The sequence below is a fragment of the Salvelinus fontinalis genome, chromosome 15 (genome assembly GCF_029448725.1).
Source record: "Salvelinus fontinalis isolate EN_2023a chromosome 15, ASM2944872v1, whole genome shotgun sequence".
Lineage (NCBI taxonomy): Eukaryota > Metazoa > Chordata > Actinopteri > Salmoniformes > Salmonidae > Salvelinus > Salvelinus fontinalis.
In genome coordinates, this window is record NC_074679.1 from 25,833,073 (window position 1) to 25,894,020 (window position 60,948).

The window sequence follows — 60,948 nt, forward strand, 5'->3', positions numbered from 1 at the left end:
AGGGCTATCTTCTGTATACCACCCCTACCTTGTCACAGCACAACTGATTGGCTCAAATGCATTAATAAGAAGGAAAGAAAATCCATAAATTAACTTTTAACCAGATCCAATTGAAATGCATTCCAGGTTACTACCTCATGAAGCTGGTTGAGAGAATGCACCTACCCCAGTGCTCTGTTGCTGATGACTGGGTTGAATGCAGGAGCAGATTTCAGGAGCAGATGACTGATGACTGATATAAGGTCATGTACGTGATGGGCCTATCTGCCTTATATGATTATGATGGTCATAATGCTTCTTGCCAGTGTCATAGTGTATTTTCTTAGTCCAAGTAGTGACACAGGATGGTCATAATGCTTCATGACAGTGCCATAAAGTGTATTTTCTACAAGTTATTTAAAATATGGTGTAACGGCTCTCTTTCGGTGAGTGAGTTGACCAAGGCGCAGCGGGTTGTGAATACATAATGAACTTTATTTAACAAGACGAAACTAAACACACGAAGAACACTTGAATAATTTTCAAAACAACAAAACGAACTAGACAGACCTAAACTATGAACTTACATGAAATGAGGAACACATAAACAGGAACGACCGAACGAACGAGACGAGACAGTACCGTGTGGTGCAACAAACACAGACACAGTGACAATCACCCACAAACAAACAGTGAGAACACCCTACCTTAATATGACTCTCAATTAGAGGAAAACGCAAAACACCTGCCTCTAATTAAGAGCCATACCAGGCAACCCAAAACCAACATAGAAACAGAAAACATAGACTGCCCACCCAAAACTCACGCCCTGACCATCACACACATACAAAACAACAGAAAACAGGTCAGGAACGTGACATATGGTGAAATAAATATTACTGTAAAGAATTTATTACAACAAAAACAAAAATAACTTTCAAACGAAAGGAAATATCTCTGCAGGGAAAAAACTAATTAGAATAAATGTGTGTTCTGTCATTCTTATGTAGGTGTTATAACCAGCCATAAAATAACGCAATATATGTCACAACAGGTGTAAATATACGGGTCATGACAGTCTTATGACCATATTATGATAGGTTATGACAAGTTACGTCAGCTGCTATGACATATTATGACATGGTTATGACAGCATCATAACGTGTTATGACACTGGGTGTCAAGTACAGTGTTAATATAACCTTAATATACTGTACCTAGAAAAATCATTTGACCAAATCGCTGTTGTCCCAGGTGATTAAGAAATGAAGTTCAACAGCTGACAAGTAAATATGGGTCTTAACCCATTGTAATTACTTCACTACACTTGCATTTGATTTGTATTTCTCATTCTCAAGATTACAGGCAATTTCTTGATAGGAAACAAGACTGGATAACACAGTTCTCGTAATCTATTTACTCCTCCGTTTGAAATCTGTACTGGTTCTGCCCGCTAATGTTAGGCTGATCGTAAAATTGGGGAATTTACCACAAATACCAGTAGAATCAACAGTGTTTGAAAAATGGGGACCACATTTCTGTTTTATGGACACCAATTTAGTCTGTTAGCCATCTTGTTTGGATAAACGGGACATCCTCTGTCTATTCATCTTGTCTACTTGACATCCAAGGGTAGTAGATTGTAAGCAGACCACCACTTCCATCATTGGAGGCCACTGCGTAGGTTTGTATGTCAAATCTTTGAATCTGGCTATACAGAGGATACCATACTCTTAAAGAGAAACTTCTGAGACGCATCATGTACAGTAATAGATAACTTGAGTTGAAACATCATCAGTGAACTGTGAAATGACATATTTAAGATAAACCTCTGAACATCTGGAAATGAGCTTGGAAGATTTTATAGCCATTCCTTGCCATCAATTCTAATGAGAGGTCGCTGAGCTAATGAGAACCCTGTCTGGAAGGTGAAAATGAACGTCATTTGAGCTAATATTTTGTTGCAAGTGCTGTTAGAACAAAAAAAAAATGATTTAGGAACACATTGCATACTGAAACCAACTTAACATGGATAAAATAACTCATCCATCATGTATATGTCCTTATACACATGCATTTCACAGACTGGAGCTCATCTGTCGAGGATAGACCAGATTCCTTTGAGATTAGTAAAACATAAAAGTGTTCCGCAATGAACAGAATATAAACTATTTCTTAGATGTTTTTATACTTTTCATACCACTTTCATTGAAACAATGTGTGTTATTGTCATTAATGTTAACAGTCCCCATACACGTCTCAGTGGTCTGTTCTTATGTCTAATTTCCTGCAGGTCCCCTTAACCCTGTTCACAGCTCCTCTTGGCTCTCCATGTCTCTGGGCTCTGGTAGAATCTGTATAATAGATATCCCAGCTATGGGTTCCGGTAGATGCTGTTGTTCATTGCTGTGGTTCAGCAGGTTACACACCCCTGGGTTACGTCTCCCAATGGGAACACCACCGGAACGTGTCAGTCATGAGACTCAGCCATCAGCAGCAACCTAGAAGACCAAAAACAATTTGTGTCTGTTCTCCACTTTCACTGATGCAGCACATCTCAGAAGGCACATGCCCGCTGCATGGGACCTCCAGCGTAGATGCAGTACATTCTGTGAGTGTCCATGAAGCACTAGCTAACCCTGTGGGACAAGGAAATTAATGGGTAGGTAATTATGTGTCTGGGTCTCTCAGTGGAACTGTTGCGCTGTGTCATGTCATGTTGAACAGCTCGTCCATCAGCAAAGCTGGCGTTCACCACCTCCCCTTTCAGCAGATGTCAACATGGCCTTCCAGGGCCAAGACTTACAGGCCCAGTACAGGTCCAGCTATCTGTAAACAAACCATGGGCACCAGTCACTGTACAACACTGTCAGTTACATCGACTTTCTGATCACAGGGTTGGTTAAAGCCCCACACTGGAGCCTGTGATGTTGAACCTCACGTAACCTCCTGAGCAGTGTAACGGGAAATGAATTGTATTATCAGTTTTGGGGAAATCTCATGAATAACTTCTCTTGCCGTTTCAGATATTCCATGGCACTTGAGTGCAATCATTGTATTCATGCAGAATGTTGTCTGCATAAATTACTATGGAAAAAAGGAGAGTAACCATACACAGAGACACAGTATCACTGACTGATTCACCACTTTGTCTTCATTAGGAATGTTCCTGAAACTTGATGAAAGAGGTTTCAAACATTAGTCATCTTGATTTCTCTACAGCCACGTATCATCCCATCTAAGACCCTATGTGATATATTGGTCACAGAGGATGTACCACTGACCTGAATTAAGGAGTCAAGCTTCCTGAACAAATGAATCCCCATTGAAAGACAGTTAGGGGCCACATCACTGAGTAGGAAAATGTAATGTTTGTCCATGTGATGATCTGATGATCGCATGAACTAGGTCATGTAACTAAAAGAAACTGGATGGATGTCACTAACAGAAATGTTCTTTAGGTCGTTTTTTCTTCAGCACACGGTTGAAAGACTTTAATTGAAGGAGCAAGAGGTGTGTATTGTAGCACTATGATAAAGTTGGCCTAATAAGAGCAAGTTAAGTTGTAGAAACACTACAGTTGAGGAGTACAACCAGTCATTATACCCAACACGAAAACACGAGGCAGATGCAACTGATCTAAAAACCCGAGCAGATGTTTGTGTTTCTCCGCATTGTGACATTTTACTTTGCTTTTGGATGAAAGAAAAGAGACGAGGATCAAATGAATGCATTACCACCCCATGGTCCTGATTAATGTCAAGAAACTTCAAAGCAGATTTGAAGTAAATAAATAAACAAGACCCAAATATCTAATGAGTGATACATGTAGTGTCTGAGTTTCAGTAACATGATTCATGTCCATATTGTACACAGCTGCCCCAGCTACCAACTGGAAAATATTGCATGAATCTGTCTGGTGACTGTGACTGTGTGCCAGAGAAGTCACAGACATCGATTGGACTGTTATCATTTTGCTCTTGGCTCGTTATCCAGCAACACAATGGAGCTTTGCCTCCCATTTGAATGTTTAGCAATATATTTTTTTTTCTTGGATATATTGCTACTCTACTTTTGTACACATGTACAACCTTAGTACAAACTCGCGTGTCTCTGTAAGTACCCTCAAACAGCAGTTTGACGATACAGGAAATCTCCCTGAGCAACGTATGATGTACTATTGTTAAGGAACTGACTACCCAAAACCTCTTATTACACCATACTCGCAAAGTCTAGGGTCTCTAGGCTTGCCTAGTTGTCCGGTAAACTGACTAAGTGTGTGCATTGACGTGAAAGTCTGAATGTGAGGTCGGTGTTGGATGTGGGTGTACCTGGGGACAGTGGGTTCCCTTACCGGGGATTCAGGTGGGCAGCTCCTGCGTAACTCCGCAAGCGGGTCGTTGATGTTCAGTTATTGACAAACAATAAATAATAATACGAAAAACTCCAAAAAGATACAAACACAAAAGCCCCGCAGGTCGGGAGATCACAATGATCAGCTCGGTAATCCCACCAAGCTGTGCACACCACCGACTTCTTATGCAGACCGAAGCTTCCTTACCTGGCCCCCCAGCTGCCACTGGCCCCTAGGGGTAGGATCTGTATCATGATAGTGTGCTGAATAACTGTGGCCTACCGTTTTTACCTACCTACTACATAACACTATGCAAACACTGTGTGTGATAGAGCACTGCAGTAGTACTATGGAGAGACCCTCCCGTTCTCTCCCCCTCATCTGGGTTAGGGTTAGACCTCCCAGACTGCCTCCCACCACCTCTCTCCCTCCATAACATCTGGAGAAAGACACAGTGAGCCAAAACACTGGGGTGCTCAGATGGTCCCATGAGATCCAGCTGCTACATACTTCAGCTTTACCGTAAATGCGGTGACATGGAAACATGAGTTATACAGTTTCAGATGGAGGGAGCTGCTCTCTGTGGGGACAGACAGGGGCAGGCCTCCGACAGGAACAAGAAAAGGATTGCCGGTAATCAGGATGACAAAGTCAACCAATATTTCACACGATTTTTGGAGAAAGCCCTGTTTTTGTCAGCTATGAAGAGAGGCGCCTAATGGAGCATTCCTTTGACTCCTGCTTGTTCCAGTAAATCGAATGGGTAGGCTTATGTCTTCGAATGCAGGTTTGAGTTTTATCTGTTATCCTTGGGATCCTCGTTGAGATGCTGCACATTTTTTACAGCATGCTAGAGCCTTTGTTTGTTTCCTTCACAGTCTGTGTGCCAAAATCGGCAGAAATGTTTGATGAAAATTGTGTCTGTAAAATATATAATACTTGTAACATGTTCGGAACACATGATTTGTGTCTTGTTTCTAGCCCTAGCTTATGAGTCTTCAGACTTTAGTCACTGCTAAATATTTAATTAAGAACACCTTCTTGATATTGAGTTGCACCCCCACCCCTTTTACCCTCAGAACAGCCTCAATTCGTCAGGGCATGGACTCTACAGAGTGTCTAAAGTGTTCCATAAGGGATGCTGGCCCATGTTGGCTCCAATGCTTCCCACAGTTGTCAAGTTGGCTGGATGTACTTTGGGTGGCGTACCAATCTTGATACACACGGGAAACTGTTGAGCATGAAAAACCCATCAGTGTTGCAGTTTATGACACAAACCCTTATTTTACCAGGTAAGTTGACTGATAACACATTCTCATTTCCAGCAACGACCTGGGGAATAGTTACAGGGGAGAGCCAACTGGACATTGGGGATGATTAGGTGGCCATGATGGTTACATTGGGAATTTAGCTAGGACACCAGGGTTAACACCCCTACTCTACAATACGTGCAATGGGATCTTTAGTGACCACAGAGCATCAGGACAACCATTTTAACTTCCCATCGAAAGACAGCAAAATACACAGGGCAATGTCCCACTGCACTGAGCTATTTATTGTATTACCAAGGAAAGAGTGCCTCCTACTTGCCCTCCAACAGCATATGCCATACAAGTCTCCTTCTGTGGCCTCCAACTGCTCTTAAATGCAAGTAAAACTAAATGAATGCTCTTCAACCGATCGCTGCCCACACCTGCCTGCCCACCCAGCATCATTACTCTGGACGGTTCTGACTTAGAATATGTGGACAACTACAAAGACCTAGGTGTCTGTTTAGACTGTAAACTCTCCCTCCAGACTCACATTAAGCATCTCCAATCCAAAATTAAATCTAGAATCAGCATCCTATTTCACAACAAAGCATCCTTCACTCATGCTGCCAAACATACCCTTGTAAAACTGACTATCCTACCGATCCTTGACTTCGGCAATGTCATTTACAAAATAGCCTCCAACACTCTACTCAACAAATTGGATGCAGTATATCACAGTGCCATCTGTTTTGTTACCAAAGCGCCTTATACCACCCACCACTGCGACCTGTATACTCTAGTCGGCTGGCCCTCGCTACATATTCGTCGCCAGACCCACTGGCTCCAGGTCATCTACAAGTCTATGCTAGGTAAAGCTCCGCCTTATCTCAGCTCACTGGTCACAATAACAACACCCACCCGTAGCACGCACTCCAGCAGGTATATCTCACTGGTCATCCCCAAAGCCAACGCCTCCTTTGGCCGCCTTTCCTTACAGTTCTCTGCTGCCAGTGACTGGAACAAATTGCAAAAATTTCTGAAGCTGGAGACATACATTTCCGTCATTAACTTTAAACATCAGCTATCTGAGCAGCTAACCTATTGCTGCAGCTGTACATAGTCCATCTGTAAATAGCCCACCCAAACTACCTACCTCATCCCCATATTGTTTTTATTTACTTTGCTGCTCTTTTGCACACCAGTATCACTACTTTACACACCATCATCTGCTCATCACCATCTGCTCATCTATCACTCCAGTGTTAATCTGCTAAATTGTAATTACTTTGCTACTATGGCCTATTTATTGCCATACCTCCTCATGCAATTTGCACACACTGTATATAGACTTTCTTTTTTTTCTATTGTGTTATTGACTGTACGTTTGTGTAACTCTGTGTTGTTGTTTCTGTCGCACTGCTTTGCCTTGTCCAGGTCGCAGTTGTAAATGAGAACTTGTTCTCAACTGGCCTACCTGATTAAATAAAGGTGAAATAAAATTTAAAAAATACTTATGTAAATGTGATATGTAAATATTTTTTTTATGCAAACATTTCTAGACCTGTTTTTGCTTCATCATTATGGAGTATTGTGTGTAGATTGATGACTAAAAAAACAATTTAATACATTTTAGAATAAGGCTGTAACGTAACAAAATGTGGAAAAAGTCAAGGGGTGTAACGGGTGTCGTAATCCTCCTCCTCAAAGGAGAGGAGAGAAGGATCGAAAGACCAAAATGCAGCGGGTTGTGAATACATAATGAATTTTAATAAACAAGACGAAACTAAACACACGAAGAACACTTGATACTTTACAAAACGAAGTAAACAGACCTGGACACGAACTTACATACAACGTGAAGAACGCACGAACAGGAACAGACTACAAATACCTAACGACAATGAAACAGTCCCGTATGGTGCGCACATACACTGACACGGAAGACAATCACCCACAAACAAACAGTGAGAACACCCTACCTTAATATGACTCTCAATTAGAGGAAAACGCAAAACACCTGCCTCTAATCAAGAGCCATACCAGGCAACCCAAAACCAACATAGAAACGGAAAACATAGACTGCCCACCCAAAACTCACGCCCTGACCATCACACACATAAAAAACAACAGAAAACAGGTCAGGAACGTGACAGAACCCCCCCCCTCAAGGTGCGAACGCCGGGGGCACCAGCACAAAGTCCAGGGGAGGGTCTGGGTGGGCATCTGACCACGGTGGTGGCTCAGGCTCCGGACGCTGTCCCCACACCACCATAGTCACTCCCCGCTTCTGTATCCCCCTCCCAATGACCACCCTCCAACTAAAACCACCTAAATGAAGGGGCAGCACCGGGATAAGGGGCGGCAGGTCCTGGCTGAGGGACTCTGGCAGGTCCTGGCTGAGGGACTCTGGCAGGTCCTGGCTGAGGGACTCTGGCAGGTCCTGGCTGAGGGACTCTGGCAGGTCCTGGCTGAGGGACTCTGGCAGGTCCTGGCTGAGGGACTCTGGCAGGTCCTGGCTGAGGGACTCTGGCAGGTCCTGGCTGAGGGACTCTGGCAGGTCCTGGCTGAGGGACTCTGGCAGGTCCTGGCTGAGGGACTCTGGCAGGTCCTGGCTGAGGGACTCTGGCAGGTCCTGGCTGAGGGACTCTGGCAGGTCCTGGCTGAGGGACTCTGGCAGGTCCTGGCTGAGGGACTCTGGCAGGTCCTGGCTGAGGGACTCTGGCAGGTCCTGGCTGAGGGACTCCGGCAGGTCCTGGCTGAGGGACTCCGGCAGGTCCTGGCTGAGGGACTCCGGCAGGTCCTGGCTGAGGGACTCCGGCAGGTCCTGGCTGAGGGACTCCGGCAGGTCCGGGCTGAGGGACTCCGGCAGGTCCGGGCTGAGGGACTCCGGCAGGTCCGGGCTGTAGGGCAGCTCATGACTGGAGGGCAGCTCATGACTGGAGGGCAGCTCATGACTGTAAGGCAGCTCATGACTGTAAGGCAGCTCATGACTGTAAGGCAGCTCATGACTGTAAGGCAGCTCATGACTGTAAGGCGGCTCATGACTGTTGGGCGGCTCCTGACTGTTGGGCGGCTCCTGACTGTTGGGCGGCTCCTGACTGTTGGGCGGCTCCTGACTGTTGGGCGGCTCCTGACTGTTGGGCGGCTCCTGACTGTTGGGCGGCTCCTGACTGGCTGGCGGCTCCTGACTGGCTGGCGGCTCCTGACTGGCTGGCGGCTCCTGACTGGCTGGCGGCTCTGGCAGCTCCTGACTAGCCGGCGGCTCTGGCGGCTCCTGACTGGACGGCGGCTCTGGCGGCTCCTGACTGGCCGGCGGCTCTGGCGGCTCCTGACTGGCCGGCGGCTCTGGCGGCTCCTGACTGACGGACGGCTCTGGCGGCTCCTGACTGACGGACGGCTCTGGCGGCTCCTGACTGACGGACGGCTCTGGCGGCTCCTGACTGACGGACGGCTCTAGCGGCTCCTGACTGACGGGCGGCTCTAATGGCTCGGGACAGACGGGCGGCTCTAATGGCTCGGGACAGACGGATGGCTCAGAAGGCGCTGTGCAGACGGATGGCTCAGAAGGCGCTGGGCAGACGGATGGCTCAGAAGGCGCTGGGCAGACGGATGGCTCAGAAGGCGCTGGGCAGACGGATGGCTCAGACGGCGCTGGGCAGACAGATGGCTCAGACGGCGCTGGGCAGACAGATGGCTCAGACGGCGCTGGGCAGACAGATGGCTCAGACGGCGCTGGGCAGACAGATGGCTCAGACGGCGCTGGGCAGACAGATGGCTCAGACGGCGCTGGGCAGACAGATGGCTCAGACGGCGCTGGGCAGACAGATGACTCAGACGGCGCTGGGCAGACAGATGACTCAGACGGAGCTGGGCAGACAGGCAGTGCAGAAAGCGTTGGGCAGACGGCCGACTCTGCCCTGCTGAGGCGCACAGTAGGCCTGGTGCGTGGTGCCGGAACTGGAGGTACCGGGATGACGGCACGCACTTCAAGGCTAGTGCGGGGAGCAGGAACAGGGCACACTGACCTCTCGAAGCGCACTATAGGCCTGGTGCGTGGTACCGGAACTGGAGGTACCGGGCTGAGGGCACGCACCTCAGGGCGAGTGCGGGGAGAAGGAACAGTGCGTACAGGGCTCTGGAGACGCACAGATGGCTTAGTGCGTGGTGCCGGAACTGGAGGCACTGGGCTGGAGACACGCACCATAGGGAGAATGCATGGAGGAGGAACAGGGCTCTGGAGACGCACAGGTGGCTTAGTGCGTGGTGCCGGAACTGGTGGTACTGGGCTGGGGCGAGGAGGTAGCGCCGGAAATACCGGACCGTGTAGGCGTACTGGCTCCCTTGAGCACTGAGCCTGCCCAACCTTACCTGGTTGAATGCTCCCCGTCGCCCGACCAGTGCGGGGAGGTGGAATAACCCGCACCGGGCTATGTAGGCGAACCGGGGACACCATGCGTAAGGCTGGTGCCATGTAAGCCGGCCCAAGGAGACGTACTAGTGGCCAGATATGTAGGGCCGGCTTCATGACATTTGGCTCAATGCCCAATCTAGCCCTACCAGTGCGGGGAGGTGGAATAACCCGCACTGGGCTATGCACCCGTACAGGAGACACCGTGCGCTCTACTGCGTAACACGGCGTCTGCCCGTACTCCCGCTCTCCACGGTTAGCCTGGGAAGTGGGCGCAGGTCTCCTACCTGCCCTCGGCCCACTACCTCTTAACCCTCCCCCCCCCCCAAGACATTTTTGGGTAGTACTCACAGGCTTTTCGGTCTTCTGTGCTAGATGCGTCCCCTCATACTGCCGGTTCCTCTCTCCGGTCTCCTCCGCTCTCTGAGCTGCCTCCAGCTGTTCCCATGGGCGGTGATTCACCTCCACTTTAGCCCATGGTCCCTTTCCTTCCATGATCTCCTCCCAAGACCATAAATCCTGCTTCGTGCGCTGTCGTTGCTGTCCATTAACCCGCTGCTTGATCTGGGTTTGGTGGGTGATTCTGTAACGGGTGTTGTAATCCTCCTCCTCAAACGAGGAGAGGAGAGAAGGATCGAAAGACCAAAATGCAGCGGGTTGTGAATACATAATGAATTTTAATAAACAAGACGAAACTAAACACACAAATAACACTTGATACTTTACAAAACAACAAAACGAAGTAAACAGACCTGGACACGAACTTACATACAACGTGAAGAACGCACGAACAGGAACAGACTACAAATACCTAACGACAATGAAACAGTCCCGTATGGTGCGCACATACACTGACACGGAAGACAATCACCCACAAACAAACAGTGAGAACACCCTACCTTAATATGACTCTCAATTAGAGGAAAACGCAAAACACCTGCCTCTAATCAAGAGCCATACCAGGCAACCCAAAACCAACATAGAAACGGAAAACATAGACTGCCCACCCAAATCTCACGCCCTGACCATCACACACATAAAAAACAACAGAAAACAGGTCAGGAACGTGACAAGGGGTCTGAATATTTTCCGAATACATGTACGTACAGAAATACAGTTAAACATCTCACACAATATATACTGTTAACCTATTACAATTGGAGAAGGCTAACCCTAATGGAGAACTGCTGGGTGTGCAGGGTTCTGTTTCAGCCCAGCAATAACACACCTGGTTCAACTTATCAAATCAAAGTCTTTCATGTCTGCTCACCCAGTAGATCAGGGATCAGTGGAGCAAGGCTGGCCACTGCTAGCATGGAGGTTTTTTTCTTGCTTTTGTAATAATAGCCTACTTGTTACTTCTCAATGATCTATTGTTGTTTAAACTAAGATGTCTAATATTTACATTCGATTTAGCTTATTTGTACATTTTGAAGCGGTGAAGTGTTTATTCTTCGAAGTGAAGTGTTTACACTTTTTGTAAATGTTAAACTATTATTCAAAATGAACTAGTGTCAATGTTGATTTATCACATATCACAATCCTGCAATAAAGAGGTGTTCTGTCTGTAATGCGTCTGTTTCTGTGTTGCATTCTCGAATGAACATTTCCTGTTTGTCTAGTTCTCCAATCTGTTTAATTTGATTGCCACTCTCTCTCAGTAGATCAGCTATGTGAATCCATTTTGCAGCTTACCATATGGCATGCATCGCCAATGCATCCATAGGCCAACAGTATGATGGCATTACTGGCCTTATGTGCATATGTCATCTGAAGCAGAGAATAGCTAAACTCACACATTGTATACATGTTGAGCTATATATTCTCAATTTAAAATGATAGACAATGTGTATTTGTAGACAATGTTTATTGGGCAAACTATGTACCAGATTCTGTGCATGCCTTTTCGTGCTGACATATAAGATTGTTTAGTGCAAATCCAACCCTTGTAATTTAGGTACAGTATGAAAGTAAGGAAAGGACAATTAGGCTACAGGAAATGAACATTACAGGTAACATTTTATGAGGTGTATTTTATGTAATTCATTTTAGCAATGTGGTATCACTGACCCTGGATAAGCTAGCGACTGGGCTAGCACATCTAACCTTATCTGTCAATAATAAGCAGTTATTAACATTTTGTTTATAATCATGAGATATATTTAACTAGCCAGTAGCTAGCTAGTTAGTTATATCTAAGTACAAGAAAAAAAGGTGCTATCTAGAATCTAAAGGGTTCTTCGGCTGGGTTCTTCGGCTGATACCATTTTTGGTTCTACGTAAAACCGTTTCCACAGAGGGTTCTACCTGGAACCCAGAAGGGTTGTACCTGGAACCAAAAAGGGTTATCCTATGCGGACAGCTGAAGAATCTTTTGGATCCCTTTTTTCTAAGAGTGTAGCTTACAAGGTTAGTTGACTTTTCTCAAAACGAACCTAATGGTGGCTAGCTACTTCTTGTCCCTCATGCTAGCCTTTACAGACAAATATCACTTCAGAAACGTAAAAATAATAAAATATTGATATGGCCAGCATTGTAGACCATTTCTCCCTTCTTGCTGCAGCTTTAGCTCATCTCAAAATAACATAGAAATGCTGTGAAACCAGCATACTGCAAACTCTAAAATATTTTGTCACCAGTGCTTGTTTTTTTTTTACATTAGTCCTAACCCACTGTTGCTCCTACAGCACTAATCTGGTGAGCACCTTTGGAGCTCCGCCCAAGCAAAGGATTTGATTGGTTTGATGTGTTGCAAAGCATCCCTGATTTACACCGGGCTCCAAACCCTCTTTAGCTGATTTCTGCCATAGAACTTCCCCATGCTTCCCGTTTCAGGAAGACTGGTTCGCGACGAGGCTAAGACCCATCCAGTGAACATCTGCTTCTACTTGGCGTTTCCCTGTAACAAATGACTGGAAATGATGCACAGTCAGTCTGGGAGAGTTCCATGCCGACCTCTCTGAGCTTTGGCATTAATCACTGTGAGAGAGCCTGCATGTTCTCCAGTCTGATGACAGGTCTCACTGAACTGTTAACTGGTGCATATTGGATGACTATGTTTCACACTAGTAATGGGCTTATTCTAGAACTTATGGTAGAATCCATCTATGTCAAGGTATGCCTGACCAGGACATTATTGTAGGTGAATTAACAACATGTTGTTGGTCCTCTCAAGTCCGGAGAAAACAAGAAGCTAAAAATAAATTGACAGCATCATTTTGGAAATTAAACAAGAATAGGTAATACATACATGATCCAACATCAGAAGGCAATCTATCTGGTTCTGAGGAAATCCAGCCAAGCAAATGCATTCATCCCTTCTTTGCTGTGCAGGGTTTCAATGAAAGCAGCTGCGGCTGTGGTGCTAACATCTGGTAAAATAAGTAATAATTCATTTGTATCATTTCAATGCATTATTTCATGCTTAGTGCTTAGTATTGTGTTATTCTTACTGTGAGCGCTTGAGGACAGGTATTTCTTCATTGATCATGAGTTTAAGGTACATTTACTGTGAGGAGACCAAAAGGAAAATATTCAAAGCTGAGCCTGTCTTCACTGTCCTCTTGGGTAACCGTGTCAATAACAGATGGACCCAAGTGTGTGCCCCAGACTGAAACAAAACACAAGCCCTATTTGGACGGGTGTTTACTTGCAGTTGATGACACCCAGTCAACTCAATCATGAATCAAAGATAATCAAACCTTTTTCCAACATTTCAAGCCTTATCCAAACAGGCCATAGTATCATAGTACCTCATGGAATTCCATGACGTATTTCCCAGAAAAAGTGAAAAGAATGTATGATCAACAACCATTTCCATGCAAGACTGTAACTGGTACCCCAACTGCCAATCAAAACTGTAGTACCAACTTTGCTTGTTTTCACAACGCAATGTAATGGCAGACTATTTTTACTCTGCTTCCATTTTCACTGATATTTCCATCCCTACAGATCCAGTATGTTTATTGAAGGATGGTTCAGCTTCACTTAAATTTCTGCATTTCCTTCACCACCCCCTGCAGCTTTAACAGAGGAGAAGAAAAATAGAGAGCTAAGGCAAAAGCTCTAATAGATTTTCAAGATGGTAGAGCCATGAACAGTAGTCAGCACTTCCATTTAAGTACTCTCCAAGCTGTTTGAGAGGGCCTCACAGACCAACTGGTAAAGGACTCTATTGGAGTCAAAGGGCCAGGGCCATGTCTGTGTTTGGGTACATTCTTAGGCAAAGTTCACAGGAACCAACAATGGCTTCCATGATTCCTCACTAGTGCAACAATGGTTTCCATGATTTCTCACTAGTGCTTTGTTACAGCCATAGAACTAGAAACGGGGCAGAGAGAGAGAGATAGCTATCGTACACTCTTAGAAAAAAGGCTTCCAAAAGGGTTATTCAGCTGTTCCCATAGGAACATGTAGTGGAGAACCTCTGCGGAAAGGGTTCTTCAAAGGGTTATCCTATAGGGACAGCCAAAGAAACCGTTTAGGTTCTAGATAGCACCTTTTTTTCCAAGAGTGGAGATGGGAAGAAAGTGATAGTGGAAATAACTGTTCTCTGCATTAACCACAATCCCTACCAAGGATGCTTTATATTTCCTATCATGAGTATGTTCCATCAATTCCCATTTGGGGTTTACTGGTATGGTATTTGGCAGAGTAACTAATTTTGACGGTCCAACTGTCTTTGATGATAAGCCTACAAAGCTTGGCAAACCTCTATCGATTGCCTGGAAGAATAACGATTGCCGGCAGTAAATAAAGAGGCCTGTCTGCTTCATAATTATCTCATTTACTATGACCCTGACAACATCTGTATATTGGTTTCCCAGAGGAGAGGAATGGTTGTACATGGCACTCTCCCCAGAGCCAAAACGGACACTATTCTAGATGTGCCAGCTCCTTTGGAGAGATGATTCATTTTACGTCCTTAGAGGAAGAATCTAAATGGAGAGTGAATTTTAAAATTGAGGGCAAGCCTTTGTGTGCAGAACATGAATGCAAAACAGGGCTAGTGCAAAACAAGTTAGGATACAGTGGGGCAAAAAAGTATTTAGTCAGCCACCAATTGTGCAAGTTCTCCCACTTAAAAGATGAGAGAGGCCTGTAATTTTCATCGTAGGTACACTTCAACTATGACAGACAAAATGAGAAAAAACAATTCAGAAAATCACATTGTAGGATTTTTAATTAATTTATTTGCAAATTATGGTGGAAAATAAGTATTTGGGGAATAACAAAAGTTTCTCAATACTTTGTTATATACCCTTTGTTGGGGGGCCTCCCGGGTGGCGCAGTGGTCTAGGGCACTGCATCGCAGTGCTAGCTGCGCCACCAGAGTCTCTGGGTTCGCGCCCAGGCTCTGTCGCAGCTGGCCGCGACCGGGAGGTCCGTGGGGCGACGCACAATTGGCCTAGTGTCGTCTGGGTTAGGGAGGGTTTGGCCGGTAGGGATATCCTTGTCTCATCGCGCTCCAGCGACTCCTGTGGCGGGCCGGGCGCAGTGCGCGCTAACCAAGGGGGCCAGGTGCACGGTGTTTCCTCCGACACATTGGTGCGGCTGGCTTCCGGGTTGGAGGCGCGCTGTGTTAAGAAGCAGTGCGGCTTGGTTGGGTTGTGCTTCGGAGGACGCATGGCTTTCGACCTTCGTCTCTCCCGAGCCCGTACGGGAGTTGTAGCGATGAGACAAGATAGTAATTACTAGCGATTGGATAGCACAAAAATTGGGGAGAAAAGGGGATACATTTTTTTTTTTTTTACAAACAAAATAAAATACAAAAAAAAAATACCCTTTGTTGGCAGTGACAGAGGTCAAAGGTTTTCTGTAAGTCTTCACAAGGTTTTCACACACTGTTGCTGGTATTTTGGCCCATTCCTCCATGCAGATCTCCTCTAGAGCAGTGATGTTTTGGGGCTGTTGCTGGGCAACACAGACTTTCAACTCCCTCCAAAAATTATCTATGGGGTTGAGATCTGGAGACTGGCTAGGCCCCTCCAGGACCTTGAAATGCTTCTTACGAAGCCACTCCTTCGTTGCCCGGGCGGTGTGTTTGGGATCATTGTCATGCTGAAAGATCCAGCCACGTTTCATCTTCTATGCCCTTGCTGATGGAAGGAGGTTTTCACTCAAAATCACACGATACATGGCCCCATTCATTCTTTCCTTTACACGGATCAGTCGTCCTGGTCCCTTTGCAGAAAAACAGCCCCAAAGCATGATGTTTCCACCCCCATGCTTCACAGTAGGTATGGTGTTCTTTGGATGCAACTCAGCATTCTTTGTCCTCCAAACACGACGAGTTGAGTTTTTACCAAAAAGTTCTATTTTGGTTTCATCTGACCACATGACATTCTCCCAATCTTCTTCTGGATCATCCAAATGCTCTCTAGCAAACTTTAGACGGGCCTGGACATGTACTGGCTTAAGCAGGGGATGGTAGGCTTTGTTACTTTGGTCCCAGCTCTCTGCAGGTCATGCACTAGGTCCCCCCGTGTGGTTCTGGGATTTTTGCTCACCGTTCTTGTGATCATTTTGACCCCACGGGGTGAGATCTTGCGTGGAGCCCCAGATCGAGCGAGATTAACAGTGGTCTTGTATGTCTTCCATTTCCTAATAATTGCTCCCACAGTTGATTTCCTCAAACCAAGCTGCTTACCTATTGCAGATTAAGTCTTCCCAGCCTGGTGTAGGTCTACAATTTTGTTTCTGGTGTCCTTTGACAGATCTTTGGTCTTGGCCATAGTGGAGTTTGAAGTGTGACTGTTTGAGGTTGTGGACAGGTGTCTTTTATACTGATAACAAGTTCAAACAGGTGCCATTCATACAGGTAACGAGTGGAGGACAGATGAGCCTCTTAAAGAAGAAGTTACAGGTCTGTGAGAGCCAGAATTCTTGCTTGTTGTAGGTGACCAAATACTTATTTTCCACCATAATTTGCAAATAAATTCATTAAAAATCTTACAATGTGATTTTCTGGATTTTCTTTTCTGATTTTGTCTGTCATAGTTGAAGTGTACCTATGATGAAAATTACAGGCCTCTCATCTTTTTAAGTGGGAGAACTTGCACAATTGGTGTCTGACTAAATACTTTTTTGCCCCACTAAGTATGCACCATAAAATTCAGCTTGAAAGTGGGTGGTAAAAGGCCATGTCTCAAAATCTGGCTAAACTTTGGAATACACATTATTACTCTAATCATGTCGAAGAGGTGGAAATACAAATGCCAAAGTAAATGTTTGACATAATCTCAGAACAGGGGAACCAGATCACAAATGCTTGCTGGCCAGCATCATACAACTATTCTAATCAGTGACTTCTCTATACAAACAATATTATCTGATGCGTGACACACAGAACAAAGGGGTAGTTTTCTACTATAGTCTTTTAAACGTTGGTCAATCACGTTCCACAAATCATGGTAATAAAGCATGTACAGCAGATCTTACTTCCCAGAACACCAAGGCTTTGCAAGGAGGCGTAACTCCTAAAGCTCCACAGTGGGGAATCCCCTCTGATCCTCTGACCTATATCAAAGAAAGTATGTTTCCTGTACCATTATATTGTTCTGCTGTTGATTGGTGCACATGAGTAAGTATTGAAACCTGGCAGAAAAGGGAATTCCTGAGCTCATCAATGTTCAAGGAATTCACCTTGGTTTTTCACAGTTGTCTCTAATCAGGGGTAGCATACCCTACTAAACTATCTGTGACTTCTATATGGGTGTGGATGATGCATGGCAACAGAGAACACCTTGGCTACGTGACATTTTTTATTTTATTTTATATTTATTTTTTATGATTAGGTATGGCAAGTAGCCTAGTGGTTAGAGCGTTGGACTAGTAACCGAAAGGTTGCAAGATCAAATCCCTAAGCTGACAAGGTAAAAATGTGTCGTTCTGCCCCTGAACAAAGGCAGTTAACCCACTGTTCCTAGGCCGTCATTGAAAATAAGAATTTGTTCTTAATTGATTTGCCTAGTGTAAATAAAGGTAAAATAAAGGGACAGCTCAAAATATACTGGGGAGGGGGCTGGTCCAACTCAAGGCATCCCCCTCACCAACGTTACAAATATTTTCACATGACCTTCTCCTTAAATTGCACACCCTCCCCCTTCAATGAATTCACTCAAAGTAATGTTTATGACCACAAATGTGGATTTTTTATATTTTTTTATTTAACTAGGCATGTCAGTTAAGAACAAATTCTTTTTTCCAATGATGGCCTACCCAATATTGACTTTGCCACTCCAGCATGCTTTTGTGGCCCAGTCAATGCCATGTAGGGCTACAGGCCAGAAGGTTGGGTTCGCAGACCACAATGGACAGTTCACTCTCCCTGCCTGTTTCATTACATTATGATCAGAGGCGGCAGCAGACAATGATCAGCTAGGCGGCAAACAGACATTCAACATTTTACCATATACCATATTTATAATTACATAAAATATATACAACAAATTTTCCACCAACAGGTTTTTTTGCCAATGCAGCACACAACCAATAAACAAAGCATACCGACTTCAGGCACTTAAATATCGTGGTTTGTGTTTTCAGTCAGTTCAGCTAAACCTAGGGTATGGCAAAGTACGATATTTTTAGGAGTGTGGCGTACTGCGGACAAGCCATCAGGGGGAGACTCGTCGAGGCCTGGTGACAGACACTACATCACCCAGCGGTGACTCAATCTGCTGGACGTTCCAGGTCTCAACGGGTCTTTTGGCTGATTTTCAGGGGCTGATTGCTCACCAGCCGTAAGGGGCCTATAAAGCTGTCAGGATGGCAGCACTAGTGTTCTACCCTAGCGGAGACAGCATTCACTGGAGCCTAGAAGGGGTAACATGGAAGAGGTCTCCTGGAGGAGATCGGTTTCTTTTCTTTTTTTTATTGTTTTAAATAAACACCCTTGAAACTGAGGTATCACATTTCTGTCTATGTCTAATCTGTGTAAATGTCTTGATCTGGTCTGCCACAAGTGATGTAGAATGCGGACAAGTCTGACAACGTGGTCAGACCAGAGTTGACGTTTTATGCAGTATCAGCATGGATGAGTTGATAGCTCAGTTCGTTCGGGCCCATCAAGCGCAACAGGACATTCTGGAACGAACAATGGAAGAACATTGTCTACAGAATGCCCGCCTGCTGGAGGAAGTCGGAAGCAGCGAGGAGAAACGCAGAACGAATCACATCCAATCTGTTTTTAATCAAGCTAACGGAGGATTACGACATCGAGACCTACCTCTGCATGTTCGAATGAACAGCACTCCGGGAAGGGTGGCCCAAGGCAAAGTGGGTGAATCTGCTGGCACCTTTCCTGTCCGGAGACTCCCAAAAGGCGTATTATGACATCAACACCGAAACTACAATTGCTTCAAGAGGGAGGTCCTCAGCTGCTACAGGTACAGCCTGGCCCGTTGGAACAAACTGGTCCATGACTGGAGGTTCGTGGCCGAAGCATCCCCCCATGCCCAAATATGCAACCTACTGAGCATCACCAGGACATGGCTCTTAACAGGGAGGGTGGCTACGTGGGTTATCAATAAAGTGGTCATCGATTGCTTCTTACTTTTGCTACCTCACAACATGAAGAGAGCGACGAGCCTACGCATGCCCCAGACCTTGGAGGACTTCTTGGGAGCCGTGGAGATGCATCAGAATACCAAGGCCCTGCTAAAGGGCCTCGTTGATTCCGGAAGCCGTCGGAGAGGACGGAAGGACAACCCCACCACCGTACACCCCAATCCGACAGTCAGCTGGGCTAAAAGACTGTAGACCTGCAGAGAGACAGCCGGGGGAGAGTTGACCCACTGCCGACGACCCCAGGTGGATGAAAACCAAAGAAGGTGTTTTGATTGTGGCACCCGGGGACACTGCATGGAATTGCCCAGGTCAAGAGGAGTCGATGCCATCAGCGGGCCCCGGAGATGAGCCGGGTCATGTTGTCAGACTTGTCCGCAACCAACCTCCCCTGGTGAACAACCGGAGGAGCCCATGCTCCCCCTCCTCAATTTCAAGGGCCCCGCAGGTACGTCGGAACCGTTCTTCAGCTGGCTCACACCCAATTGTTAGGGGCACACCTGGGAATGGAGAAGACCCGGGAACGGATCGCCGCCCAGTTCCACTGGCCTAGGATGAGGCGGGCCATCGAAGAATATTGCCGCAGCTTCCCGAAGTGTAAAATCACTGCCCCAAAAGCACACTTTCAGAACCAGCTGGTTCTCCTACTGATCATCGGAGTGCCGTTTGAACGCCATGGACATAGTGGGCTCTCTGGTAAAAACTGCCCAAGGACACCGATACATCCTGGTAATAGTAGATTATGCCACCCGAGATCCCGACCGACCAAGGTACCAAGTACATGTCCCTACTAATGTAAGATGTGTGCTCTCCTATAGATAAAGCAGATCCGAACCTCCTTTCACCCGCAGACGGATGGGCTCATCAAACGGTTCAATAAGATGCTCAAACAAATGCTGTGGAAGGTCATCGAGCAGGACGGAAGAACAGGGACCAGCTACTACCCCACCTAATGTTCTTGATCAGAGAAGTTACCCAGCCTCCACTGGGTTTTCCCCTTTTGAAATCCTCTACGGGAGGAGACCACATGGCCTACTGGATCTCGCCAAGGAGGTGTGGGAAATCCAGCCAACCCCTTTACACAGCGTGGAGGAACATGAAGAGACGATGAGGGAGAGGATGACAGTCATATGGCCAGTGGTGAGGGAACAATGTGGTAAAATACCACGTACGGCAGCCGGGGAGATGAAAATCCCAACAGATTTACCAAGTTAACCTATTGAAGAGGTGGAATGTGACGACAGCCTTGGCCATGTTGTGGTCAAAACCTGGGACATTGACCGGACCAGTGGTGGTCCCGAGTAATGAGGACCTCGAACCGGCCCAGAAGCAAGTGCTCCAAGAGCTCATCGATCGGGAAGACACTGCTGTGTTTTCAGAGAAGCCGGCCGAACAACACTCATTGAACACCACGTCCACACCCGGCCCGAAGAAACAGTACAAAAGAGGCCATACCGGATCCCCGAGGCCCAGAGGGAGGCCGGGAAGCAGAAGGTGGAGGCTATGCTGAGGATGGGAGTCATCGAGGAGTCCCACAGCGCATGGTGCAGCCCCATCGTGTTGGTTCTCAAACCGTATGGTAGTCTGCGTTTCTGCAATGACTTCAGGGGGGTGAACGACATCAGTTGTTTCGACGTCTACCCCATGCCGAGTGTGGATGAGCTCATCGACCGGTTGGGAAAGGCCCGATACATCAGCACCCTGGACTTGACCAAGGGATGTGGCAGGTACCCTTGGCAGCCTCCTCCCAGGAGAAGATGGCATTCTCGACAACGGAAGGCTTATATCAATACCGGGTCCTCCCGTTCGGTCTCCATGGACCCCCGCCCACATTCCATCACCTGATGGACTGAGTCCTCAGACCCCACCAACAGTACACAGCGGACCGCAGACAAGCCACCAGGGGGAGAATCGTCGAGGCCTGGTGACAAACTGAGTCAAAATCACACGGCGGGGGCTCCCTCTGCTGGACATGCCAGGTCTTGACAGGCCAGGACTAAATGGGGCTGGTGAGTAATCAAGGGGATGATTCCTCACCAGCTGTACGGGGCCCATAAAGCTGCCAGGAAGGCAGCACATCGGAGGGTTGGAGGCAGTGAGAGGTTGCTACCGAACAGACATCCTCATGGTCTGCTAGAACCGAGGGGCACTGTGTTCTATCACAGAGGAGACAGCATTCCCCTGGAGCCCAGAAGGCAATAACCCGGTTTGTCCTGGAGGAGACCGGTTTCTTTTCTTTTTCTTAGTTTTAAATAAACACCTTTGAATGTAAATGTCTTGATCAAACGCCCTGGTCTGCCACAGGAGGTTGAAGCTCATTTAGTGCATTTTTTTAAAACTCAAAAATGCCTTTTGGAAGACAGCAAAAACAAACATGACCTTAGGCATTTAATTATCACAGCAATATTAGGTTTAAAGGTCTGTGGAACTGTGTGTAGGCTACAATGTCAACCACTACTCAACCTCATCATAACTTGACTCATTTACTTGTGGAAAGGTGCATATGGTGAACATTTAATAGATGCATAATACACCCTATCAAGTCACAACAAGGCCGACTTCAAATGCCGACATCAATGTAAAAGTAACCAGTGCATAAAAAAGCTGACTGCGAATGCAGACTATGCCAGATAATTCCTACACATATATTGAAATAAAAGGCATTGCCTACATCAAAGGACTTACTTTGACCTATAACCGACAACTACATTTACAAATTATTAAGCATGTGTGTTTAGTGAGTCCACCAGATCAGGCAGTAGGGATGACCAGAGATGTTCTCTTGATACATGTAAGTGAGTGACTTGGACCATTTCTGTCCTGCTAAGCAATCTAAATGTAACAAGTATGTTTGGATGTCAGGGAAAATGTATAGAGTAAAAGTACATTATTTTATTTTGAAATGTAGTTAAGTAAAATCAGTGGTGTAAAGTACTTAAGTAAAAATACTTGAAAGTACTACTTCAGTAGTTTTTTGGGGTATCTGTACTTTACTATTTTTGACAACTTTTACTTTACTACATTCCTAAAGGAAGGCATGTACTTTTTACTCCATACATTTTCCCTGACATCCAAAAGTACTTGTTACATTTTGAATGCTTAGCAGGACAGGAAAATTGCCTATTTTCACTGCAGCCTAGAGTAGGATTTTGTGCTTACTTGAAGACAATAATGCAATTATTCATTGCATTGTGGTGTTGTAGGATAATTGTATTGTCCCTAAACAAGATCAATAGGGAGCTGCATGTCTTCACTGTTCTTTCATGCACAATGATGCACTTGTCCTCTCCACTATTCCTATTTATTCTTGTGGATTCATATTGAACATTTATGCAGCTTTGAATGTGTTTGTGTGTGGTATGATTGCTAGTTAGCCTATTGCAGATATGGACAAACAATCCACCTACCACTATTGTCACTATGAATGGTGGATAGAGGGCAGGATAGACAGTGAGACTAGTAGACCATTGTTACGAATTCCTATGGCCCTGCAGTCTAAGGGGATGGAAACGAGACCCGTAACATTACTCATGCAAATCATAAGTGAAAAAGTAACCGTGAGAACGAAAAACCACAGACAACTTAAATCTACCGTCAAACACTCATGGTTTATTTGGTAAACACACAGTAAAGGGCGGCAGGAAAAGGGGCTGAGCTGGAACCAAGGAAAGAAACAAATATCCCAAAACACCCCTAAGCTAGACTAGCCTACTTCAATCCAGTTAACTAACTAACCAAAAATACAGTGGGTGGTCTGCCCAGTTCTAATTAGGGTAGTTAGACAAAGTATTCCTACGTGTAATGTAGGCTCATGGGCGACTTGGCACCCCCTTTTCCCACCATCAAACAAGTCATGAACCACAACAATACATACTCAAATAATTCCGGACAAATGTGACATGTATGAACAAAAACCAAACGCGAGTTCCCTGCAGCCACAGAGAGTTCGAGACACAGGGAAAACAACTGACTGGGTTTTTAAACCAAGAGAAAGGGGATGTGATAGGGTAAGAGAAAAGGAGCAGGTGTCTTCTGATTAGCGACTGATTGGTGACTGATGATTGCCACCTGTGAGGAGAGAAGGAGAGAAAATAAAATACACACAGGATACACACTCAGGATACCTGTATCCGTAACACTCCCACCCTTAAAAGAGCAACCCTATAAGGATTGCTTACAAAGCATTTACAAAACATACAAAAATCATCATTTTTACACACGAGACAAAGCATCTGCTAATACATTATCAGAACCCTTTTTGTGGCGGATCTCCAAATGATAATTTTGTACAATAAGCACCCAACGCATAAGGCGCTGGTTCTGGTTGTACATCCGGTGGAGAAACACTAAGGGGTTATGGTCAGTATATACGATCACTGGTAGGGCACTGGAACCAATACATACCTCAAAGTATCGCAGAGCCAACAACAAAGCTAGAGCTTCTTGTTCGATGGTTGCATAGTTTCTGACATTTGTTACATTTTCGTGAAAAATAACAAACAGGATATTATACAACTACTATACAACAAGACTCTTTGTTGTATAGTATCATTGATGTCTTATCTAACCCACTAGCACAATGCCTAAAGCAGATAAAAGGTCACCCTGTGAGCTGTTTGCACACTGCATTTCCCTCAGAGCACTGTAAAGGGCACAATAAAAAACACTGGAAGTGTTTAAACTCATACTGTAGGAGCATTGAGAGCCAGAACTCCCTGAGCACTCTTGTCTAGGTCCGTTAAGTGACTTTGACAGAACTAGAACCTCTACATCAGATGATTGCTATGATGTCATGGGACTGATGTATGCTGATGCGCTGTGGAGAGCTGTAGCCGACTGGCTGTTAATGGGTGCTCAGTGTCTGGAGGGTGGCACAAGAGAGGTTTGGCTTCAATTTGTCACCATTATTCAAAGCAGTTAAGATGCATGGTCTAAACATAATCCAGTGCCTGAGCAGTTGAAATCGCACACCCATACTTTCAGAATCGACTTGTAAGGGGAGAAAGCCAACAGAGAAAGCCTGAAAGCCAACAGAGAAAGCCTGTGGCTACTCTGCCAAAGCAGAGTAGCCACAGCAAATAAAACAGGAAGTTTATGTGGGAAGATAACATGCCATTGTTGACCTTCGATTTGTTCCGCAAACCCCAATGCACAAATCAGTATTGGCTGCTTCCTGTTGTGGGATAGTGCAAGCAGGTGCGCAGAACCCATTAGGGTCGCAAAAAGACAATACAAACTCAAACTTGAATTGATGTTTGACAAGTCAGACTCAAGACGCACGTGGCAAGGACTACAGGCTATCACGGACTACAAAGGCAAATCCAGCTGTGCGCTGCCCACCGAAGCCTCCCTCCCAGTCAATCTTAACACATTCTATGCTCACTTCAACCCAGACAATACTGAGCCATCCAGGAAGGCTCTCACTGCTTCGGACGACTAGGTGCTTTCGCTCTCCAAGGCTGACGTGAGGAAAACTCTCAAAAGAGTGAATGCTCACTAAGCCACTGGCCCAGATGGCATCCCTGGCCGAGTCCTCAGAGTGTGCGTTGAACATCTGGCGGACCTCTTCTCTGACATCGTAAACCTGTCCCAGGCTATAGTCCCCACTTGCTTCAACCAGACCACCATCGTCCCAGTGCTCAATAAAACCAAAGTGACATATCGCCCCGTCGCACTCACCGCTGTCATCTTAAAGTGATTCGAGAGGCTGGTCAAGGCCCACATCAAGAATTCCAGGCATACTGGACCCACTCCAATTTGTCTACCAAACAGATCCACTGAAGATGCCATTTCCATCGCTATTCACAAGGCCCTAACACATCTGGACAAGAGGAACACCTATGTGAGAATGCTGTTCATTGACTATAGTTCAGCGTTCAACACTATTGTTCCCTCCAAGCATATCACCAAGCTCAGAGCCTTGGGTCTGGACACTACCCTCTGCAACTGGATCCTGGACTTCCTGACGGACAGACCACAGGCTGTGAGGATTGGCAACAACACCCCCTCCACACTGACTCTTAACACAGGGCTCCCCCAGTGGTGTGTCCTCAGCCCTCTGCTGTACTCCCTGTTCACCTATAACTGTCTGACTTGCACGACACCAACTCCATCATCAAGTTTGCTAATGACACCACAGTTGTAGGCCTGCCACCCTTAGTCCTCTCCAAATACTACCACTGCACCATCGAGAGCATCCAGATAGATTGCATCATGGCCTGGTATGTGAATTGCACTGTACATGATGGCAAGGCCTTTCAGCGAATGGTGAGGATGACCCAGTACATCCCAGGGACTGTGTCCCCCCCCCCATCCAGGACATCTACTTGAAAAGGTGCCTGGGGAAGTCCCACAGCATCATCAAGGACCCCACACCCCCTAGCCACGAGCTGATCACGCCCTTACCGTCGGGCAGACGGTATCGGAGCATGAGGTCTGATAGAAACTGTCTCTGAACCTGTTGGTAACTACAAGCCATCAGACTGCTGAACATTTGAATTGAACTGACCACCTGACTCTCACACACACACACCCACACAGACATACACACATCCACAGACACACACACACATTCATGCTACATACACATCACAACTGCTGCTACACTTGCCCCAATCCCTCCATCCCTGATGCATGTGACCATATTGTACTTTAAATTGTGCCTTCCTGTATTATACTTGTATTATACTTGTACTAAAACACTGTATTTATTCCATTCTACTGAGCCATTTACTTTATGTTCATATCCTTATATTTTATTATTGCTTATTGTTGTGGCATTGTCAAAAAGGGACCTGCAAGTAAGCAATTCATTGGACGGTGTATACCATGTGTATCCTGTAAATACGACTAATAAAACTGTAAACTTGTGGGAGAGGCAGGCTATGCTGGTGTTCTGTACAGTGGAAAGACTGCCCCTGTGTGCGAGCGTGAGCATGTTTGCACAATGTGTGCACCACTCTACTAATGCACTCTTATGATCCACTCAATTAACACCTATGAACATTCAGATTACATTCATGCCATATATGATAGTTTGCCAATACTTATAGGTGCTGTGCCCTTTCAATTAGATTTAAAATGACATAATATTGGTGATACAGAGGTGTTTACATACCGAAAAAGCCAACAAACAGAAGAAGATAATCCCTACAGCTGCTTAGTTTTAGAACTGAAAAAAGTTTGTACAATGTCTACTGGAAACTCCAGCAATAGAACAGGAAACATTCCCCCCAAAACATGATGTATGATTAGTGAAAATAATCTTGGTGACTGCTTCGTACTAGTAATGTTCACATATTTGTCTGCTTTGTGTTTTCTGGGACATTAATTTTCCATTTGAGGTCAACTTAATTCCATAATTCCGTAGTAACAAGGATCATGGTACGTTCTTGTGTTTTTGCTATTGTCCAAAATTTGTTTTCATTAAGACTGAAAGGACGTCACTAAACAATATAATTAGTCATACATATGAGTTCCCTTTCCAATAAATCTTCTTCTGAACCTCATCAGTGTCAGTACGGGAAGTCCGTTCCATTGGTGCCTTTCAGTCATCAGTAGCTTTTCAACCACTGGCGACAGTCTGAAGTACAGTCTGAATGTCCATGGCACTCAGACAATGTCATCATTATCCACGGTGTGTAGTCGCCAGGAGGACCACTAATGTGATGATACTCCTTGTTGCTCTGCATAACGTAATGCTTCACGATGCATTTACAAAAGACACACTGTGTCTCGGGGTTACATTCAAAATGCTTTTTTACATTCCTGGATTCAGTGGCCTCTCTGGCTAGGAGTTTAGTGGCATGTGGTCTGTCAGCTCATTATTCATCCATACAGTTAACTTAGTACAGTGCATGGACCAGGCAAAGCACAGTGGCAAATACCTTTACCTTGGAAGGCAGCTGATAGTCCATTATCACCAGCTCTGAGCCAATTAGCTACAATGTTCTGGGCTTGCATGTTTGGCACGCAATAAGCACTGTGGATGACTTGGTGTCCATCTTTAAACAATGAGTGAAGACAAGACCTTTGAAAGAAGTGCATTCAACCTAATCACACTATGACCTCACTTCCAGGAATCGAGCAGAGTCACTGCCACCAATTCATCATCTTCTTCCAAGCATGGCTCCAAGAGGACTCCAATGTTAGCTAACTCACTGCACTGGAAATGCTTTAGTTAAGTTACCTCAAAATGTGTTGCCTTAGAGATCAAATCAAATCAAATGTTATTGGTCACATACACATGGTTAGCAGATGTTATTGCGAGTGTAGCGAAATGATTGTGATATAAAACAGATGCTGTATACATTATAGTGCATACGGATAGGCAATGATGGACTATATCTCATTCCAGATCAGAACACGTTGTTTGCCAGGCTCTATGGCAGTTTTATGGTGAAAAGATTGAACAGGAGATCATGACGTTATTAAATACGACTTACACAGATCGATCAAGATGGCGGAACACAAGTATTGGGACAAAGTGGAAGAGCAACTCAGCGGGTCGGACACAAGGCATATGTGGCAGGGGAGCCAAACGATCACATATTACAAAAAAGAAAGCCAGGCACATCACGGTCCCCAACGTCAACCTACCGGGTGAGCTAAACACCTTTTTCTCAAGATTCGAGAACAATGACCCTGAGCTTCCGAAGAGAGCCCCCCATGACAACTTGGGCTACATATTTACAGTCTCCACTGAGGACGTATGTAAGTCGTTCAAACGTGTTAACCCTTGCAAGGCTGCCGGCCCAGATGGCATCCCTAGCCGAGCCCTCATAACATGTGCAGACCAGCTGCCTGTTATGTTCTCTGACAATCTCTCCCTAGCTCAGGCCACTATACCCACCTGCTTCAAGATGTCCACTATCATCCCCGTGCCCAAGAAAGGGAAACTAACAGAACTGAATGACTACCGACCAGTAGCACTCACTTCCATCATCATGAAGTGCTTCGAGAGGCTAGTCAAAGACCATATCACCTCCTCCCTTCCCAACACACTCAACCCTCTCCAATTTGCCTACCGCCCGGACAGATCCACGGACGACTCAATCGCTATTGCACTGCACACTGCCCTTACTCACCTGGACAAAAGGAATGCATATGTGAGGATGCTGTTCATCGACTACAGCTCGGCCTTCAATAACATAGTGGCCTTTAAGCTCATTACAAAGCTCAAGGCCCTGAGTCTGAACTCCTCCCTATGCAACTGGGTCTTGGACTTCCTGACGGGCCGCCCCAAGTGGTGAAGATAGGCAACATTACCTCCTCGACACCGATTTTCAACACAGTGGGCCCACAAGGGTGCGTCCTCAGTCCCCTCATGTTTTCCCTGCGTACCCACAACTACTTGGCCTCACACAGTTCCAACTCCATCATCAAGTTCGCTGACGACAGTTGTAGGCCTGATTACCAACATGACGAGACAGCCTACAGGGAGAAAGTAGTCACTCTGACAGCGTGGTGAAAGGTAAGCAACCTCTCCCTCAACGTTAGCAACACTTCAGGTGGAACCAGGCTGGACACGCCCCCATCCTCATTAACGGGGCCACCGTAGATATGGTCAATAACTCCCTGGCATACACATTTCAGAAAGCTGAAATGGTCTAACCACACGGACACAACAGTGAAGAATGTACGACAGCGACTCTTCAACCTCAGGATGTTGAAGAAATTCAGCCTGTCCCGAGGGCCCTCACAGTGTTCTACAGGAGCACCATCGAGAGCATACTGTTGGGCTGCAACACAGCCTGGTACGGCAACTCCACCACTGCAAACCACAAGGCTCTTCAGAGGGTGATGCGTGCAGTCTAACGCACCATTGGGTGCACCCTGCCTGCCCTACAGGACACCTACAACACCAGGGTTTGCAGGAAGGCCAAGACGATCATCAGGGACCCCAGCCTTGCCCTGTTGTCCCCTCTTCAATCATTCAGACACGGGCAGTACAGGAGCATCAAGGCCAAAACTGAAAAGACTGGGCAATAGTTTCTCAAACAATCATGTTGCTGAATAGCCACCACTAGTCAGCTACCTATTTCACTTAGTCCTGCATGTTGGAGCTCGAAGCCTGAGATTTTCACTGAACCCTGCAATCACACCTGCAACCCTGTACATATGACTATTAAACAATCTGAATCACTAAATAGTACATACTTTAGATCAAACCGTGCCAGGCAGTTCTAAGGCCATGGTAAAAGCCATACTTCCCTTGTAAGCCTTTAGGGATGAAGCGTGGATTACCATCAGTGATTTACCACAGCCAGCAGTTCAAATTCATTTCAGGACTTTGGCATGTTCCAGAGAACAAACAGCAGAACAAGAAAAGCCTTTGGCCAAGTCTGGCAACAAATTATTTTATGTTCACTGGCATGGTTCTCATGTTCTCTGGCTTGGTTCTCATGATTAGATGGTTTGGTTCCCATGTTTAGATGGTTTGGTTCTCAAACTTCCATGGAAGAATCTGGCTGTTTGATGGAAAAGGAGCTAGAGACTGTTTAATAAGGGGAACATATTTTTTGCCTATAACCTTCATGTCATCTCCCCAACTAGAGCCCTGCCATGTGTTCCCCTGCAAGTCTTCACTGTGCTCAAGGAACTGGCCAGCAATGATTCAACTTCTATCATCTGGCGATGGTCACCTGCCATTCAAGGCTGCTTGATCCTCCTGAACATGATCCACGTGTGCTCTCACAAATATAAGGCCCTGGCACTGCTGTCTTATATTTGCATTTTTGGAGATGATTTATTGAAGCATTCACTCCTGAGCACTCATGTGACAAATGTGCCTCAAGCTAAAACGTTAGCCAAAACACAGTTGCAAATACACCCCCTCCTTCACGCCACACCTCTTTCCGTAAGGACTTCTCATGGTTGCTGCAGTAAAATGCATGGCTGCAGGGCATGGAGTGGGAAATCGTGCAGGCTGGTGGAGGTGAGTGCTAATGTGCATTAACTGACTCACTATGAGTGGTTGTAGATTCCAGGCCTTAAGGCACATGGATGAGGTTCCTCATCTGAAAGTATGCTAACGCTAGCCTGCTGGATCACGCACAGTCTAATAAAACCCATAAACTGCCATTGATCGGTCACAGGGATAGGAGCCCTGGAGCTGCAGGACCAGGAAACTCTCATCACTCACCTGCATGGGGTCAGCATATGGATGGTTAAGAGTGAAACACAAATCCATGTGATCCACTAACATGCACTGTCATGTTTAGAATCTCTGATACATCTGATAGACATTGATTTTCAAACTGATGTATGATAATGATAGATAATAGTGAACCATTCCTCCCACAACTCATCAAAATGATTTTGCTCACACAATTGTATTTCTAAAAGTTAAAGAAAGTTAAAACCATACAGCAATTGTCTTCCAAACCATGTCAATCAGAAAATGTTATGTGCATGTATCTACTGTGGCCACAGCAGAACCCAGTCATGGCATCTTACTGAAACAATCATACTCTATTTACCTCCACTCCAGAGATGCACATCTTGATTTTGGCCTCTGCATTTCCTTCAGGCAATTCATGAAGCAGTCTTGTCCAGCTCCTCTGACCCAGATGTGTCAAGGTAAAAATCAATCAGCCTGCAGTCTGGTCGGTACCTAGAGACACTGTAACGGCTTTCTTCCTGGGATGAAAGAGAGGACCAAAATGCAGCGCAGTTAGTGTTCAACATGTTTAATCAGCAGATAAACGGTGAACATTAACCCATAACAAAATAACAAACGTGAAAGTCGAGACAGTCCTATCTGGTGCAGAACACAGAGACAGGAAACAACCACCCACAATCCCCAACAAGCCACCTTTATATGATTCTCAATCAGGGACAACGATTGACAGCTGTCTCTGATTGAGAACCATATTAGGCTGAAGACAGAAACAGACGAACTAGACACACAACATAGAATTCCCACCCAGCTCACGTCCTGACCAACACTAAACAAGCAAAACACATAAGAACTCTGGTCAGAACGTTACAGTACCCCCCCCCCCCCCCCCTGAGGTGCGGACTCCGAACGCACCCCTAAAACTCAAGGGGTGTGGGGGTCTTTGACAAATGTCTTTGTCCCCCTCCTTAGCGTCCTTTGAGTGGCGACCCTCGCCCACGACCTTGGCCTAAGAATCCTCCCCAAGGCCCCCACATGATTTAGGAGGTAGCTCAGGACAGAGAGGTAGCTCAGGACAGAGAGGTAGCTCAGGACAGAGAGGTAGCTCAGGACAGAGAGGCAGCTCAGGACTGAATGGCAGCTCAGGACTGAATGGCAGCTCATGACTGAATGGCAGCTCATGACTGAATGGCAGCTCATGACTGAATGGCAGCTCATGATTGAATGGCAGCTCATGACTGGAGGGCAGCTCATGACTGGAGGGCAGCTCATGACTGGAGGGCAGCTCATGACTGGAGGGCAGCTCATGACTGGAGGGCAGCTCATGACTGTAGGGCAGCTCATGACTGGAGGGCAGCTCATGACTGGAGGGCAGCTCATGACTGGAGGGCAGCTCATGACTGGCTGGCGGCTCTGGCAGCTCCTGACTGGCTGGCGGCTCTGGAAGCTCCTGACTGGCTGGCGGCTCTGGCAGCTCCTGACTGGCTGGCGGCTCTGGCAGCTCCTGACTGGCTGGCGGCTCTGGCAGCTCCTGACTGGCTGGCGGCTCTGGCAGCTCCTGACTGGCTGGCGGCTCTGGCAGCTCCTGACTGACGGACGGCTCTGGCAGCTCCTGACTGACGGACGGCTCTGGCAGCTCCTGACTGACGGACGGCTCTAGCGGCTCGGGACAGACGGGCGGCTCTGAAGGCGCTGGGCAGACGGATGGCTCAGATGGCGCTGGGCAGACGGATGGCTCAGATGGCGCTGGGCAGACGGATGGCTCAGATGGCGCTGGGCAGACGGATGGCTCAGACGGCGCTGGGCAGACGGATGGCTCAGACGGCGCTGGGCAGACGGATGGCTCAGACGGCGCTGGGCAGACGGATGGCTCAGACGGCGCTGGGCAGACAGATGGCTCAGACGGCGCTGGGCAGACAGATGGCTCAGACGGCGCTGGGCAGACAGATGGCTCAGACGGCGTTGGGCAGACGGCCGACTCTGACCTGCTGAGGCGCACAGTAGGCCTGGTGCGTGGTGCCGGAACTGGTGGTACCGGGCTGGAGACACGCACCATAGGGAGAGTGCATGGAGGAGGAACAGGGCTCTGGAGATGCACAGGAAGACTAGTGCGTGGTGTAGGCACTGATGGTACTGGGCTGGGGCTGGAAGGTGGCGCCGGATATACCGGACCGTGAAGGAGTACACAAGCTCGTGAGCACCGAGCCTGCACAACCTTACCTGGTTGAATGGTCCCCGTAGCCCTGCCAGTGCGGCGAGGTGGAATAGCCTGCACTGGGCTATGCTGGCGAACCGGGGACACCATTTGTAAGGCTGGTGCCATGTACACCGGCCCGAGGAGACGTACTGGAGGCCAGATATGTTGAGCCGGCTTCATGGCTCTTGGCTCAATGCTCACTCTAGCCCGGCTAGTGCGGGGAGGTGGAATAACCCACACCGGGCTAAGCACACGTACAGGAGACTCCGTGCGCTCTTCCGCACAACACGGTGTCTGCCCGTACTCTCGCTCTCCACGGTAAGCCCGGGAAGTTGGCGTAGGTCTCCAACCTGACTTCGCCACACTCCCCTTTAGCCCCCCCCCCCCCCCCCCCCCCAAGAAATTTTTGGGTGAGCCTCTCGGGCTTCCGGCCGCTCTGCCTTGCTAGCGCCTCATAATGCCGCCTCTCCGCTTAGATGCCTCCAGCTCCGCTTTGGGGGCGGCGACACTCCTCTGGCTCTGCCCAGGGTCCTTCTCCGTCCAGAATCTCCTCCCATGTCCATTCCTCCTTGTACCACTGCTGCTGTCGCTGATGCCCGTACTCACGCTGCTTGGTCCGATTTAGGTGGGTGGTTCTGTAACGGCTTTCTTCCTGGGATGAATGAGAGGACCAAAATGCAGCGCAGTTAGTGTTCAACATGTTTAATCAGCAGATAAACGGTGAACATTAACCCATAACAAAATAACAAACGTGAAAGCCGAGACAGTCCTATCTGGTGCAGAACACAAACACAGAGACAGGAAACAACCACCCACAATCCCCAACACAAAACAAGCCACCTTTATATGATTCTCAATCAGGGACAACGATTGACAGCTGTCTCTGATTGAGAACCATATTAGGCTGAACACAGAAAACAGACGAACTAGACACACAACATAGAATTCCCACCCAGCTCACGTCCTGACCAACACTAAACAAGCAAAACACATAAGAACTCTGGTCAGGACGTTACAGACACTGTCATCCTTGCTAGCTAAGCCAGCAAAGTATTCAACGGATATAGTTGTAGACAGAGCATAGATCTGCTATGTTTAAGTACACAACGTATGTTTATTGCTATATCTAACAGAGTTACTGGTAAGACATTACCTGTCCTGGATGGGAAGGTATTCACAGCAATAAACAGATTAATGAATGATGTCATTGGTCATTGCTTCCTTTGTTTAGATACTTGGGAATAAGACCGATGGTCAAGGGTGAGACACTGTGTAGAAATTCTTAAGAAAGACTAAACACACAAACTCTCTACCTCCTACCCTGAAAATCATGTGTGTGTGTGTGTGTGTGTGTGTGTGTGTGTGTGTGTGTGTGTGTGTGTGTGTGTGTGCGTGTGCGTGTGCGTGTGCGTGTGCGTGTGTGTGTGTGTGTGAGAGAGAGAGAGTAAACACTGCTGTCTATGGTCTGTTTCCGCTGCAGTCTGAACTTGGCTTGCTGGGTGGTTGGATGAGTATTCATCAGGACCTGGCATGTTCCTACACCAGCCCCTCCTCACACACACACACAACGCCAACCCCGCCTCCCATGCTGTGATGTCACAAACATACCCCATCTGACACACTTGGTCACACCTGCGTATGTTCTCTGTGTGCTCCCAACTTGTCTCTGAAATATGAGACTCTATTCCAATCCATCCACCCCACCCCCAAGGACATTTTCCATTAGAGCATACATTTATTTGACTCTTGAGCACTATTGCATCATCATTTCCTGATTCCCCAAACTACTGAAACACTGATGTGAATAGCCTACTACAGGTCAATAGCTGTCGTAAGTATTCCCAGTCATAAGTCTTTCACATTCCAATGGTATGTATATGCTGCTGGCGGTGGTTCAGATGTCCAGATGTTGCCTGCACACAATCCCACTCAGGGTTCTGTCTTTCTCATGTATTTATAGGACCCCCTCTATTTTAGGGAGTAAGTCATGATGCGTCGGCGGTAAGGTGCTGTGAGTCTTCTGCTGTTTGTCCAGAGTGTTTCCATCACTGTCATTGTCTCTTCCTCATTTCTGCTCCTATCCACATCTGGAGGGAAGATACTTTTCCAAGAATTAGCTAACATTGATTTGGGGTAAAATGCTTAATCTGAAAAAGTGAAATGTGGAACAATTCTCAATCAGGAAGGGGGGAATCTGTCATTACATAATAGGGGGAAACCGAAAGGAGGTTTAAGAGGGTTTAAGAATGACTCCTACCTTTCACATGATTGGTGATGTCATGTTGGGCAAAGAACCCAAGGAAGTGATAGAAATGATCAGATACATATGAGGATGATTATTTCCCTTTTTTTGTTTAATTTCTAATACAAAATGAATACATGATCAATAAACATGAACGGTTTCAGTTGAAGTGTAATAACGGAATAAAATCCTAAATACCCAAATAAAATCCTAAATATAGTCTACTAGTCTGGCCCAAAATTCCTAGTGGTAATAACGTTTTCTGAAGTTATACTTTCTTCACTTTTCTCATCTTCATGTGAGGATGGAAAGTCTGACCAACTCAAATCTAAACTCACACAACGCCTCCCAGTGGATGAACTGTGAATGGCAAGAGGAATAGATCAGCAATAGGCCTATGCATCCTCTCAAAAATGTATATATACATTTGCCATTAGCTTATATTATATTAAAGTATTATTTTTTCATTTATATATGACTATCTCAATAATATATTGGCTAACAATCCACGTGTTTTTATTTTAAGGGGATCTACATAGTTAATTCTGTAAATCATGACACTTTTTTGTACATTTTATTAAAAAGAGACAATGAAAATAAAGAGGGAAGCATATTTGACAAAGAATGTACTTTTTACAGGAAACGACTGGTTGGCCCCTGTCCTCTATAAAATATTTATATGGAAATTCGGCTCTGGAATGCATTTTTTTCCTATGTGTAGCCTTCGCCTTGGAAATTACTCTCAGCGTCATGAGGTAAGAAGATAAGCTCGTCCCTTTTTCCTTCTGCGATCTGATTGGAGGAGATGTTGTCTCAGGAATGTCATGAAACTATTGAAATAGCCCTTATGTCCACAGTGTTAGTAGAATAGTTTGAGCATCAGAATAAAGAAAGAACAAACTTGAAAATTAGTTTTCAGCGAACATAAGATTAGTAAAACTATTCAACGAAGGGAATAAACTTGGAGATTTGAAGAAGAAATAACGGAACAACGAAACTGTGAAAATCCAGGGCTTTCCTCAACTGATCCGTCTGTGATTTATTTATTTTATTCAGGTTAGTAAATTCTAATAATAATATTTTCTTTAAATAACATGTAGCTTTTTAAAATATATTTATTACGTTTTCATAATGGGACTGTAATCTTGAGAAGTGTGTAAATAACAATACCTATTTAACTGTTTTTCTACTTTCTAGTTGAAACAGATTCCTGAGGTTTTAAGATGAAGCTGACAGGAGTATTTCTCCTTTTGGTGCTTTGGAATTGTGAGGGCAGCCGGGTGGCAGGTGAGTTTTTGGAAACTTGGGGAAACATTATAAAAATGTTGACAATATGCTTTTTAAAATCAACAATGAAATTATTCCATTAAATGTTCCTGCAATGTTTTATCTGTGAACGTGAAGTTGCCAAGAGAGACTCATTACAGTTTCTCCCTTCACAGAGAGTGGAGATGATAACGGTGTATACGACCTATTCGAGCTTGTGAAAGTGAACAAGAGGCACCAAGGAGTTACCTTGGTAAAAGGCGCAGATCCCTACAGCCCAGCCTATAAGGTCTTGAACGCAGACCTGATCCCCCCGGTTCCCGAGATCTCCTTCAGGGACCTCATTGATTCAGTACAAGCTGAAAGAGGATTCCTTCTCCTCGTCAACTTCAAGCAGTACAAGAAAACCAGGGGTAGTATTTTGACTGTGGAGAAGAAAGACGGATCAGGACCGATATTCGAAATTATTTCTAATGGCAAGGCGCAAACTCTGGATGTGGTATACTCTACCGGGAACAAGCAACAGGTAGTGTCCATAGAAGATGCAGATCTAGCGACAGGACATTGGAAGAATATCACGCTGTTCATTCAGGAAGATCGTGCCCAGCTGTTCGTAGGATGTGAAGAGATCAATATATCCGAAATAGACGTCCCCATCCAAAAGGTCCTGACGCATGAGGTTGCGGACATTGCCCGTCTGAGAATTGGAAAAGGAGCTGTGAAAGACAGATTTATGGTAAATATGACGTGATTCATGTGTTCATAAATACATTGCAAATAATGTTGTAATTATGTTTAAAAATAAATGCTTCTGAAGTTTATAGCCTAGTCTGAGTAGCCCCAACCTCGTGGATCGCGCACTGCGCAACGTTTGGCGTCCAGAGATGTGATATTATTTGACATACACATTTAGATATTATGATCCCTAAAGAAATGTATTGAAAAGTTGTAAACGTGTGAATATGGAATAGCTCTAAATGGAATGTGTATTTGTGCAGGGAGTGCTTCAGAACGTGCGCTTCGTTTTTGGAACCACTTTGGAGGCAATCATGCGCAATAAGGGATGCCAAAGCTGTAAGTGTGATTTACAAAATTATAAATGTTATTTTTGCATTTAAATGTTGGAATTACTGTATAAGTTGATGTTATTCATTGCTTGTTAGTTGTAAAAATCTAAATGCATTTCATTACCAAATAGAATTACTAGCTGTTTGGGGTTTTAGGCTGGGTTTCTGTACAGCACTTCGAGATATTAGCTGATGTACGAAGGGCTATATAAAATAAACTTGATTGATTGATTGATAGTACCGGAATTCTATATGGCCATTAATAAAGTCTCTTCAGGTGGATGTTATTATGCTGTTCATGGAAATTACTGTCTGTCCTCCTCCAGCTGCAACATTGACTGATGTCATGACCCTGGACAACCCAGTCAATGGGTCTAGCCCAGCAATAAGGACTGATTACACTGGCCACAAAAGCAAAGGTGAGACCAGACTTCACTCTGCAGGGACAAGGCCATTTGCTCCTACTGGTCTGTGCTCATGTGAAGGAGGGAGGTGACTAACTGATTGCTTTTCTCCTCTTTAGAAATTCAGCAGGTCTGTGGCGTTTCCTGTGAGGATATCACCAGTATGTTCAAGGAGCTCAAGGGACTCGGTGTGGTTGTTAAGCAGCTGTCAAACGAGCTCAACAGAGTGGTAAGCACAGAAAGCAGCTGGGTCTGTGCACTGTCATCCTTCCTCCCTCCCTCTCAAGTCTATCTGTTCCCAGTTAAAACCTCTCCACTGCACAGCCACTTGCCCTTGGAATGGCAGGCCCTGACAGATCATAATGGCTGTCATATGAATATACAAATATGTTTGGCTGTCATTGAATTTGTATTTGCTTTAGTTAAATCAAGCTATGTCCTAATCACAATGTTGATTGGTCATTTATTTATACTGGAACCTTGGCTATGTAAAAGTTTCCATCCTATTGTCTAAACACATGTCCCTTTCTCTCCCTCCCCTCTTCTGTGTTCAGAATAAGGAGAGCACTCTGCTCATGAACCAGATGAACATCCACAGTGGGGTCTGTCTTCACAACGGCATCGTGCACAAGGACAAAGATGAGTGGACCGTGGACGGCTGCACAGAGTGTACCTGCCAGGTAGGTGTCATCGCACTTGGTGGAATGCAGTTAATCAGTAACCCAGTCAGTAGTAAACTGTGTGAAAACCAGGCAGTAGCTCCTCAACCCCTTCTGTAATGAGGTGTTAATGGGCTCTTGTGTTTAGGCTCTTGTGACTAGGCAGTGTCTGTCTGCTAGTCATCACCTCACCTCTAATGAGATGTTTGAGAGAATAGCAACAAAGCAGTAGGGGGGTTCTGCCATGTCAAACCCCTCTCTCACTTTCTCTCTCACTAAGGGTGTTATTGTAGTTATCTATTTGGCTAGGTATCAAGAATGTGTATTTAATTAGTACATCTGCAGAGACCCTCTGTTCTGCCTTTCCCACTGTCACCGTCCTTCCCTCCAGACCCCCAGCACATTGCTTGTCCTGAACCCTAGAGCAGGTGCACAAATCTAGGACGGTAGCACAGCGGGGATCCCCCTGCCCCAGCCAAACATCATCCCAATGTTCCCAAACATAGCAATTAGTCCTGGCAAAGCAGCAACCACTTTTGCGCAATGCAAAGTTAATGGTCCAGATTATTTTACCGGCCGTCCTTGTTGTAGCCGGACAGCCTGCTCTGGAGACAAACTATTTACTAATTTCAGCAATCCTCTCTATAGAACTCTGCCACTGTGTGTCGCAAAATCTCTTGTCCCCTGATGCCCTGTGCCAACGCCACCGTGCCCGATGGAGAGTGCTGCCCACGTTGTGGAACCCGTAAGTACTCGTCTACTGTTGAAAACAAGCCTGTAACAGAATTGTAGTACTTTTTTGTGAGGTGGACCTGAACTTTTTTTGACAACCTGCCTATCAGGTGTATTTTAATTTGGAAAAGTCTTCCTTTATCATTTGTCAGTCATTCACATTCCCTGAGTACCCCTTGGAATGCCAGGTCTCAAATCTTCTGGACTAAATTTATTCAAATAGACTGTCCTTTGAAAATCCTTTGCCCCCATGGCTGAGCTCTGCAGTGTTAATAGCTCTCCCATTGTCTCTCCCCCCTAGCGAGTGACTATGCTGAGGATGGCTGGTCCCCCTGGTCCGAATGGACTCATTGTTCCGTGTCTTGTGGACGGGGAATCCAGCAGCGAGGTCGATCATGCGACCGCATCAACAGCAATTGCGAGGGCACCTCTGTGCAGACCCGCGACTGCTACCCTCAGGAATGTGACAAGCGCTGTGAGTAAACCTACCATTTCTACTCAACAGTATCTCTCAGTACCATACATCTCATGTGTACTGTAATAGCACATTAACTAATAATTATGTGTATGTCCTTTACAGTCAGGCAGGATGGTGGCTGGAGCCACTGGTCTCCCTGGTCCTCCTGCTCTGTGACCTGTGGTGAAGGAGTCATCACCCGCATTCGCCTTTGCAACTCCCCAACTCCCCAGATGGGAGGCAGAGACTGCCAAGGACAGGGCAGAGAGACCGAGGTCTGCCAGAAATCACCTTGTCCAAGTAAGTAGAAGAGCAGCATCTAAACACAAGTGCCTATCTATCTGTCTGGAGATACAGCTGTAACTCATCTCTCTCTCGCTGTACCTTAGTTGACGGAGTCTGGGGACCCTGGTCTTTATGGGACACCTGCTCTGTCACCTGTGGAGGTGGATTCCAGACTCGCCAGCGTCTTTGTAACAACCCCACCCCCAAATACGGAGGAAAGGAATGTCAGGGTGACGGCAAAACATCCCAGCTGTGTGGAAAAGAGGACTGCCCTATTGGTACGAATTTTATTAATAGATTATGGCATTTGTTATTTTTACCTAAAAGTGTACAAATCCATTTTTGTTCAGTATTTTAAAATCAATATGCTTCTTTATATAGATGGCTGTCTGTCCAACCCCTGCTTTGCTGGCGCTAAGTGTACCAGCTTTGATGATGGTTCCTGGAAGTGTGGCGCATGCCCAGTGGGCTACACCGGAGACGGCATCAACTGCAAGGACATCGATGAGTGCAAGGAGGTCCGTGACGCATGCTTCACACTCAACGGAGTCCACCGCTGTGAGAATACTGAGCCTGGTTACAACTGCCTTGCCTGCCCCCCTCGCTACTCAGGACAACAGCCCTTCGGGAGAGGAGTGGAGCAGGCCACAGCCAAGAAACAGGTGAGACAAACTCTGGCTATTGCAACAAAATACACAAATGTGAGGATTTCTATTTATTCTAATGCTAGGAGGTCAGCAGCACATCTTAACCCTTTAGTACGTGTCTCTCCCTTCCCCCTAGGTGTGCACACCCCGTAACCCCTGCCAAGACGGCAGCCATGATTGCAACAAGAATGCCAACTGTATCTACCTGGGTCAGTTCAGCGACACTATGTTCCGCTGTGAGTGCAAACCTGGTTACGCTGGCAATGGCCACATCTGTGGAGATGACACTGACCTGGATGGATGGCCCAACAAAGACCTCCTGTGTGTGGAGAACGCCACCTACCACTGCAAGAAGGTAGGAAGGATCACACCCCCAGCACTGAACAAAGTATATCCCTTGCTTCTCCACTGTGTTATTGTGGTTATGACTCTCTAACCAACCATGATCCTTTTTTTTTCAGGACAACTGTCCAAACCTTCCCAACTCTGGACAGGAGGATCACGACAATGATGGGCTTGGTGACGCTTGCGATCACGATGATGACAACGATGGGATCCCTGATGATAGGGTGAGAGATCAAAACAGGACTTGGTTATCCACAAAGAAACCAAACACAGCAATCAGTAGTCCTTTCTCTTATGGGTTAGAGAAATTGGAGGAGTCAGGGGGAAAGCGAGTAGCATATGAACAATGTAGTAATGGTGTACATTTTTTCAAATTATTAGGACAACTGCCCAATGGTCTACAACCCCGCTCAGTATGATGTGGACAGAGATGACATTGGTGATCGATGTGATAACTGTGTGCATGAGAGCAACCCCGACCAAGTCGACACAGACAACAACGGAGAGGGGGATGCCTGTGCTATTGACATTGACGGTGATGGTAAGAGATCATCACTCCTCCAACATCAGACAATGAAATCTCTCAGTCCTTAAAAGTTGTCATAGATTGATATAAATGTGTGTTCACTTCGCAGGCATTCTAAATGAGAGGGACAACTGCCCATACGTCTACAATGTGGACCAGAGAGACACTGACGGGGATGGAGTGGGAGACCACTGTGACAATTGCCCTCTTGAAAACAACCCAGACCAGGTAACTGCAGCTTTCATCTTCTACTACATAAGAACCCAATCTTATCAAGTATCTTGGAGGGAATTAGAACTATCATAGAGCCCCGCCTCTTAGGACAGTAGCCATAGATTGCACCTGTGCTCAGCTTTAATGAAAGACAGGAATGTGAAATTGTGAAAGCTGGGAGAAGAATGAGTGCAATTCTCCCCCTCTCCTTATTCATTCCCCCCTTCTGAATAGATATGAATGTGTATGTGTGTGTGTGTGTGTGTAGTCTTGCCAAGGTGCAAGGAAACAGTATTCTTGTTGGAAGGGAAATTACTAGCATATCTGAAGACAAGGGGGCACAAGGATGAGGGATAGAATAGCACCTCTCATATTGAGGGAGATGACTTAAGTTGAGAGTGGTGAAATACATTCATTATGTCTGAGTGCATTGAAGTAGAGCCACATTTATCTCATACAGTGTGAAATAATGTGTTTTTGTGAAGACTAAATTAATTGTGTTGTCCTCCAGATTGACTCTGACTCAGACCGTGTGGGAGACAAGTGCGACAACAACCAGGACATTGATGAGGACGGTCATCAGAACAACTTGGACAACTGTCCCTATATCCCCAACGCCAACCAGGCCGACCACGACAAAGACGGCAAGGGTGACGCCTGTGACCACGATGATGACAACGACGGTATCCCTGACGACAAGGACAACTGTAGGCTGGCCTTTAACCCTGACCAGCTGGACTCTGATGGTGAGTCACTCTCTTCGGTAGCTCTATCAAACATTGGCGCCATTCAACTGACCTATTGAATAATTCATCTAGAAAGACAAAGTACTCTCTACAGAAATGCAGAGTCACAGAGATTACTATAGGGTTGGTTAGCTTGTTGTCTCCATGAAGAAATGTCTAAGTGCTTTTCTCTGCCTCCTCCTCTCAGGTGATGGTCGTGGAGATGTTTGCAAAGATGACTTTGACCAAGACAACATTCTTGATATCTACGATGTGTGCCCTGAGAACTTTGCTATCAGTGAGACGGACTTCCGCAGGTTCCAGATGGTACCGCTGGACCCCAAGGGAACCTCCCAGATCGACCCCAACTGGGTGGTCCGCCACCAGGGCAAAGAACTGGTGCAGACCGTCAACTGTGACCCTGGCATCGCTGTTGGTACGTGCTGTAACACATATATAACACCTTAGGAACTAAAGAGAACAACTACAAAACTACCATTCGTAGATTATGGGTCCATTGAGAAAAGTCCTAACCAACTTCTTTGTTGTCTATAGGGTTCGATGAGTTCAACGCAGTGGACTTCAGTGGAACGTTCTTTATCAACACAGACAGGGACGATGACTATGCTGGATTTGTGTTTGGGTACCAGTCCAGCTCCAGGTTCTACGTGGTAATGTGGAAGCAGATCACACAGACTTACTGGTCCCACACGCCGACCAGAGCTCAGGGCTACTCCGGAGTGTCCATCAAAGTGGTCAACTCCACCACAGGACCTGGGGAGCATCTGAGGAATGCCCTCTGGCACACCGGTGACACTGCTGGACAGGTACGGTCAGCTTCAGTCCACATTACAAGCCCAAAGCACATAAGAGCAGTGCGAGAGAAAACCACTGGGTAGGAAACAATTCTCATGTCTTTTTGTTATTCCTCCTCATAGGTGCGTACTCTGTGGCACGACCCCAAGAACATCGGCTGGAAAGACTACACCGCCTACAGATGGCACCTGATCCACAGGCCCAAGTCTGGACTCATCAGGTGAGCTCAGATTAGCTTTAGCTTTGAACTCTTTAGCTCCTCTGCCTTTACTGAAGCCACATAAACTCCTGCTTTCATGTGCTAATGATCTCATGTCATCTTCCTTCCTTTCAGAGTTGTGATGTATGAAGGCAAGAGAATCATGGCCGATTCCGGAAATATCTACGACAAGACTTATGCTGGTGGAAGACTAGGCATGTATGTCTTCTCTCAGGAGATGACATACTTCTCAGACCTCAAATATGAATGCAGAGGTAAGATGCTTTCAGGAATGTTTTGTCAAACAAAAAAAATGACTTGCTCATGCCCTTTGACTCAAAATATGTACAGGGTTTTAACTGATTCTTAACTTCTCTTTTTCCTCCAGATTCTTAATCGGACTAGAGAGAGGCTCTTAGAAGAATGTATTTACCTGCTCAAATATAAATGTAACATATGACCTGGGACCATATCAATATTACTCTTTACTTTGCGACAAGCACATTGGTGGAATGGAGAGCAAGTGTGTGGGATTGAGGCAGAATGGACACAGGCTAACTGCCTGCCCTATGATGACTAGACCCCTGCACTAACAGCAGGTTGAGCATAACTTTGCTCAGTGAAGAAATCAGATAGATTTCTCTGCACTTCTGAATTAGTTGCTATCCCTCTCTGGATGGAGGTCTAAAGGGAAGAGTATTTTCATTATTTCCGAGCATTACTTCAGCTCTGCTGTGGACTCAAAAGGACTTGACTTGTTTCCAAATGAAGAAACCAGTAGGATATTTACTCCAGATGGGCCACAGATGCCCCTTAAAGGAACTATTGAGGGACCGTGGACGGTATGGATTGGCAGTTACTATCAATGAGAGTGAATGTTTGTCTGCGTGTATGTTACCCATGAAGGGCTTTGTGATAAAGACACTTAAGCCAATTGTAGTCAAGGCATTAGCCATTTCAAATTTGGTAACTAAGTGGCTTCTAGTAGACTCTTGCAGTTCAGCTCAGTATGAAGTATGTCTTCAGGGTTTGACCAGGCTTGCTAAGTGGTTTCTCAGGAAAGAACTCTAGATGATATATGGAAGGAGCACAGAAGCAGGACTAGCACCCAAAGCCAATATAGACTACTAGCGAACAACACAACTGCTATTTCGCCAGGATTCCAGGATGTCTTTTCTTTTTATCTTAGCTCAGACATTAGTGGAGAGGGACAAAAAACACATGGGCCAGTCTACCCTGCCTTGAGAGGACTATTGCTACCAAGGTTGTACATAAGTTATTATTTATTTTATTTGCTACCAGTTGAGAGTATTGACACATGATCCTAGAGTTAGGATATCTCTCATCTTTATTCATCTCTGTCTTGTTGTCATTAAAACCCGTTCTAAATAACTGGAATCTTGAAACAGGGTATAAATCCCTCTAAAAAAGTCCTCTCATAGCAGGGTGCAGTATTAACTCTCACACCAACCTTCCAAAATAGACTAATTAGGTGTCATTTAAATCCCATTGTTCTTCTGCACAGTATGTCTGACTTGTGGGCTTGAGAATGTGTGTATATTTCTGATGGGGAAAACAAAGGAAAACCTTTATGTACAAATATTACCTCATTATTTTTTTGATTGAAACCAACAAAACATGAGAGTACCCTTTTAGCACCAGAGTATACATTGGTTGGCTTCTTTTTTTGTGTGTCACTGTAGTACAATCATTTTTTATGATGTATATAAAATGTTTTTGTAGCAGAAAATTCCCCTAACGTTTTAAAAACGTTTTCTGAAATATGTTGTGCTTTATGTATGTCCTGTGCATTTGTAATGGATAAATTATTGTTATGTTTGTCTGTTCTATGATAAGAGGTTATTTAATGTGTAGATATATGCTATTTAAATAATTTATCAAGAAACGTGACCCGTGTTCCTGATTGTATAAACTTGTTTGCACACTGACATGAGGATGTCTTTGGATAGTGTTTTGTTTAGTATTTTTTACTTTACTATTAGTGATGCTTGTCTATAAACATTTTTACCATAGTTTTACCTCCCAAATGCTGTTTATACTTCTACCAGTTACTTTGTAATGTCAACCGAACAATAAATACATCAGAAAAAATATATTATCATTGTTTTTGTCCTTTGCTTGCTTATGGATTTATTCTCAGCTTTGATATGCACAGTACTATGAAGCATTACACATAAATAGGTCATGTTCTGTAAACTCTGATGGAATCTATCACTTGAGTCTGGGGAGTCCTCGAAGAAAGGGAGTATCCTTGAGAAGTCAACAGCAAGGAAATTTAGGATGAACTAAAGTCCACATTCAATAGGACTTTCACACTACAATATCCCCTTGAAAACACGATCCCACACCTAAGGAGACAAGGAATTTAGCAACAAAGCCTTCAAAATGATTAGTTTATGGAAAAAACTCAAGTCTACCACCTTATACTATAACAAATGTAGAGCTATTACACAATATAACCCACAGCAATGTGTCTAGTTTTCTTGGAATTTCCCAGTGAATAAAACCTAAAATAGCTTACAGTCACACCTATCTGAGGCATTCCACAGACCTACAGCCTTTGCTCTTTGGCTTTTGTAGAGGTGCTAAGAGACAGTGAGCTTGTACACTGAGTGGACAAGGAAGGAACACCTTCCCTTTTCCCCCCAGAACAGCATCAATTCGTCAGGGCATGGACTCTACAAAAAGTGCTGCAAGCATTCCACAGGGATGCTGGCCCACTCCAAAGGCAGGATGTCCTTTGAGTGGTGGACCATTCTTGATACACACGGGAAACTGTTGAGCATGAAAAATCCAGCAGCGTTGCAGGTCTTGACACAAACCGGTGTACCTGGCACCTACAACCATACCCTGTTCAAATGCACTTATATATTTTGTCTTGCCCATTCACTTTCTGAATGAACACAATCCATGTCTCAAGGCTTATTATTATTTATTTTTTACCTGTCTCTTCCCCTTCATCTATACTGATTGAAGTGGATTTAACAGGTGATATCAATAAGGGATCATAGCTTTCACCTGGATTCACCTGGTCAGTCTATGTGATCCTCATGTGTTGTACACTCAGTGTATATTGTGTACAAATATAATTAAAGAGTGTTGATTCAGTCATTTTACATAGCACATCTCTGGCAGTCAAAGGCAACACTGCAAATGCGTAACAAATCCAAGTCCAGACAGCCCCTGCTTGCTACTGCTCTCTTTACCTCAGAGTTTACCTCAGTGTTATGGAATGAGTTAGCAGATCATACCTAGAGGATGGCATTGGCTACTCAAATCACTCTGATTAAACCATACTATTCTGTCAATACCTGCAATTATGATTTGATAGATTGCGACATCGGTTTCCCTTCAGAGACATACACTGACTAAGTGAATTGGTGTTAAACTGCTTTTGTGAAATAATAATAATTAGATGGGTGCTTACATTTGTCCAATTTCACACATGTACAATGTGTATTATATTTGTGTGAATAGGAAATGTCCTATTTGAATATCCCACTCCCACTGAGACACTCTCCGAGAATGGGGTCACGGCCAGGGATCAGCCATTATTGGCGGCGACCCTGGAGCAATTAGCGTTAGGTGCCTTGCTCAAGGTCACAGACAGATTATTTGCTTGAGGATACAAACCAGCATCCTTTCGGTTACTGGCCCAAAGCTCTAAAACCGCTACCTGCCGTCCAAATAATAGGGCAGTTTCATTCCTGGGAGTACTGCATGCTTCACTGATACAAGGACATAGCTTTGGGTTGACTTTGGAAGTTCACCTGGTGAATGTGTTTTCTGTTGACTGGAATGTGAGATAATTCCTGAAGCTTAGAATTAAGTCTGGGGTCAAGGTGTCTAAGGCAGAGAGTGAACAGCGAAGGCCTCTGGGTGTCCAGGGGAGAGGAAAAAGAGGGCCTTTGCTCGAGGGTCAGACAGTTGCAGGATACTCCTGTCGCTGTGTGAACCTGAACATATACCTGCAAGAAACACGTCAACAGCTAATTCACCCCCAAAACTTACTTTCAAAGCCGACAGCCAGGTATTTTCTAAGGAGAATGCCAGATAAATCTGTAATTAGAGTAGAACTGGGGAGACACACAGGTTGGTGGATCGAACAAAGGCCTTCTGCCCTTGAGGAACTCAACTGAGCTCTGCTTAGGACTCACCTATAGAAGCAGGAATGTATGGAATGGCCTCCCTATTAGGAGTGGAAGTTGTAATGGGTTCCCATTGTCCCCTTGAGCAGCAACAATGTCTGTCTGTTCACTCCTTAGTACAGAAGGTACCCAACAGGGTTTGCCCAACATTGCCCCACACTCCCACTGCTCACAGCTAAATGCTTATGCATTCATTACATTCTGCAGTCAAAGAAATAAGTTGATAAGTTGAATGAGACCATGAACGGTCTGTTCTCTTCGAAATTAGCAGGGGTTAATACAATGGGCTCTCCGACTGTTCTGACTCCCCATTTGGAGGTGAAAATTTGGAAACTGAAAATGAAATACTCAAAGTGGAATATACAGAACTAGAGGAGCGCTCATTGTACAAAGGCACAATTGAGCGATTGAGACAAGTAAAAACCCATTACAGGTTTCATTCATTTAGATTTTTCAATCTGTACCACGCTATTTAAGAAAGCTTGTACAAAGATATTTTATGAAGCCTAGACAAACATCAAAGACTTGTATAATATGGTTGTTTCACTAGAATCTTATGATTATACACTACACAGTTTTACAAGACACAGTGATTCATACAGTCATTGTGTTTTTGTTGGTGTGGAAATCCATATTGCTGCCCTTCTCGTGACATGACTGCAGGCCTGGTTGAATCATGTAGTAACCAAAAAAGTGTTAAACAAATCAAAATATATTTTAGATTCTTCAAAGTAGCCACCCTTTGCCTTGATGACAGCTTTGCACACTCTTGGCATTCTCTCAACCAGCTTCACCCGGAATGCATTTCAATTAACCTGTTGGGGATGGGGGCGCTGTTTAGACTATTTATGCTAATGTGGCTAATTTTTTAAACGGCTTCCCACAAAATCCTTGATCGTACAATATGCATATTATTATTATTATTGGATAGAAAACAGTCTATAGTTTCTATAGGAGTTGAAATTTTGTCTCTAAGTGGAACAGAGCCCATTCTACAGCAATTTCCCTGACATGGAGTCAGATTTGAGAAACGTTGGCCACTTTTCTGAAGTCATTTAAAAGGGCTCTGTCGTTGCTATGACTATACGGACACTTCTTACGTCTTCCCCTGGATGCCTTTACGTGATGACGATTCCAACGGGCTCGATTGCTCGTTCACAGGCCCTACAAATGAAAAAAACCTTTAGCTAGCAAGTCTTTTCTTGCTGCGTAACGCGCGTGGAAGACACCGACCCTCTCCTGTTCCAAGCGTTAGTTTAGCCTGTTATATTTCTCCGGTCATCTTTTCACTCGTTATAGGAGTTACAAACATCACAAAGTAGTTAATTTAAAGCGTTTTATAGCAATTTATATCCGTTTAGTGCGATTTTGGGACATTTATTTTTGCAACGATGTGAAAAGTTGGAAACGCTTTTCAGTTCATCCCGAACGTAGTTGACATTTCCACATGGCAAGAGGACAGCTTTCCACCAAAAGACGATTGCTCCCAAGAAAGGATCCTTTGCCCAAGATACTGATGGAAGAACAGCTCAAGGTAGGACATTTTTATTATGATAAATCGTGTTTCTGTCGAAACATTTTAGTGGCTTAGGACGCCATGTTTTTTGACGTAGCTTCGCTTGGCGCAAACTGTATTGAAAAGTAAGGATAAATTAAAAAATGTAATAACGCAATTGTATTAAGAATTAAATTGTCTATCAATCCCTGTCCACCCTATATTTTTTAGTCACGTTTATGAGTATTTATGTATAAGAGTAGATCACTGTCTAAGTGGCGCAAGGACGTTTTCTTTACCAGCTTGTCTACATTTCACATTGTCTAACCATGATTTTGGTGGCTAAATATAAACATTTTCGATCAAACTGTATATGCATGTTGTAATGTGATGTTACAGGAGTGTCATCGGAAGAATTCTGAGAAGGTTAGTGAAAAAATTAATATCTTTTGGCGATGTTGACTTTTATCGCTCACTTTGGCTAGAATCAATGCTGGGCTGCTAATTGCTATGTGCTAAGCTAATATAACGATTTATTGTGTTTTCGCTGTAAGACACTTAGAAAATCTGAAATATTGTCTGTATTCACAGGATCTGTGTCTTTCGATTCGTGTATGCTGTGTATTTTTACGAAATGTTTGATGATTAGTAGTTAGGTAAACACGTTGCTCATTGTAATTATTCTAGTCCATTTGTGATGGTGGGTGCAATTGTAAACTATGCCATATACCTGAAATATGCACTTTTTTCTAACAAAACCTATCCCATACCATAAATATGTTATCAGACTGTCATCTAATGAGTTTTTTTGTTGGTTAGGGGCTATAAATATCTTAGTTTAGCCGAATTGGTGATGGCTACTGGTGTTGGTGGACAAATAAAAGATGGTGGATTATGCTAATGTGTTTTTAGGTAATAGATGTACATCTTTACATATTGTGTCTTCCCTGTAAAACATTTTAAAAATCGGAAATGTTGACTGGATTCATAAGATCTGTGTCTTTCATTAGCTGTATTGGACTTTAATGTGTGAAAGTTAAATATTTTAAAAAAATATTTTTTTTGAATTTCGCGGCACTGGTTTTTCAGTGGGGGGGGGGGGGGGGGGGGGGTGCCGCTAGCGCCACGCTGATCCTAGACAGGTTAACAGGTGTTCCTTGTTAAAAGTAAACCTGAGGAACTTCTTTCGTTCTTAATGCGGTTGAGCAAATCAGTTGTGTTGTGACAAGGTAGGGGTGGTATACACAAGATGGTCTTTTACCAAATAGGGCTAAGTCCATATTATGGCAAGAACAGCTCAAATAAGCAAAGAGAAACAACAGTTTCAGAGCTACCTCTGCTGCAGAGGATAAGTTCATTAGAGCTACCAGCCTCAGAAATTGCAGCCCAAATAAATGCTTCACAGAGTTCAAGTAGCAGACACATCAACATCAACTGCTCAGAGGAGACTGCGTGAATCAGGCCTTCATGGTCAAATTGCTGCAAAGAAACCACTACTAAAGGACACCAATAAGAAGAGACTTGCTTGTGCCCAGAAACTCGAGCAATGGACATTAGACTGGTGGAAATCTGTCCTTTGGTCTGATGAGTCCTAATTTGAGATTTTTGGTTCCAACCAGTGTGTTTTTGTGAGACACAGAGTAGATGAATGTACAATCTCTGCATGTGTGGTTCCCACCGTGAAGCATGGAGGAGGAGGTGTGATGGTGTGTAGGTGTCTTGCTGGTGACACTGTCTATGATTTATTTAGAATTCAAGGAACAAATAACCAGCTTGGTTACCACAGCATTCTGCACCGATACGCCATCCTATCTGGTTTGTGCTTAGCGGGACTATCATTTGTTTTTCAACAGGACAATGACCCAACACACCTCCAGGCTGTATAAGGGCTATTTGTCCAAGAAGGAAAGTGATGCATCAGATAACCTGGCCTCCACAATCACCCGACCCCAACCCAACTGAGATGGTTTGGGATGAGATGGACTGCAAAGTGAAGGAAAAGGAGCCCAAAAGTGCTCAGCATATGAAGGGAACTCCTTCAAGACTGTTGGAAAAGCATTCCAGGTGAAGCGGGTTGAAAGAATGCCAACAGTGTGCAAAACTGTCATCAAGGCAAAGGGTGGCTACTTTGAAGAATCTCAAATATATTTTGATTTGTTTAACACTTTTTTGGTTACTACATGATTCCATATGTGTTATTTCATGGTTTTGATGTCTTCACTATTATTCTACAATATAGAAAATAGTAAAAATAAAGAAAAACCCTTGAATGAGTAGGTGTGTCCAAACTTTTGACCGGTACTGTAAATATACACATTTGTATATTTGTCACAATGTGTCTCCTGTCCTCAGACCCAGACTGTCTCCCCAGCTCTGAGATATCTCTCACTCCTCCATCAGAGTCCCCAGCTGCTCCTTCAGTAGCATTGGTGTGTCACACTGTAAAGAGAGGGTGAGAGACAGAGACAATGTCTGTCAGAGCCGTGTGTATAGGTGGCAGGGAAGTCAGGCGCAGGAGAGTTAAACTGAGTGTAATGGAGACTTTTAATAAATGTCCATTTAACAATGCTCCAAACACGAACAATGTACATACGTAAAAAATCAACATGGGTACGGGGACCCGTCGCACACCTATACATCAATAAACAACAGTTGACATAAAACAATCCCTGACAAAGACATGAGGGGAAACAGAGGGTTAAATACACAAGAGGTAATGGATGGGATTGAAAACAGGTGTGTGGGAAGACAAGACAAAAGCAATGGAAAATGAAAAATGGATCGATGATGGCTAGAAGACCGGTGACATCGACCGCCGAACACCGCCCGAACAAGGAGAGGCAACGACTTCGGCAGAAGTCGTGACAGTGTCAAAGACAGAGCGACAAACTACTGTAAAGGAGACAAGAAACACTGAGGATATCTACCAACACTTCCCAGCAGTATTCCTACTGCACCTATTTTTCAGGAGTGCTCATGACATGGTTCTGATAAGCTCTGATGAAAATGCTCTACCAGTGAAGCAGTGGTATTTCAAGATGATAAATGAACCTGCCATGGATTTCCCCTTTGCTTGGTTGGACTGCATCCCACAAAATGGTTGGACAATCCAGCTAAAAACATTTCCAGTTGGCTAAAACTCTTCCAGTTGGACGGGAGGTTGTTTTTCTACAGATAAGTCAGACTTCTCAGAGCCTTTTGGGAACACAGGAGTTCAAGGAAATCCAATCCTCAGAAATGGGACTGGGTTATACGGACGACAGAATTCAAAACGTCAATATTTGTTACTGTGAATGATATTGCAGACCAAATTATTTGGCAACTTCTGTAGTATAGATGCGGTAAAGAGGTCAATGGAGCGCAGACCGTGGGGGATAGAAGAAGGACACCAGTTTGGCACACATTCAACAAATCTGATTTAACAAAGTTGATATTTGTCAAATATGTTATGATCGATGTATTGTAACAGGCCCACAATGTGGTTACTAAAGTCTGACTAGGATATATTTGGCTGTTTTCGCTGCATAACATTTAGAAGTTGTTCCTTTCCAGGTTAAGAAGAAGTGAATGCTAAACGCTAACTCAAGTTCATATAAGCTGTTAGAAGAGCTAGCATACAAATATCGGTGGTGGTAGTACTGGGGTTGACATCCATACAAGCATTATACTCTGATTTTTACCTCAACATAGTGTGAAATACACATACAAACAATAGCCTAAATGTTACTTGTTTCAGGAAACTAGGTGTATGTCACGCGTCACTACTTCACAGGAGAGGCATTTGAACATACTTTAAAATAAATAAGTAAACATTCTGGAACATGTGAACTGTCATGTGCAACAAACTTGCATGCTATCTGTAAATATGAATAAAATTGTTAAATTACGAGCGTAGTTGGATTAGCCAAGGAAAAAGGCAGCAACCTTCCCGCTATCCATGATTGGCTGAGATAATGGATGGGCTGGACATGCCGAGAGATGAGTTCAGATTGGTCTGCCATGTAGCGAGTTTCTGTCTATAACATGAGCTGGTCAGTATGTGTATGTAATTATTTCTAACACAGCTTTTTTGAAAGATATCATGTCGTAGAACTACATAAGTGTTGCTCTCCACTTTCTGGAGGACCGAGTTTTGAAATCAAAATTAGAGTATGATAGCAAAAATTCTGGCATTTGATTGCAAATATGCAGGGAGTAGAAAAGAGAGGAGGTAGAAAAGAGAACACGCAGAAGGCAGTTGTATTGAAAACCTGTCTCTGGATTACATCTTCAAACTAAGGGCAACCAAGGCATCCGTGACAGAGGGAAAAGCATCCATCCATGTAAACGGGTAAGATAATCTAGCTAGCTACATTTTCAGATATTATATGTTTCAAATTTTGTCAGAAAGTTGTTTTCATTTCAAGTTAAAGCGTAAGGTTAACTTGCTAGCTAACGTTAGCTGGCTGGCTCGCTAGCTAGCGTTACATGTATGATCTGTGTAGTAATATTATTCATATCTCAGAGTCATTTGCATTGCTAGCTATAGCCTAATGTGAACCTGGTTGGTTAGCTACTTGCAGATTCATGCAGAGTAGTAACATTATGAGTTGGGATTATGGTTAATTGTTTAGCTAGCTAGCTAGCTACATGAATAAACAAAAGACTCCACTATGCAAGTAACCATTTCACTTCACCTTCTGTATCCTGTGCATGTGACAAATAAACGTTGATTTTATTTGATATAGTATGTGTTTACCAGAGACGGTAATGTGAAGAACAACATGACCTGCACCCAATTCAAATTAGGATATAGATAGATAGATGTATAGATAGATCTATATATGTATATACACTGCTCAAAAAAATAAAGGGAACACTTACACAACACAATGTAACTCCAAGTAAATCACACTTCTGTGAAATCAAACTGTCCACTTAGGAAGCAACACTGATTGACAATACATTTCACATGCTGTTGTGCAAATGGAATAGACAAAAGGTGGAAATTATAGGCAATTAGCAAGACACCCCCAATAAAGGAGTGATTCTGCAGGTGGTGACCACAGACCCCTTCTCAGTTTCTATGCTTCCTGGCTGATGTTTTGGTCACTTTTGAATGCTGGCGGTGCTTTCACTCTAGTGGTAGCATGAGACGGAGTCTACAACCCACACAAGTGGCTCAGGTAGTGCAGCTCATCCAGGATGGCACATCAAGGCGAGCTGTGGCAAGAAGTTTTGCTGTGTCTGTCAGCGTAGTGTCCAGAGCATGGATGCGCTACCAGGAGACAGGCCAGTACATCAGGAGACGTGGAGGAGGTCGTAGGAGGGCAACAACCCAGCAGCAGGACCGCTACCTCGGCCTTTGTGCAAGGAGGAGCACTGCCAGAGCCCTGCAAAATGACCTCCAGCAGGCCACAACCAGTCTGCCTGTGGCAGCCCCTCGCACCAGCCCAGTACCACCAGTGCCAACACCACGCAGCAGGCTTCCTGTGCCACTCCAGAGTCCAGTACGCCCTGTTCCTCCTCCCCGCACTAGCCTTGAGGTGCGTGTCCCCAGCCCGGTACCACCAGTTCCGGCACCACGCACCAAGCCTCCTGTGCGTCTCCAGAGCCCTGTACGCCCTGTTCCTGCTCCCCGCACTCGCCCAGTGGTGCGTGTCCCCAGTCCGGTACCACCAGTTCCGGCAACACGCACCAGGCCTACAGTGCTCATCGGCAAGCCTGAGCTGCCCGTCTGTCCAGCGTCACGTCCTGACCTTTATTTCCTTTGTTTTTGTCTTTAGTTAGTTGGTCAGGGCGTGAGTTGGGGTGGGCAGTCTATGTTCTGTGTTTCTATGTTTAGGTGTGTCATTTGGCCTGATATGGTTCTCAATCAGAGGCAGGTGTTTTTCATTGTCTCTGATTGGGAACCATATTTAGGTAGCCTGTTTTGTATTGTGGGTTGTGGGTTATTGTCTATGTATATACGTTGGTTGCTCGTGTCTGCACTTTCGTTATATAGCGTCACGTTTGTTTTGTTGTTTTGTAAGTTTGTTTAGTTATTTTTGTCTTCATTAATTAAATTAAGTATGTATTCATCAAACCACACTGCGCTTTGGTCCGATCCTTACTCCTCCTCAGGCGAGGAGGATTACGACGTTCGTGACAGCTACACTGGTTGTGAATCCAGCATGTCAACATGTCAGAATTCAAATAGGCTTTTCGGCGAAAGCAAACTATGCTATTATCTGAGTTAGCACCATAGTAAACAAAGAGAGAGAAGCATATTTCAACCCTGCAGGCGCGACACAAAACGCAGAAATAAAAATATAATTCATGCCTTACCTTTGATGACCTTCTGTTGTTGGCACTCCAATATGTCCCATAAACATCACAAATGGTCCTTTTGTTCGATTAATTCCGTCGATATATATCCAAAATGTCCATTTATTTGGCGCAAAACATTTCAAACTACTTTTGTAATACAACTTTAGGTATTTTTTTACGTAAATAATCGATTAAATTGAAGACGGGATGATCTGTGTTCAATACAGGATTAAAACAAACTGTAGCTAGCTTTCTGGTCACGCGCTTCTAACAGCACACTTCCAGTGACCCTCGTTCAAGATGGCAGTACTTCTTCATTACACAAAGGAAAAAACCTCAACTAATTTCTAAAGACTGTTGACATCCAGTGGAAGCGGTAGGAACTGCAAGAAGGTCAATTAGAAATCTGTATTCCCAATGAAATCCCATTGAAAAGAGAGTGACCTCAAACAAAACAAAAATCTGAATGGTTTGTCCTCGGAGTTTTGCCTGCTAAATAAGTTCTGTTATACTCACAGACATGATTCAAACCGTTTTAGAAACTTCAGAGTGTTTTCTATCCAAATCTACTAATAATATGCATATCTTATCTTCTGGGGATGAGTAGCTGGCAGTTAAATTTGGGTATGCTTTTCATCCAAATGTGAAAATGCAGCCCCCTATCCTAGAGAAGTTAAAGGTCTTACTCACATTGGCTGTGGAGAGCGTGATCACACAGCCTTCAGGAAAAGCTGGAGCTCTTATGAATGTTTCAGTGTTATTTACCTCGGAGTGAGCATAGAAGTAGTTTAGCTTGTCTGGTAGGCTCGTGTCACTGGGCAGCTCTCGGCTGTTCTTCCCTTTGTAGTCTGTAATGGTTTGCAAACTCTGCCACATCCGACGAGCTTCAGAGCCAGTATAGTACAATTTGATCTTAGTCCTGTATTGACGCTTTGCCTGTTTGATGGTTCGTCGGAGGGCATAGAGGGATTTCTATTAAGCTTCCGGGTTAGAGTCCCACTCCCTGAAAGCGGCAGCTCTAGCCTTTAGTTCAGTGCGGATGTTGCCTGCAATCCATGGCTTCTGGTTGGGGTATGTACGGTCACTGCGGGGACGATGTCATCGATGAAGTCAGTGACTGATGTGGTGTACTCCTCAAAGCCATCGGAGAAATCCAGGAACATATTCCAGTCTGTGCTAGCAAAACAGTCCTATAGCTTAGCACCTGCTTCATCTGACCACTTTTTTATTGATCTAGTCACTGGTGTCTCCTGCTTTAATTTTTACTTGCAGATGCTTTTTCTCTTGAATAATTATCTACCTAGAAACTCATGAACTATATATATATATACACAGGTGAAGACGGAAGTTACAATACACCTTAGCCAAATACATTTAAACTCAGTTTTTCACAATTCTTGACATTTAATCCTAGTAAAAAACCCTGTTTTCGGTCAGTTAGGATCACCACTTTATTTTAAGAATGTGAAATTCATATTTACGAACCCTGCAATTACCCACACAGCATATTGTCTTTTCTCTGCTGACAGGGCCAGAGGTGTAGGCTCCACAGCTACATTCCTTCCCTACCTCATGCATTCAGCACCCCATGATTCTCTCATCTGTCATGGAGGGCCCTGCTCTGCTCCTTGCCTGTGGACTTGACCTTCACCCCTCCATGGCCAAGGGGCCTTAAATAAACCCCTGCCTTGCGGGAAGAGGATGCATGAGGCATGGCCCTTGGCTTAGGGCCTCTTGGTGGTGTACTGACTATATACTGATAACACTAAACACTGAGATAAAATTAGACACACTTAACCTTTCTCTCAACCTGTCTGCAATATAATTAATTGACAGGTGTGTTTGGGTCACACAATAAAAGATAAGGGACATGAGGGAGCGATGATGACTAGAAATACATATGCAGGACTGTAAATGAGCCATTACTGCAACTTCAAAACCCTGTCATTAAAACACAATGCCATCTGTCAATTACAGGCATGTCAGCGTTTGAGAGCTCATGGTTGAAGCAATAAATCATCACCCCATGGTCCGCCTGTAGTAACGGGTATCTCTGGCTCTAGGCTAACCAATACCATTCGTGTTGGACATGGGAAGCACACATGAGCTTGCCCTATGGAGAGAGAGTAGCTTTAATGGCTATGACAAAGTGCTCTGATCCCACAGAGCAGCTGACCCTAAATGCCCCCTTGCCGGAGAGGACTGGGGTGTTGCTGGGTGACTGATGTATGTTCCCTTGTCTGTCTCTGCCCAGTCTGTCTCTGCCCAGTCTGATTTTCACAGCGCCCACTCGTTAAGACCTGCACTGCAGCCGGGGCTTCTGGGATGCCGTCCAGTAGCCCAGATAGCACACTCCAGCAAACAGAGAAAGTGCTGCATTGATAGGGAAGTAAAGAAAACCTATCAAAATGAAATGAAAAGTGACTTGTTTTAATGAGGTGGCATGTTTTAGGACTGTACTCTCCCACAGGGTTATCAGAGAGCCAGGAATGAGGATGTCTGGCCTGGTTCCATATGGGAAAAGGACAGCCTAGGAAACACTTCTTTATGAGAAACATGTCCGTTCACGACCAGCTCTGTGTCAGTCAGGAAGTGTGCGGCTATGGACCTGTTGTGGTCGGCTTCCTCACAGTGATACAACCTCCTCACACTGAAATATGGGGCAGAGGTGCCAGATTCATACAGTAGATCTAATTTCTGACTGAAGGTGCCTATTGCACAATGAACAGAAAAGTGTGAATTACAGCATTCTGCTCAAATTGTAAGAAACACTACGGAAAGCAATTTGCACAGTTTTGAAAAATGATAATAGAGCATGTGCTATAAAAAGATAAACTATGAAAACCACAAATACTTCTGTATAAATGTGATACTGATTCTTGAGAGAACCAGCTATTTTCCAGAGAAGGGATAACTTGGAGGTCTGAAGGAGGAGAAAGATAGTCTGGAGGTTGTTACAGCAACCAAATAAGGCTGGGCCAGACAGACAGACATCTCTCCATGCTCCCTACGCTGCACCACATGCACACCACAGACCCATATGGCTCATTTCAGACAGTCAAATATTCTAAACCTTTCAGAATTCATATAATAACAGCATCTCTGCTCACTAATGACAAGCCACTTCTTTAGTGAGTTAATGACAGAGACACTTTGACCTGACTCAGATCAGTTTTTAGAAGGTATACATTTACACAAAAATCACCAGAAAACACTCTAGTCAAGTTATCATTACTCATTGTGTATTTATTATTACTTTTATTTTTACATGTTATTTATTTTCTATTATTTCTCTATTTTCTTTCTCTCTGCATTGTTTGGAGGGGCCTTAAGTAAGCATTTCACTGTTAGTCTACACCTGTTGTTTATGAAGCATTTGAGGAATACTATTTGATTCTATTTGGACCTGCAGTAGACTGTATTTTGGCTGTGAATGCAAGGGCGAGTAAGCCTTATTCACTTTCTGGCAGGAGAGTCTATGGAAATATGTTTGATTTCTGCTAGATGGTAGCATGATCCATTAAATCTTTCATTTGATGTCTCACCCAGTTGCAGGCAGTGGCCACCTGGCCAGAGCCCAAAACAAACCCAATCCGAGTCAGACAAAATCAGAGAGATTCAGAGAGAATCCTCCCCTTCCCCAGGGTGTGTAGTAGTGCAGTGTGCAGCAGCTTCCCGAGGAATGATCAAAGCCCTCTGACCTGCCCCCGTCTGTCACATTCCTGTGCTCTCTTCTCCTCCCCAGACACAGATAGACAGGCCTTTCTGGACAGCTTGACCACTCTTATGTGGCAAACTGTTATGAAACCACAGGGTTGGCAGAACAAAGAGCCCATACTACACCACCTGAATACTGAGCATAAAAGGTTTCTGACAGCAGAACCAACCTACCTCCCACTACGAGTAGACTGAGAGTCATGTGTCAGAGCCTCTAGCAGCACCCTTCCCTTCCCTCATATCTTCACATTCCATATATGACAGCCCACTAAGGATTTGATGTCAGGCAATGTCTTTTGGATCACTTAAAAAAAATATTTTTTGATCCTCAGTCTTTTCTTTGTCTTTTCTTCTCGGTCCTGACCAAATCTGAAACAATCATAGATGTCCACAAATGTCCGGTCCTTCATTTAGCCCAAACATAGAGGTATATACAGTACCAGTCAAAAGTTCAGACACAACTACTCATTCAAAGATCCTGATCAAATCTGAACCAATCATAGACATCTATGTTTTGCAAGTTAGGACAGCACAGTACAGCACAGTAAAGAAAAGCAGAGTGTAGTACAGTACAATACAGTAGAGCACAGAAGAGTACAGTAAAGAAAAGTAAAGTATAGTGTACTGTTCTCTAATGTACTCTACTGAACTAAACTGTACTTTACTGAATTAAACTTTACTGTACTGTAAGGTACTGAACCGAATTAAACTATACTTTATTGTAATGAATTATACTCTAATGTACTGTACCGTACTGTACTCTACTGAATATAACTACTGTTCTGTACCGTATTGTACTGTACTGTACTCTTGTGCTCTACTGTGCTCTACTGTACTAAACTGTGCTGTACTGTGATTTTCAAAACTTGTGAAACATAGCCAAGACGTCTATGATTTGTTCAGATTAGAATCTGGTCCGGACCTGTAACGGCTTTCTTCTTCCTCCTCTAATGAGGAGTAGTAGGAAGGATCGGAAGACCAATGCGCAGCGTGGTACGTATCCATAATGACTTTTAATAAGAATGAACACGACAAAATACAAACTAACAAAGTGAAACAAAAAGGAAAACCGAAAACAGTTCTGTCTGGTGCAGACACACAAAGACTGAAAACATCCACCCACAAAACCCAACAGAAAACAGGCTACCTAAATATGGTTCCCAATCAGGGACAACGATTGACAGCTGCCTCTGATTGAGAACCATATCAGGCCAAACACAGAAATAGAAAATCATAGAAAAACTAACATAGACAACCCACCCAACTCACGCCCTGACCATACTAAAACAAAAGACAAAACAAAGGAACTAAGGTCAGAACGTGACAGGACCGACCAAATGTGTACTTGTTTTGTGGCAGGGCTTGCTTTGCAAGTGTTTGTTTTTACATTTGCATTTTGGTCATTCAGCAGAAGCTCTTATCCAGAGTGACGTACAGTCAGTGCTTTCAACTAACGTAGATAAACAACAACATATCACAGTCATAGCAAGAAGAAAAAAAGTGTAACCATTACTCATAATGTTATTGTAGTTGAAGTGGTCTGTTGGTTTATTCTGTTGGTTGGACTACTTTGAACATCATCACTGCCAGTGATAAACCCTTTGAAAAAGCTAACATAAGTGAATGTGATAATAATGCATATGTGATAATAATGCATATTTTGTTGCAGTCTTCAGTTGGCTCCTCTTTCCTATTAAGAAACCTTTCATTCAGCACCTGAAATGCACGTGATGTCAACGTCATTTTGCTTACTGGGTGGCTTTTTTTATCAGCACATTCGTCAGCACACTGAGCCTGTAGTAGTCTGTCAACAACTACT

General features: G+C 44.7%; 1 protein-coding gene across 1 annotated transcript; it reads left to right on the forward strand.

Moving 5' to 3' along the window:
* Positions 1–35,957: 35,957 nt before the first annotated feature.
* Positions 35,958–45,576, forward strand: LOC129811632 (thrombospondin-1-like). Its single transcript, XM_055863089.1, has 22 exons — positions 35,958–36,175; positions 36,317–36,406; positions 36,562–37,121; positions 37,384–37,459; positions 37,779–37,871; positions 37,976–38,085; positions 38,411–38,536; positions 39,164–39,260; positions 39,549–39,722; positions 39,828–40,004; positions 40,094–40,267; positions 40,371–40,651; positions 40,773–40,991; positions 41,098–41,205; positions 41,363–41,522; positions 41,617–41,735; positions 42,232–42,466; positions 42,654–42,881; positions 43,001–43,272; positions 43,384–43,481; positions 43,596–43,735; positions 43,849–45,576. Exons 2-22 carry the CDS (start codon positions 36,343–36,345, stop codon positions 43,854–43,856), a joined length of 3,519 nt encoding a protein of 1,172 aa, XP_055719064.1. The 5' UTR covers positions 35,958–36,175; positions 36,317–36,342; the 3' UTR covers positions 43,857–45,576.
* The last annotated feature ends 15,372 nt before the right edge of the window (positions 45,577–60,948 follow it).

Coding starts and splice junctions, on each gene's coding strand:
- LOC129811632 (XM_055863089.1), top strand. CDS start 36,343: ATGAAGCTGACAGGAGTATTTCTCCTTTTGGTGCTTTGGAATTGTGAG. Junction 38,537..39,163: donor GCACAGAGTGTACCTGCCAG/GTAGGTGTCATC, acceptor TCCTCTCTATAG/AACTCTGCCACTGTGTGTCG. Junction 43,482..43,595: donor CCCAAGTCTGGACTCATCAG/GTGAGCTCAGAT, acceptor CCTTCCTTTCAG/AGTTGTGATGTATGAAGGCA.